This window comes from Ambystoma mexicanum, chromosome 1q, assembly GCF_040938575.1.
Source record: "Ambystoma mexicanum isolate Mex_15411 chromosome 1q, UKY_AmexF1_1, whole genome shotgun sequence".
In the NCBI taxonomy this organism is placed as follows: domain Eukaryota; kingdom Metazoa; phylum Chordata; class Amphibia; order Caudata; family Ambystomatidae; genus Ambystoma; species Ambystoma mexicanum.
In genome coordinates this window covers 721,173,100-721,245,188 of record NC_090922.1, presented here as the reverse complement: position 1 = coordinate 721,245,188, position 72,089 = coordinate 721,173,100, and positions in this window count along the sequence as shown.

Genomic DNA, 72,089 nt, shown 5'->3' with positions numbered 1-72,089 from the left:
AGTCAGGAAATCCTTTCTGCCGCGGGGAAAGTTTGTGAAACTTTCGCAACTTTGGAGTATTGTTCGCTCCTAATCTGACATATAACTCTTTTTTTCTGGCAAACTACTTCTAAGAACATTGGCAAAGACTTAACCATTTACTACCAGAACTGTGCTATTCTATCCAAGACACTGAACCATTGACTTTGGCCCATGCCTATTCAATTGAACTGCCTCTTGTAGTGAACTAAAACTATTTGCCCTGCTCTGAATGTAATTGTGCTGTGATTCTTATAACCTTCGTCTTTCTACCCCCTTTTGAAAGTTACTGAAGTGCCATTTTGCTCCCACTTCAGGGGAGTCTAACTTTTTCAGACACATAATGGTTGTGTGCTATAGTGTATTAAAGTGTGATATTGAGCTGTTTCTTGCTAGTGGAATGTTTTCTAACTGACTGTGTAAATAAATGTATATTATTTTACCAAGAAACCTTGAATAGTGTTTGTTTGAACCACTGTGATTGCAAGTCCTTTGTGTAACCTCTTGTACTGCTCACATCCATCTTGAGATGGTCTGGCTGCTCAGCCACTGCTACCACATACATGTGTAGTACAGGCTTGTACCAAAGGTGAGATTGTGCTTACACATGTAGTCTTAATTGTGTGTAGTATTCCCAAAGTGTACTGCATGTAATTCTGCCTAACAGAGTATGGTCACTGGTGGTAGGGGGGCTCCCTTGTGGTGTGGGCTGCCTGCCGGATATGGTCAAAGGTGTTGGGGGGTCCCTTGTGGTGTGGGCTGCCTGCGGGGTATGGACACGGGTGTTCAGGGGTCCCTTGTGGTGTGAGCTGCCTGTGGGTATGGTCAAGGGTGATGGCGGGTCCCTTGTGGCATGGGCTGCCTGCGGGTATGATCATGGGTGATGGGGTGGTCCCATGTGGTGTAGGCTGCCTGAGTGGTATGGTCACGGGCGTTGGGGGATTCCTTGTGGTGTGGGTAGCCTGCAGGTATGGTCACAGGTGATAGGGGGGGTCCCTTGTTGTGTGGGGTGCCTGCGGGTATGGTCACAGGTGATGGGGGGGTCCCATGTGGTGTGGGCTGCCTGCAGGGTATGGTCACGGGTGATGGGGGTTCCCATGTGGTGTAGGCTGCCTGAGTGGTATGGTCACAGGTGTTGGAGGATTCCTTGTGGAGTGGGTAGCCTGCAGGTATGGCCACAGGTGATAGGGGGAGTCGCTTGTTGTCTGGGGTGCCTGCGGTTATGGTCACAGGTGTTGGGGGATCCCTTGTGGTGTGGGCTGCCTGCGGGTATTTCAGTTTCAATTTTATAAATATACATACAGCAAATTTGATCATAAGGAATATGAATGTATTAAATAGTAAAATCCACGACAACTGAAAGACAACCATGAAAATGAAAGAGAATGCAATGAAAATGAAAATAAAAATTAAATAGAAAAATAAAATAAATGGTATGATTTAAAAAAGATTAAACTCCAAAAAGTGGTCCATATCCAAGGAATGTCGTCCAATAGCAATCAGAAAAAAAGAAAAGCCATTACTCGATGGTGTAAAAAAATGCACAAAAAAAAGCAAATGTCTCAAACTATGTACAGTGTTTGAGGGTCCATGATCCCAAAAAAGATAAATACACCCTAAAAAACCCTAGAAAAAATATGAACTATTTACAAAATGTGGAGCAAAGTCCATTGACTCCAAATCATAAAAAAAAGAAAGCAAACCTACCATTAACATTGATTTACAAAGGCAGCGGGCTAGTCCTACAACTCACCATTTCCACCATTTCCCCCCAGGGTTTCGGCCAGGGCATTATCGAACTCTGCGTCAATATCCCAGAGGCGGGCCAGTGCTCCCTCCTCGAGGGCCCGCAGGGACTCACTTGTGCTCCTCACAAACTCCCTGCCAGTCTCCTCGATGAACTCCACCTGCCTCTCTGCCTGACACAGGGTGTTCTCCGCCCTGGCCATGGTGAGTCATGCCCCCCGTGCACGCTGCCGCTCTGCACCGATCTGCTGGCCCATTAGCTGCAACACTGATTACATCCTTGGGCCAAGGTTCACCTCTCCCGCCTGCCCAATGGCCAATACCTGCCACCCTGATGTTGATGGCCCCGAGTCCTGTCGACTCCAACATCGAGCCTGCTGCTGCCAATAAGACCTGTGCCTGCGCCTCCATGACTGCCTCTGGGATCATGACAACCCCTGGGGCAGTCGTGCACGTGCCCTGCTGCAAGGTGCCTGCACAACCTCCATTGCCACTGTTCCTGTTTCTGGGGTGACCACCTCTGCTGAACCTCCGACTCCCAACTGTGGCAGGGATGTGGTCTCCACCAGACTGGCCGCCGTGGTTGGGACAGGTCCACATGGGGCCCTAGTGGCATCTAGGCTGGAAGACGGCAGGGAACACGACTGGCGCATAGTGGACGGAGAGGAGGAGGGGGTCACAGCAGTGCCCAGCACACGTAGCAAACCCGCGACAATGAGCTGAGCTAGCCAGTTCATGAGGGCCCAGACCTCTTTGTGATGACGTGCAAGCACACGACTGGAAGCCTGCACATCATCACAAAGGGTGCCTATGTTCCTCGCGATACCGGCTAGCATGGGCTCCACCCTGTCATGAATTGCCTTGTCTGCAGGTAGTGGAAGGTCAGTTGACATGGACTCACCCACTACCTGCGGACAGGTCTGGCCTGAGGCATGCCCGCAGGTGCACACTGATGCAGGCGCAGCTTCAGGGACACGATATGGCACAGACCCCTCAGAGGTTGATAGAGAGAATTCTAATCTTATGGCTAATTTCCCTTACCTATTGAGTCCCCCAGCAGCTTTGCAGGATTTGAAGGGTTTGTTTTTTTTCTCCTGCTAAAAGTGAGACTCTTTTTCCCACTCTTAGGCATTTTTTGCTATGTGTGTTCTAGGCTATTTTTGTGTTTAATGTCTATGGGGTTTCTCTCACCTCCATAGGAACCATATTTACTCACATGTGTTACACAGCATCCTCCGTGCATTGACACAGGGGTGTCATAACGACCCCCAAACATAGACTCCAGACCCTGGGACTGACTACTGTCTTCCATGGCATGTAAAAACCCCATTGACTTTACTAGTCAATTTTTGTGAACTAAACCAGTACAACCCATCTTACTATGGAGGTACTGGGAAGGGTTAATAGTTTTTCCCTTATGTTAATTTTCGAGAGGGTACCGTACAGTACCTCTCTCAAAAGTTTCTGGCTGGTGGCAGTGGTTACTACTATAAATATTCGACCGCAAATATTTTCCTATGGGATTTTCCCATTGTTTGAGGCTAACACATTTTCTGACATCCTCTAACATATCACCGGTGTATTTTAATATTAACTTTACTCTGGTAGGTTTTATTTGCCAGAACTTTAATATAACTTAATTCTCAAGTCTTTCTCTAAACTCCTAACCCAGGTCGGGGATCCTTTGTTCGTCCTTTTGGCGGGCTTCTGCCGAGAAGCCCTCCTTTCAGCACCACTGAGTCTGGGGTGGGTCCATTGTGTGGGAGGGGGAGTAGGAACCCTGGACAGGGTTGCCTCAGCAACCCATGTCGCACTCTATCCTGATAGGCTGGAGGGTCTCCCGCCAAGATGACCACTCCACTGTGTGAGTGACAGCTAGGCTGTATGAATGGGGATCTTTTTGCATAACAGCAAAACTAAGAACTAAGAAGCCAAAGAGGAGAGAAGCCAAAGTGTGTTAATGGGGGAAAAGTTTGTAAAATTGACTGAAAGAAAGCAGAGAGTAACCATTTGGATATTACACTGGCTGATATGGGTAAATGCCAACATTTCAAGCCCGTAGCACGGTAGTTGACATTTGATGGTAGATGATGGGAGAAAGGACAGTATTCTTTTTCAGTACGTTATGGAGGTTCAGTGGCAGATACCCTCTTGCGAGGCACTTCTAAGAGAGTTGCAAATGTACTGTATAAAAATTATTGATACCTGCAGGTGGTGGTGATGGGTGGCAATGTGGATGAATCTGGATGCAGATATTGTAGATGACTTTACAGTACTTCCCAGTGGAGGTGCTTTTCATTCACAGGACACTTCTACTCTGAGTGTTTAACAGTTAGTATGGAGTGTTGAACAGAGAGGATAATGTTAGATGCAGAGGTATTGGATGTGATTGGTGGATGTGTGTGTGACTGTTTAACAGTACCCAATAAGGGTGTGCTGGAAAAAGAGTACTAGAAAGGGAAGAACGACTGACCCTGCTTTACTGAGGCATGGCCCTTGCGGAAGTTGTCTTTCTTACTATGCTTGGCATGGAAATGGGACAGCGGATTATCCAATCAGGTGTTGAGGGTGTGCTTAACAGGAAGGGGTGTTAATACTTTTTTTTATAGCTTTATACCATGATGATGGCAGCGACGCAGAGAGTGCGACTGCTCATTGTCGGTGATTCATTTGTGGGTCACCTGCACACATATGCCTGGGGTATCAGCGTTGATGAAAACTTTGGTGTGGAAGGAGTGCACGCTTTGTGGTGCAGTGTTACTCTACAGAGTTTGCAAGCTGTGCTTGCAGAGTGCAGAGATGTGGCCTCTTGGTGTACTGCTGACATTGTTCTGCATTGTGGAGTACTGCCTGTGGCTTTTCGCACTGCTTGGAAGTTTGCTCGGTGAACTGAATTAGGTGCTGAAAACAGTGATGCACCTTTTCCCACTGCAGCAATTATTTTCTCATGCATACCACCAAGAATAGTGTGGAACAATCCTGATGTACTTTCTTCTGAGGTAGAGAAGGAAAGGTGTCTTGTAAACGGCGGCATGTCTGCTTTTCTGTTCGATACAGGGATGTTCTTCTGTGGCCATTAGAACCTTAGTGCTTCTAATATGAGGTTTTTTAGTAGAGCTGTTTTGTTTTGTCCGCCATTGAAAATGCTCTTGTGTTTGTGGATCTAAAAGCTATTTAGGAGAAGCTTGTGTAATGATGTAATAATGTAAGGAGGAGAAGACGAGAACAATACCCAACAAATACAAAAAAAGTTTGTTAAGAAGCACCTTTCACGTTTCACAGCTACCAATAAAGAAGGGATGCTCTAGCCAGCTTGAAATGTCTTCCCAGACCCGCGCACAAAGGACAATATGTCCACAGACACCGCAGCATTGGGAAGTGCGCACGTGCCACATGCAAGTCTTTTGAGGGTGGCTGACATGGAAATGGGACTGTGCAGGCACAGGGATTGGTCAATAAGATTTTCTGGGTGTGGTGTGTAAGGACAGATTGTGCCAGAAGGTGTGTTTCCAAATAGGAGTTCACATGGCTATGGTTATGTGCCATGCAGGAGGCATAGTTTATGGTTTTTGGTCGACTCCTGGACACATTGGGTGAAAGTGTACGCAGAACGCTGTGGAGTGGCTGCACACCTTGGGTTCAATAATGTGGATGCCCACTGCTACAGAGTACATCGTATGCGGTAGCTGCATGTGGCTCATCTTTGTGCCACTTTGGTGATGCTCAATCATCCATACATTATTATTATTCATTGTGGAGGGAACAGTTTAGGATATGTTACCGGCATCTCACTGCAGTTTGCGATGAAGGAGACACTTCAGAAAGTCATGGAAATGTTTCCAAAGTCGAGAGTAATTTGTTCTTGCATTACCCACTGACAGATGTGGCTGCATTCTTCCTCATTTGGGCCACACATGGAGAAAGTGAGGTGCAATGTAAACAAGGCTGTTTGTGCTTTTTTGCGCAACGTTGGCATGTTCTCCTTCCACAATGAAAACATTATGTTTCGTAATACTAACATTTATTGTTCAGATGGGGTCCATCTTACTGATGCTGGTGTAATATCCAAAATGCAGTGCAGCGCTTCTTGCAAGTATAGCACACATTTCCCCAGTAGGTGTTCACCACTACAAACCTTCCGAACACATACAACACAAAAATGCTCTTTTCAAAAGAGCCTTTTTTTTCCATTTCTGGTTGTTTTTGCATTGCTCCTGTTCTTATAACCCACGACACAGAAGGAAAGGAAGGGAAGGGAGGTTAGGGAAAGTGCACCTACCACAGAGATAAGAACGGGGAAGTGGAGACAGGAAGACATTGGGTGGCCCTTACTTAGGTAGGGGGCACTCCTTGTCTTGCTCCTGGACTGAATCCTTGAAAGGACTTTGAAGTTGCTCTCCCCTGCAGAGTAGCGTGTCACAGTACATGCACAATGCAGTCATCTTTGAAAGGTAAGGGTCTGCTGCAGTGCGTATGGCCTGCAAGGCTGGTTTAGGGATCTGCTGCCCAACTGGAGTGTCCCTACTGGTGGCAGGAGCAAATGCAGAGGATGCTATAGAGGAAGTTAACCTACTGCCTTGTTGTAAGGGGATGACCCTCTGAACTTCTGCCTTGTGGTTCCATTTGAGGTGCTGCCACATGGAGGTGGTGCTGTAGCTGTAAAAGACAGGTTTTCTGTGACTGAGTACTGTCTTGCACTCAGTGCATTTCACCTGGTTTGCACGAGATTTGGGCACGTCTCCTACAGTGGTAAATAGTTTTGACACCCACGACTCATACTTGCTGCGGGCACTGTGGAATTCCTCTACTTTATCATCGTTCTCCTCTTGATCTCCATCTACATTACCACACCTTTCCCTTGTGCAGGTCCTTCAGAAGGAGGTGGTGGTGGTGGTGAGGGTAAGGATTTGGGTGCTGCTGAGTTGGACAAGATGGTTGCTATTAGTTACAAAGGTAATATAGCAGAGCAGAATTGCTCACAAAGCAGTTTGAGCACAAAGAAATGTGCACCGCTGCTCTGTTCTGGAAAGCCACACACAGATAGCAGAGAACTTGACCTCTGTGGTGTGGCCTTTTATAGGGTTGCTGTGGAGAACTTGGAACCAGAAAGCAGCCCTAAATCTTTACCAAAAAAAGGTAATTGTACAAGGGCAGAGTGTAGGACCTCTGTAAGGGTGCACTTTTACAGTTACAATGCAAACATTCCAGAAAACAGTACTTTTTCAATGTCCAGGGGGCCGGATCGTGTCTAGCAAATAAGGGCCTATGTGCAGCGTGGGTTCAGTCTCATGGTGATGCTGCAAATGTTTTCTCAGCAAAGGCCCACTTCTAAGGCCCCTGTCTGCTCCCTGTCTGGTTCCGGAACGCTAATTGGGGTCCTCCCTGCACCTTAACCACAATGTTGCTGCAACCTCACTCCTCTAAGATATCCGGACTGCCTTGACTTTGCCACCACCAGATCTATGGGTTAGTTCCCTCCTTATGGACTCACTCCTACTGCCTTTGACTATCACTGTTCTTTCTGCTTGTTACTCCCATGTTGTCATCCTGCTGCGCAGTGCTTCCTAAAACCCTTTGCTAACATTCAGTTCCAAGATTGAAAAAGTCAAATCTTGCTGTTTTTGCTTTGTGCTTAAAAGTCAAATCTTGCTGTTTCTACTTTGTGCTTAAAAGTCAAATCTTGCTGTTTCTGCTTTGTGCTTAAATGTTAAATCTTGCTATCTTTGCTTTGTGCTTAAAAGTCAAATCTTTCTGTTTTTGCTTTATGCTTAAAAGTCAAATCTTGCTGTTTTTGCTTTGTGCTAAAAAGTCAAATCTTGCCACCCATTGTGAAATTCTCTGTATTTTGCTTGTATACTGTTTCTTCTCTGTAACTTGCCAGCCCAGTGACCTCACCACTCTCTTTTTTCCCACACCTATCTGCCTTAGCCCCCCCAGTATCTCCATCCACTCCTCACTTACACCACAATGGTGCTTTCTGTTTCTCCTATTGTTTCCAATTGCTTCTCCATTGACTATCCTTCCCTTCTCACTAAGTCTGGTAGGAAGAAGTTCAAAAAGGATATCTTGGCCTCTAACCCTGGTTTCCCTATTGCCGACACCTATTCCAATGCTTCCGCCAGACAGACCCTTACCGACATCCTCTTTGTCGTTCCTTCACCAGATTTATGGACTCCTCATATGGTCTCTGTGCTCTGCCCTATCTCCTCCTCTCCCATAAATGGTGGCACTCGCTGGGAAGTTCTCATGGATTCCTTCGACTCCTCTAAAGTCATCATTAATGTCTCCCTAAATGGCACTGTCATGGTCCAAGGCCCTCAGGCCAATCTCCTCTTCTTTGATAGGTGCTTCCCTCGCCTCATCAATTTCCTCTCATCTCCTGCTGTCCCCTCCTCTACCCCCTTGGCTACCTTGCCCTCTCTCTCCTCCTCCTCCTCCTCTGCCCCTCCTAGGGCTCTTTCTCCTCCGCAGGGCGTACCTCTGATCTGTACCCCTCCCCAAAGGTCTTTAAGGCTGGCAACCTTCTTCATATTGCCACTCTCATCTCTCGCTCTGCCGACAAACACTCCTCTGACATCTGCCACCTCCTTGAAGAACTAGACCTTGATGTCCTTGGTCTTACTGAGACATGGTTCACTGCCAGCTCTGTCACGAGCTTTGACACTCTCATCCCTGATGGCTACAAGATCCTCTCAGCACCCAGATCCTCTCGGTCCGGTGGGGGGTAGCCCTGAGCTTTCCTGAGTGGATTCCTGCCTCTATCATTCCCACTCAGACCTACTCCTCTTTTGAATGCCTTGTCTGTAGGCTTTCTCTCTAACCTACCCATTCTCTTACTGTGGTTACCATCTACCGGCCTCCTGGTCAAATCACTTCATTTCTTTCTGAGTGGGCAGACCTCTCCTCCTCCCTCCTGGCCTCTACCACTCAACTCCTCCTCCTCAGTGACCTAAATATACATTTAGACTCTCCTTGCTCCTCCTCTGTACTCATCCGTGACCTCTGCGACTCCCTCTCCCTGTCCATCCTACCCTTTGGCCCGACTCACTCTACAGGGCACACACTCGATGTCTTGATCTCCTCTGACCTCCCCCTCTCCATCCCTCTGACCACTCCTCTCTCCTGGAGTGATCACTCCCTCCTCTCATCTCATCTCTCCCTCTCTTCCCCCAAGCCAAGCCTACCCCAACACTGCCACCGGCCTTCTCGGACATCCGGCCCATGAAGCATGTGTCAGTTGAGGCTTTTGCCACCACTTTCTCTCCCCCCCTCCACCTTTGGCTGTCTCACATCCTGACACAGCCCTGTCTCTGCTATACTCTTCAATTTCTGATATGCTTGATGCTCTTGCCCCTGTCATGAGGATCCATTTGAAGTCCAAAGCCAAGTACAATTCCTGGTATGACTCTGACCTAGCTACACTTAAACATAAGTGTAGGGCAGCTGAGAGGAAATGGAGGACTTCCTGTTGATCCTCTGACAAACTGGCCTGTTGCCTGCTACAAAGGCAATACCGACTCTCTGTCCTCACCAAGAAGAGAGTCCACATTCAAGCTTGTGTCTCTGCAGCATCTAACAACTCGGCTGAACTCTTTAAAATCTGCAAGGAGCTGGCCAACCCTGCAGCACTCGCTACCCCTTCTGTCGCCTCCCAGGCTCTTCACAATGCCCTTGCCTCTCACTTCATTTAAAAAACCCAGGACATCCTGTCCACCCTCTCCACCCAAACCCCTCCTCTCCCCTCTCCATCTGTGCTTGCTGACCCTCCTTTAGCCACCCTCCCACCATCCTTCTCATCCTTTCCTCTTTTCACCCCTGATGAGGTTGCCAGACAAGTCCGATCTATGAACGCCTCGTCAAAACAGGTTCATCCCTTTTCCTCTAAAACCATCAAGCACCACATTGACACCCTTGATACGGCCCTTGCTGATTTTTGCAACCACTCTTTTGCCTCGGGATCCTTCCCCTCCCCTCTGAAGCACTCCTTTGTGCCTCCTCTTCTCAAGAAACCCACAGCTGATCGTTCTTGTCCAGCTAACTATCGCCCAATTTCCATTACTCCCTTTCTTGGCAAACTCCTGGAAAAGTTGGCCATCTCTCAGCTTAACCTTCATTCCAATTCTATTGGCTGTCTCCATGACCACCAGTCTGGCTTCAGAGCTGCCAGAAGCATGTAAACTGCTCTCCTGAACATCCGTGAAGATCTGCTCTCCAACCTTGACTCTAACATTCCCTCTGTCCTCATCCTCCTCGATCTTCTGCCTTCAACACGGTCAGCCATACCATCCTGCTCAACCGTCTCTGTGAAAACCTGGGAATCACTGATCAGGCTCTGGCCTGGCTGACATCTTTCCTCTCAGATCAACCCTCCCAGGTCCAATTTAGGTCTTTCCTTCCTTTGATCTATCTTCTTCTCTACCTGTGGTGTGCCCCAGGGGTCTAACCTCTCGCCCTGGCTTTTCAACCAATATCTGGCAACTCTCGCCCACTGCATTGCCACTTTCTGCTCAAATTTCCAGTGTTACGCTGACGACACTCAACTCATTTTCAGGCTGCCCTCTGTCACCTCCTCTCCCTCTCTCATCTCTGATTGCCTAACTGCCATTCATGATTGGTGTTCCGCCAATGATCTTTGTCTGATTGCCAGCAAGATGGAGATCCTCCTCATCGGCATACCTTCACCATCCTTTCCCCTCACTCTCTGGCCAGCCTCCCTTGGCCCTCCACCTACCACCACCTGCGAGGCTAAGAACCGCAGGGTCATCTTTGACTCCACCCTTTCCTTCTCCGCCCACATCTCTGAGGTCTCTAAAAAGTCAAATTTCCGACTGCACCTCCTCAGAGGTACTCTGCCTTTCCTCTCCTTCCCCCAGAAGCTCATTGTATCCCAAGCTCTGGTTCTCTCTAGCTTGGACTATTGTAACAGCCTCTTTCTAAATCTACCTTTCTAAATCTACTCTCCGCCCTCTGCAACTAATACAGAACAGGACTGTGAGACTTGTCCTTGGCCTCAAGCCCTGGGATCGTATCTCTCCAGCTCTGAAATCTCTCCACTGGTTCCCAGTGGATGCAATAATTAAATTGAAAACCCTCTGCATTGTCCACAAGGCTTTCTGGGGCTTGGGTCCAAAATACCTTCAGCTATCCCTCCACAAATACCTCTCCTCCCGAGCTCTTCGCTCCTCTACCTCCAACTCCCTCAGGGTCAGTCGTTTTTCAAAGAAACGAGTTGGGGGTAGACCTCTGTCTTCGGCTGGGGCCTCCCTCTGGAACAGCCTCCCTGCCACTCTAAAACTTGAGGAGAACCATCTCCGGTTCCGGAAGCACCTCAAGACCTTCCTCTTTTCTTCTGCCTTCGCTCCCCCTCTCCTCTGCTGATCTGTTCTCTCTTGGCACTGTGCACCTGGCCACCCTCTGTCCTTCGGGCCCAGGTATCTGCTCACCCTGCCACTCTCCTGCACTGCCTCCGGGCCACCCCTTGCACTGGGGTCTGTATCTGTACCCATACAGCCCCCCCTTTTTCTTCCTGTACTTATCAGACCTACCCTGTCTGCTGCCTTAAACCTGACACTTGCAAATTGCTGGCTACATTACCACTGTTTGTTGCTTTTATTATTTATTTATTGTTATTAACCTGTTTCTCCTCTGCTTCGCACTTTCCACTTCTCCCTCCTTCCATGCACTTTTCCCCTCCCCCTCTCCCATGCACTTGCGCGTTCTCAATGTCACTGGGCCTAGTAAGATCGCTGTTTTGTTCTCCCCTGTTCCCCTCCCTTGCCTTGTCGCGCTCTGAAACACTTGTGTACGAGCGCAATAGAAATAAAATATAAGTCAATCAATCAATCTATTAGGATGGCTGTGTGCACTGAATGTGATTGCTTTTTATTAGGGCAGCTGAACCATGACGTCCCTTTAAGAATGTTTTTTCACTGAATTTGATAGGTTTTTAGTAGCGCAACTTAACCATAACGTCCCTTTAACAACTTTGTTTCACTGAATATATACATGTATATGAACTTAATGCAACAAAACCCCTGACATTCAGCTAAAGCCATCTTATCGGTGTGCCACCTTTTGGACAGCCTATGACAATACTGATGACATCACAGATCACATCACTAATTACATGTTGTATGAGAACACTGATGACATTACAAATCACATCACTGATGCCATCACTGGTGACAAAACGAATTACATTGTATATAACTGATTACATCAATAATGGAATTAAAAATAACATAATTTATTAGCTCATGAAAACTTTGATAACGTTAATAGCAATTTAGGATGTGTACTTGGCCATGACACAGGCTGGGGTCACTGGCCAGCATCAAAGGCCATAGCTAGTGGTTGGTTAGTGTTAAGAAATACCAATGTGCATGGTTAAAAGCCATGTTTAGTAGCCCAACACTGTTCTACAGTGGGCAAAGCTGAAAGGTGTAGTCAGTGGCCATGGCTCAAGGCCATAGCTAGTGCCCATTAATATATTAGATTATACAGTCTGCACAGCCAAAGACCTTGGCCGCTGGCTAGTATTGTGTGAAGACCATGGCTAGTGGCTGGTTAGTGTTTATCATATACATTGGGCACGCGCAAAGTCCATAGCTAGTAGCTGGGTAATGTTTCATAATTCACAGTGGGCACGGCCGAAGTCCATCGCTTATTGCATTTTAATATTTAAAAATATACAGTGATCATGGCCAAAAGATATACAAACTACTAAAGGTCAAAGGCCATTTATATGTCAAAATATATAGTGTGCACAGCCAAAGATTGTGGCCACTGGCCAGTATTGTGCTAAAGTCCATGGCTAGTGCCTGATATGTCTATATAATATACAGTGGACACGGTTGAAAGCTGTATGCACTGGTTAAGGCCAAATCTATGGTTACTAGCCTGTTAGTGTTTTAAAATATTCAGTGGACATGGGTGAAGGTTATGACCACTGTCCATAACTGAAGGCCATGACTAGTACCCATTCATGTGTTAAAATATATCTTGTCATGCACACGGACCATGGCTGAATGCCATGCTTAATACCAGTCACTGTTGCAATGTCATTAGTGATGTCATCAATTATGTGATCTGTGATGTCATGATTGCGTTCATAGGCTGTGCAACAGGTGGCACAAAGTTAAGGTGGCTTTTGCTGAATTTCAGGGTTTTTTTGTGTTAGTTTCTCACCTTAACATCCCTGCAACTAAAGCTTTTTCCCTGAATTTCAAATGTTTTGTTACAAAGTGTTGCTCACCTTAACGTTGCTGCAACTAACAATGCAGTAAATGTATACAAACACTACACTCAACGTATCCTAAAATAAATCTTCACAAGACTACTGCCCATGTACATATGTATTGTTTTTGTAAATTATTTTATTGCCATGGTTACCAAGGATGCATGTGGAGCTTAATGCAGTAACGAATAGGGGAGTTTTACCCGCAGCTTCCACAGGGGATTAGAGCAGCTATAATGAAATACATTGTTATTTTAACATGCACTGCATTTTTATTGTCTATTTTTATTATAACTGATAATTTGGCCCTAAATGGACTGTTTTTGTAGATAAGCAAAAAAGAGGTAGGAACCCGGAAAGGAAAAACACTAGGATTCAAACATAACAAAAGGTATTTATATTTAGTACATTTGTTTGTATTTTTCTTGTCTAAAGAATAGGGTAAAAAAATGGCACTTAAAAATGATCTGAAAAGAGCCTTGCCCGAAGCATCTTGGGTACCACCTTTCATCTCAATGAAGCTGTGACAGGTTTTGCACATCATGATAAAGTTAGAAAGATCAGGTGCACACACGATGGACTGAGGTTGGGTGTTAGTTGTTGGAAAATAGCTAGTAATTGTGTTGGAAATCTTTGCCACAGATTATAAATACTGGTGGGCTGATCTTGCTGAATTTGCTTTGACCTTATGCTTCACATGAGCCTTCCTATATGAATCATCTACTTCATCCCAATGAACGCGGACATGTTGAATTAACATGGATTTTTCCGACAGCTTGTGTGAAGGTCCACTCCGCAAAACCTTCCAAGAAAAATTACACATAACCTCCGCGATCCTTCTTTTTGCTATGTTGGTCCTTTTCGTGGAACTATTGACAACTGTCAGAATTCTTTTTGTGCACATTGCTTCTTCCGTAGTGGTAAAACTGAAGCCACTCACACCACCTCATTATCACTGCTGGTCATACTAATTTTGAACTGCAAGACTGTGGAGGAAAAATAAATACTGTAAAAATACACAACACAAAAAAGACTCTGCCACTTCAGATTAAAAAACATAACACATCACAAGCTAAAATAACTACAAATGTCAAACAATAACACAAAGGACAAATGTATAGGAAGAAGAAAGGTAGAAAATGAATATGTACATCAAGGTACTGCTTTTAAAAGTTCCTGAAGGCATACAAATAAATTCACCCTTCAAGAGATAAAAAGCAGTGACAGAAAACAGGAACAAGATGCTTGGAGAGGGATATAACCACTGTTACGTGATGTAGGAAACACACATATGTTTTCTGTATGCATGGGTATGCCCAAGCACAATGACGTCTTAGCACCTACATTATTTTTTTTTTTAATAACATATTTTATTGGTTTTAAACATACATACAATGCATCTACCTTACCCCCCCCCCCTCCACCCTCCCTTCAACATTCCGGTTGGTACACCCCTTGATTCCAGTCATTGCTTTTCCGCACCATTGTTTCCGAGGCTTGTGTTTCTTTTCATGTCTCGTATGTGGAATGTGTCCATCTTCTTACCCCTCCACTTCACCGGCAATTTCTACCACACACAGTCCTCCCATTTCCCCCAGATCTTGTGCGCCTTTGCCGGGCATCCCCGTGCTGTGTATATTCTATGCTCCTGTGCTGCACAAATGTCCATTTCATTCGACCATTGATTCACGGATGGGCTTTCCGGGGCTCCCCATTTTTGTGCTATATCCCGTTTTATCAAACCCATTGCATTGGAAAGAAAGATACCCTCCCACCTGTTCGAGATGCTCTCGTCTGGGGCCCCCAATATCATTATAGCAGGTTCTGGGGTTATCGTGCGCCCCAGGGCTCTTGTGAGTTGTTGACAGCATTGCTCCCAGAAAGTCTTGATTTCAGAGCATCCCCAGAGAAGGTGGATGAAAGTGCCCTCCTCCCTTCCACATTTCAGGCAGTTGGGGTCCTCTGCTCTTCCCCAGCTAAATAGGGCCCTTCGCGGGTAGTACACCCTATGTAGTATTTTTAGTTGTACCAGTCTGATCCTGGAATTAATTGCTATTTCGCGTGGGTGCATAAGTATTTGGATCCAGTTCTCTGGTTCAATAGGCCCCACGTCACGCTCCCATTTGTTCTTAAGGCTAGTCAGCTCTGGGGTGGCAAAGGCATTAATCGCCTTATACAGGATAGTGGTGACTTTTGCAGGAATGTGTTGTACCAGGAGGTTACGTTCCAGGGGTGTGTAGTCTGCTAGCTCGTCAAGCTCTAGCCTATGTGCACCAATGGCATGTGTTAATTGTAAATAGTGGTAATTTTCTGCTTCTGGCAATCCATATGTTTGCTGCAGGGTTTCGAATGGGAGGATTGAGCCATCCGTAACGATGTCTCCTATTGTGGCTATCCCAGCCTCCACCCACCTGGTCCATGCATTCAGCTTCCTCACCTCCTTCAACCTATGGTTGTGCCAGAGTGGTTGTGCCATGGTAACTTGTTTCCCCCAACCTATGTGGGTATGTGCCTGCCTCCATACCGTCGCGATATGGGTGGACATTGTTTGTGCGGGGGGCCTGGCTAAGGTCTGGTATAGTGTTTCCAGTGGCGGGCTGCCCCGGGTAATGGGTTCCTCCGCTCTAATATGTGGTTGTCCGGGATCTCCGTGGAGGAGGTCGTTGACTACGTTTAGTTGAGAGGCCCAGTAGTAGGATCTTAGATGTGGGAGACCTATACCCCCCTCCCAGACGGATCGTTGTAGTGTGGATAATGCAATTCGGGGCTGCCCGCCCTTCCATATCAGTTTTCCAACCAGGCGCTCTATTTGAGTGAACTCTGAGTTTGGTATGGTCAGTGGGGCGTTCTGTAGCACATAAAGAAAGCGCGGGAGCGCCATCATTTTAAAGAGGGCCGATCTGCCCATGAGCGTAAGAGGGAGGAGCATCCAATGTCTTACGTCCTCTGCGAAACGATCTACTAGTGGGTGCAGGTTGTGGGTCACATATTCCGAGAGGATCCCGGAGATCCATATGCCCAGATAACGGAAGCCCTCCCTTTCTACTCGGTATGGGATGCCTCGGGGAATTGCCATGTCCCCCCCCTCACCGGGAACAGGATCGATTTATCCCAGTTGACCCTTAGTCCACTGAATTCCCCAAAAGTCGTCAACATCTGGGTTATAATTGGGCATGCGTGCTCTGGATCGCTGAGGTAAAGTAGTAGATCGTCAGCGTAAAGGGACACTTTGTCCTCTCTTCCATCCGGCCATCGGAATCCAGACCATGTGGTGACTTGTCTGAGCCATTGGGCCAGTGGTTCGATCGCCAAGGCAAATAGGAGGGGGGAAAGAGGGCAGCCCTGTCGGGTGCCTCTGCCCAATGGGAAGGCTTTCGAGGTCCAGCCATTTACCCTAACCGTCGCCACTGGGGCTTCGTATAGGAGCCGTATCCAACCGAGAAAAGCCTCACCTATATTCATGCGTCTCATCACCGCCCATAAGCTTTCCCACACTACCGAGTCGAACGCCTTCTCAAAATCAATAGCTAGAAGAGCTAGTGGCGCTTCTATGCTCGGGGCTTTTTCCAAGAGTAAATGTAGCCTGCGTAGATTCATTCTAGTGGATCTCTGCGGCATAAAGCCGCATTGATCCGGGTGGACCAATGTGGGTATGGCCTGTTGGAGTCTATTGGCCAGTGCCTTGGCAAGAATCTTCGCCTCACTATTAATAAGCGATATGGGTCGATATGACGTGCATTGGTCAGGGGGTTTACCCTGTTTCGGAATAACCACAATATTTGCTGTTCGTAGGTCCCTCGGGAGGGTGCCCAGGTCTTTGGCTGCTAGGAATAGTTCTCGAAGGGGGGTCGCCATTTTGTTACTGCCTAGTTTTTTCCAGGTCTCGGCCGGAAAGCCGTTAGGACCTGGTGTCTTCCCAGATTGTAACTGGGACATGGCCTCTGCGATCTCTGCTTCGTCCAGTTCTCTGTCTAGATGTGTTTTTTGCTGTTCCGAGAGGTATGGGATTGCGATCTCATCCAGCAGGGACGGATCCATTGGTAATGTCGGGGCAGCGTAAAGTGTGGTATAGAAGTTGGCGAATGCCTCCGCTATTTCTGGGTCTGTTTTGGCAGGGGTGTTGGGGTTCTCCGTTATCTGTCTGACATGCCGGTGCCCTTCCTCACGGCGTTCCAGCCAGGCCAGTAGTTTGCCAGCTTTGTCACCATACTCATAAACTCTGGTCCTGGTCTCCCTGTGCGCCTGTTTCGCATTATCTAACGCTGTGTTATGAAGAGTTGCTCTGGCTTTCATAAGGGAGCGGTGGACCTCGGGGCTGGGACTGGTGACATATCTAGTTTCCCATTCCTTTGCGGCTACCTCCGCCTCCGTGATTTTTTTGTTTTGTTCTTTCCTTTTATTACACGTCCATGCCATTATTTCCCCTCTAAGTACCGCCTTATGGGATTCCCATAGCGTCACCGGGCTTTCTACAGAGCCTGTGTTTATTTCGAAGAATTCGTCGGATTTTTCCGTAATGTGTTTCACGAACTCTGGCAGACCCAGGTAATAACTATTTAACCGCCAGGTCTTGGGGGGCAGGGGTTTATCCACCTGGAGCATTAATTCCAGGGGAGAATGGTCGGAGATACCGCGGGGAAGAAGTTCCGCTGTCTTAACCCTATATGCTTCGGGGGTCGGGAGGAAGAAGTGATCCAACCTGGACAGGGATCCATGAGCCCCTGAGTGGAAGGAGAACCCCTGATCTAAGGGGTGGAGGTCTCTCCATACGTCACTCAGCCCCAGAGCTGTTGCAAAGGTCGCTAATCGGGTGGGTTTATTTGGGTCTCGATTTCGTATATGAGTTCGGTCCCGTGTATTGCACATCACATCATTGAAGTCCCCTCCCAGGATCCATAAGTCTGGCTGTTGTTGTACCATCAGTGCCGTGACATCCCCTAGGAGAGTATCCCCCAGTCCCGGCGGGGAGTATATTGCCAGGATGGCCACCTTCTCCTCCCATAGGGTGCCCTCAACCAGCACAAAACGGCCCCTGGGGTCTAGTTTCACTTCCGACAGTGTAAAGGGGAGCCTCTTGTGTAAAAGAATCAGGACTCCTCGGGAACCCATCGTGTACCCTGCGTGATGCGCCTGGCGATAGTTCGTCCTGCGGAAAAATTGGCAGGTCGTGCCCGCTAGGTGCGTCTCTGTAAGGAGAGCTATGTCAGGAGAACGCCTGTTAAGGAATTGCATTATAAGTCGGCGTTTTATGCTTGAGCCCATGCCATTCACATTCCATGTGAGGAGTTTTAAGGATCTGTGCTGAGTATTAAGTCCCCTTGGGGCATGTGTTTCTTCATCTGAGCCGCCGTTATGTTGTTGTGTGGCCATTCCTGTCTACAGGTCTAGATTGTTGTATCGGATGTGTATGTGATGTATGCGGGTGTAAGTATGCGGTGGGCATGCCCTTCGGGTGCGTGGATGTTGGGCGTGAGGTGCATCTTAGCTTCTCGGTGGGAATTGGTTTGGTGTCGTGTCCCGGATAAATTTTAACATATAACAACTCCCCGTCCCCCCTCCCCATACTTCTCCCCAACATGAAGTATCTGTCGCCCGAACTTTACTGGCGCTAGAAAAACTATGCGGCCAGATTAACTTAAACTTAAACTGTTATTTCTTTCCCTCTGACTTACTACTCCTTACTGATTCAAGTGTCCGGAGCCTTGGGTCGGGGGCGTGGTGGTCGCCGGTGGTCTGTTGTGTTGCTTCTGATTAAGTACGTTGCGTTTGATCCTTCGTGCAGCGGCGGCTATGACCTCACTCTAGTGACTGTTCAAATAAGGAGGATGTCGCCATGGCCCACCTACTGGGCCGTTGGTTGATACGTTCTATCCCGGTTTCCATCTGAACTTTGGTTTTGCGATTGACTCTGTTAACTTCTTTCTGGGTCAGGGATCCCCATTTGGTTCGTCGTGGTTTCCCGGCGCGGGGTGTTGAGCAGGTCCATTCTCCCTTGGTCTTGGTCTCGGTCTTTCCCCCCGGTTTCGCTCAGTCCTGGTCCAGTCTCCCACGATGTGGGTTTCGGCCCATCTCCATGCCTCCTGTGGGTCAGTGAAGTGGATTGTCTTGCCTTCGTGTTGGATTTTCAACTGTGCCGGGAACAACAGTCCGTATTTCACGTTCATCGAGTGCAGCTTCCTTTTCAGATGTTCAAAGGACTGTCTGGCCCTCTGGACTTCGCGGGTGTAATCCGGAAAAAAGGCGATCCTGGAGCCATTATATGTTACTGTCCCTTGTGTCCTGGCCATCTGTAAAATGGCATCTCTATCGCGGTAATTGAGAATTTTTGCAATAACCGTTCTTGGGGGAGCTCCTGGAGTTGGTCGACCGGTGGGTACCCGGTGCGCACGTTCCACCGAGAAGAAATTCGAGAAGGTCTTTGGGGCGAAAAGGTCCGCTAGCCATTGCTCCAAAAAGAGTTCCATACTGGGGCCTTCTGTGCGCTCCGGCAGGCCCAAAATGCGGATGTTATTGCGTCGTGACCTGCCCTCTCCCTCCTCCACTCGGGCTTCTAAGGTTTTCAGGCGGGTTAGTGTTTGCGTGAGTTGTTGGTGCACACCCCCCATGTGGTCCTCCACATTGGATATTCGCTGCTCTGCTTCTCCTGTTCTAGAAGACAATTTTTGGAGGTCTTGGCGAAGAAATGAGACCTCGGTGGAGATAGCGTCCACTTTTTGTTCCACCGAGGAGCGTGAGTTGGCGATTGCCGCCATGACGTCTTTTAGTGAGAGGGTCTCTTCCATCGGGGGGGTGGTGTTTGTTTCAATGTTCTCCGCGGTTTGTGTCGGTTGTGAGTTTGTTGCATACTGATCCATGGTGCTCTGCGTTGCGTTCTTCTTGAATCTTTCCTTCCCCATGATGTGGGAGATCCTCAGGGTTATGGACGTGGGAGTTAAAGCATCTTATCCTCCCACGGCGTCGTCAGGGCCTTCTCGCGCTACCCTGCCGCCCCTGCCTCACACCCGTTGTGTTGTTACTTGGTCGATTGTATCTTCGTCTTCCCCAGGGTCTCAAGAGCTTGTGGATTATGCTCGAAGCCCAACGCGTGGGGAGCACCTACTTGCTGTGGGTCGTCCCTTTTGTTGGCTTGTTAGTAGGGCAAAGGCACCGGGAGATATCACAGGCCAGTATCGGCGTTCGATGGCACGTCGTCGCGGCCTCACAGCCGTTTCAGCATATCAATACGCTCCCACTAGAGTCTCTCGTTGCGGGTCTGCCTGCAGCTGTGGTCCGGTGAGGGCGTCGGCTTACCAGAGAAATACACGGTACCCTCCCGTTATTCTCTCCTTGTCCTCAAGGCTTGCAATTGCACCGGACGCGCCGGACGCAGCCCAGGTTGTCCGCCCGGTTTGTTTGTGTGCGCGGTTGTGTCCGCGGTGACTCAGTTCTAGCCGGTCCGTCGCCCGCTTCTCGGGCCCTTGTCGAGGGAGTGGCGCAGGGTGGGTGGGGGTTATTCTCCCCCCCTCGGGTTCCTTCAGTGGATCGGGCTCGGGGCCTTCGCTGTGTCTCTAGCTACTCTCCGACGCGGCGGCCATCTTGCTTTGCCGGCGGGGTTTCCCTTCGTTTCTTCAATGCAGATATTTCGTTCACCGCGCCTCGTTTTTGGTCTAAACCTTGGTCGTTTGCTGTCGCCAGGTTCCGCTGCACAAAAATGTCTTTATTTCATCTGAACGAGTTCCTGAAGCAAAGGATTTTCCAGGATATTTCGGGCGGCCACGAGAGCGCTCTGGGATCACGTCTCCATTGCGCGCTCGCAGGCCACGCCCCCCTCTAGCACCTACATTATTGACAAATCGCTTAAATCAGGGGTCTCCAACCTTTACATTGGCGTGAGCTACTTTCAGTGGAGGACCAACAGTGGAGAGCTACTTGCGGGCGATCAGGGGTGGGGGATGTTCATAAACATTGGAATTTTTTTTTTGCGGTTCATGTTCTCTTTATAAATGGAGGGAATAACATGTGCCTTCAGGATAATGTTAATAAAGTTCAAGCCCTGGTCATTTCCAAAGTGTTGCAGGCTAAATCAGTGCCCGTGTGCAAGACAGTCACATGGACACCGTTTCAGCTTGACACACTTAGGAAACGAGCAGATAGTCACTTGTTCAGGCTTTGGCACAGCCGCGCTATAGCCAAATATTCCAAGTGCAGTAATTTTCATTTGCAATTGCGCGCCACTTTTTCTTTAGTGCATGTGTCGATTTTGGGCCTGATTCATGGAATATTTGCCCAGTTGAAAGTGAATTTGCACCGCTGCCAAGTGACTTTGCACTGCCAACACAAACCCTGATTCATGGAACTGCAGAGATTGTATTTTTGCAGCGCAAAGTCAGGGCAAGTTATTTTGTACTGCAAAAATGATTATGCGCCGACTTTGCCCGGACTTGCACTGCAAAAATATATTTTGCACGGTGGCAAGAATCATGGTTTGCAGTGCAAAGTCACTTTTCAGCAGTGCAAATTTACATTGAAATTTGTGCCCTGCTGGTGGGAGACTTCAAATGCTGGGAGACTTCAAAGTGCAGCCACCGCTCATGTCAGCGAAGAGACACAGATGAGTGATGAGAAAGGCAGGTAAAATATGCTTTCTGGAATCTTGAAATTAAATAACAGGTCGACAGCGCTGAGTAGCATCAAAGTGGAATTTCATAAATATGTGAATAATGCCATGCTATGCACCTGTTACATAATATTACGCCAGCAGAAACGTGTGAATCTTTGGGATACCAGAAAGTTGATGGAAAACTTTTAGGATGATAGTAAAAACTCTGAAGGGAGCACATGCCTTATTTGCGAGGAATGAGTTTTGAAGAAAATAGTGAAAATAAAAGAAAAAGTAAAAGTAACTTGCTGTAGAATGCGGGCATCGATCCCACTACCTCTTGCATGCTAAGCGAGCACTCTATCATGTGAGCTAATCATCTTCCTGTTCAAACGTCTGTGACAGCTCCAGAGCTAAAGCACAGTAGACACTTGCTTGGCTGTCCAGGCACCCGTAGTGCATAAAGTCGCTTCCCCGTCTGCCGCAGAGGAAATCTAAATCGCACCCTTTTGCCCGAAACAAAATACCCATTACCTTGTTTTCAAAAGCATTGAATGTTGCTTGAGCTGTACCTATCCTCTTTTTAGGGGCTGAGTGGGTGAGGATAATGAAACACCAATTACAAAAAATCCCACTAAACAGCTTCCTTCCCTTGCCGTGCTGAGTGAACCAACTTAGATGTATGTGTACTAAATTTATGCATACTTAAACCTAAACAAAAGAGCACTTCACCTTTTAATTATCGAAAAATACTCATATTTTATTGTTTATCACTCCATATTGACAATTCTAATATACACAATTAAAAATATTCCAAACACATATTCAACAATAAGTCATTGTATGTACATCTTTCTTCATTTACAAATGAAGGCATAGACATATCTGCTTAGAAAAACCTTTTATATGCCTTACTAAGGGTGTGTTCTCTTTTATAGAACGAACCCCATTCTTATTTCTGCCCTTCCTAATTTCTCTGGGCAAAACGGACTGTGCCAACACTTTTATAAAAATGTGTTTCTAGGACCAGCATGGAAATATATCTTTAAGAATAGGCTAGGTCAGTAATCCCTATGGCGAATCCTGCTGGTACTGTCTTCAGGGCACATAGGCTTAGTTCATATAGTGGTTTTCACCCACTTAATGGTTTGTCGTAATTTGCAATCTTTCTAAAAGACAAATAAAACAGTTGCGTTTTAAAATAAGGTTAAAATAAAACATTTTTTATGCAAACAGCGGAATACATCTGTTACGGTTTCAACTCTTTTGGCATTATAGACAGCAGGGATACATAATTGGTTAAGTGGTCTAGATTATTGTCCACTACCACACTTCATCTTATATTCAACATGATCTAATCTCTTCATTTAATGTGTCTGCAAAAGTGCATTTTACCCTTTGAAACTTGATTTCCTTGGGCTGACCGTCTCTTTCCAACACATATTTGTTAAAAGACTTCTTCTAAGCGGTGGGGGAGGGGGGGAAGGGGGAAGAGGGAGAAGGGAGGGGAGAAGGAGAGAAAAGGGGGATATCACATGTCTCTATATGATAATTTATCACCCTATTCTCAGTGTAAGTAAGCTCAACGCTCACCTTTCGCTAGATCTTCAATCTTTTCTCGTGCGGGCTAGTTCCTGTTAGCGCTGTGCGGGCACTATTGCTGCCCAATAGAGTTCTCTTTGTCTAAGGAACGGGGCGTCTCCCTACTAGTATGTGGCTTTGCTCTGTAACAGAAGAAAATAAGCCATTGTTACTTGTCAAGACGATGTCAGTGGTCACCTCCACACCCTCTTTTTTTGGAAATGAGGTTTGTTAGAGTGATAAAATCTACTACCTTCAATTTTCCTTCATGTCTATAGGGGGACTTCATCTCTCATCGCCGTTCATGCGGCCACCCGAGGCATGTTCTAATTAAAACAGAAACATATGGTGAAAAACGGGGGAACGACATTAGATATCTCTGTAATGGATCCCACACTATTCAATGTATATTTTGTCCCTCCGTCTCACCTCATGGGTCTGTGTGCCGACTGATATCCCGTGCACGGTGTGTCTGCAGTCGAGCGTGCCGCTCGCGGTAAAACGTCTGCTGCTCGGTTGTGCTACAAGCCTACTAACGCTCTTGTTTCATTTTAAGCAGATAGTGTGTCACATGATATTTGTGCGTACCTGCGTCTCGTGATGTAACGTGACCCTCAGTCCTTCTCTTAAAGGTATACCTATACTATTTAAGTGTCGCTGCTCTTAACATGACGTGTAAATATACGATTTCCAAGTGTTACACGTTAGGAAATTTAGCGTCTCTAATGCGCTCTGTCATGGTACAATTGGCATATGCCATGCCGTTTTGTGCTATTCCCTTATTCTCTTATAAGATGTTACGTATTTCACAGACAGGGTGCATGTTGTAAAAAAACTTCTAACCCAGATGTCTTGTTCATATTTTGTCATGTATGAAAAGGGACCATTCAATGGAAATATTTAATCCGTTTCTTACAGTGTCTAGGGAATATATCCATTTCTGTTCTGTTTGTCTTAGCTTTAGATCTCTATTACCTCCTCTTGGTTGCGCCGTTATTACTTCTACAATGAACCAATGGATGTCATGTACTCCATGGTGGGCGCTTCTAAAATGAGCCACTAGAGGTTTTTCGGGAACCTGGTTCTTTACACAGGATCTGTGTTCACAGATTCTCTGACGAATGGGTCTCTTGGTTTTGCCAATATATAACAGGCCACATGGGCATCTAATGCCATAAACTACCCACTTGGAGTTACAATTCGTGAAATGTTTCAATACCCATTTTCTCCCTTTGAGGTCTACCTCTTTCATGTTAGATGTTAATTCACACACAGAGCAACCGCCACATCTGAAATGACCTACCACCGGAGGTAAATTCCACAATGTCGATTGATTAGTGGGCTTCTCCTTAGACGATGGTTTATATGTGTGTACAAGTTTGTCTCTCAAGTTGGGCATACGACGAAACGCAAAGCGAGGTTTACTGATTGAGAAATCTTCGGTGTTAATAATGTTCCAGTTCTTCAATATACATCTCCGCAGATCGTTACTTATCGGAGAGAATGTGGAGACACAAGTGATCTTTTCCTCTATGACTCGTGGTTGTGGTGTCAAGCACCTATGTCTTGGAGTATTTTTGGCTCTTCTCATAGATCTCCGTACTATGTGAGAAGGGTAGCCTCTTGCCCTCAGTCTAGTCGTTAAATCTTTGCTGTGGATTTCAAATTCTTCCTTATGGGTACAGTTCCTTCTAACACGTAGGAACTGTCCAAATGGTAAATTTTGTCGCAGAGATTGGGGATGGAAGCTATCAAACAGTAGCAGAGTATTTTTATCTGTAGCCTTCCTGAACAGAGTGGTGCCTAATTTGTTCTCTGCGTCTTTGAAGATCTCTAAATCTAGAAAAGGGATCTTTTCTTGGTTGAAGGTCATGGTGAAGTTAATGCATTCGTCTTGATCATTGACCCAGGTAATGAACGAATTTAGTTCTCTTTCAGTTCCTCCCCACAACATGAACACATCATCAATATAACGCACCCATGTTTTCATGAGGTGCTTAAAAGGATTATGGTCTGCATAGACAGAACGTGTCTCTAAATCATCCATAAAGAGGTTCGCAAGATCTGGTGCGAAACTGGAGCCCATGCTTGTACCATGTTGTTGCAGGTAAAACCTGTCTTCTTCAATGAAAAAATTGTTGGTGAGAGCAAGTCTGATACACTCCTGAATAAATGATGTTGGTACTGTCTTGTCCCTCCTTTTCTCTAGGTATTGACCCATAATTCTGACACACTTCATCTGGGGAATGCTTGTATACAGTGCTTCCACATCCAAGGTAACTAAGATGTCTGTGGGACCCACCGCTATTGTGTCTAGTATTTTGATCATTTGGGTTGTATCTTGGACATATGAGCGCATCATTTTCACAAATGGCCTTAAGAAAAAGTCAGAATATATCGACAAAGGTTCGAGAATAGATCCGATGGCTGCCACAATGGGCCGCCCCGGAGGCACCTCACGATGTTTATGAATTTTTGGTAGACAGTAGAAAGCTGGTGTGATCGGGTGAGCTTGTAGCAAAAAAGCTTTCTCATCGGTGTCGATCCACCCTTCACTTTCTGCATGGTCCATAAGACTAGATATTTCATCTCGAATTCTTGGTGTAGGATCGCATGGTAAGGGTTTGTAGAAGGTGATTCTTTCGAGTTGTTTCTTTACTTCGGCCCGGTATAGCTCTATACCCCATAGGACCACTCCTCCACCCTTATCTGCAGGTTTAATCACAAACAATTCATTTTCAGCTAGATTTTTTAAAGCTGTCCTTTCCACTTTAGACAAATTGTCCCTGTGCTTATTTTTAGTTTGGACAAGATTTTTCATTTTACTTATGATCTTGTTCTCAAAACTGATGATTTCTGGTGAAACCATCGAGGTGAGAGGGGTGAAGGTAGATGGTGGTTTCAAACCCGAAGTGCTTTTGTCTCTGGGTCTTTGATCATCGTGATCTTTAAAGAAATACTTTAATCGAATTATGCGGAAAAAGTTCCGCATTTCTATTTCTGTGGTGAACTGGTCGGCTTTATTCACTGGAACAAAAGACAGCCCTTTACTCAGAACACGAATTTCCGCTTCTGTGAGGATGTGTTGACTTAAATTAAAGATGGGGATCACCAAGTCGGCGGACCCGGTTGCCACTGTCGGGTCCGCATCCCGTGGTTGCCTGGTTGGCGGTTCCTCCCTCGTCTGCCCCGGTTCTGAAAAGGGCCTCTTTGTGGATTGCCTGTGGTGGCCCCCTCAGTGCCTGAACCACCGTCACTGCTGTTGGAAGAATTTGAAAAGGTTACGAACTTTCTAAAGGAGCGTTTCCTATTTCCACCTTGGCTATGGCCTGGGTTCGTGTTCATCTGTGTGAAAAAACCTGGCACCAGGTACGGATAGGTCACCTCTTCCTTATAGTACTGAACATCTTTTTTAAATTTCCACAATTTCTTGTCCATGGTGAGAGTTTTAAACTTCCCCATGTCCTCTTCTATTTTTTCCAATAGAGCTTTGGCATTAGGTATTATTGAATCCTCTTTGATTTTCTTTTCTAATTCCGCTAGATCCAATTTTTGTTTTTTTGCTTCCTCATTTGCCGTCGTTATCACTAGGATGATCCAATCCCGGGAACACTTATTCCCTACGCCACTGAAATTTGCCATGAATTTGGGGTTATCCAGAAATACCCGGGGTATATTTTTAACTTGAAGACCCTCCGGGATGATCCCTGCTTTTAGGTATTCGACCATTAACTGGCCGTGGGATTCAGTACGTATTAGTTTCTTCACTTTCTGAGTAAGTAAATCCAGATCATTGGTGTTAGATGGAGTGGGATTGGCTGTTGCCGGGCTGGACTGTCCCAGAATCGACGGCAGTTCAAAGAACTCTTTGAACTGATCCTCCGAAAAGGAAACTATATTTACATTTTCCATTTTATCAAGCTAATTAGCTCTACCAACCAACGGGTTGTCCTATAGCATTGAATGTTGCTTGAGCTGTACCTATCCTCTTTTTAGGGGCTGAGTGGGTGAGGATAATGAAACACCAATTACAAAAAATCCCACTAAACAGCTTCCTTCCCTTGCCGTGCTGAGTGAACCAACTTAGATGTATGTGTACTAAATTTATGCATACTTAAACCTAAACAAAAGAGCACTTCACCTTTTAATTATCGAAAAATACTCATATTTTATTGTTTATCACACCATATTGACAATTCTAATATACACAATTAAAAATATTCCAAACACATATTCAACAATAAGTCATTGTATGTACATCTTTCTTCATTTACAAATGAAGGCATAGACATATCTGCTTAGAAAAACCTTTTATATGCCTTACTAAGGGTGTGTTCTCTTTTATAGAACGAACCCCATTCTTATTTCTGCCCTTCCTAATTTCTCTGGGCAAAACGGACTGTGCCAACACTTTTATAAAAATGTGTTTCTAGGACCAGCATGGAAATATATCTTTAAGAATAGGCTAGGTCAGTAATCCCTATGGCGAATCCTGCTGGTACTGTCTTCAGGGCACATAGGCTTAGTTCATATAGTGGTTTTCACCCACTTAATGGTTTGTCGTAATTTGCAATCTTTCTAAAAGACAAATAAAACAGTTGCGTTTTAAAATATGGTTAAAATAAAACATTTTTTATGCAAACAGCGGAATACATCTGTTACGGTTTCAACTCTTTTGGCATTATAGACAGCAGGGATACATAATTGGTTAAGTGGTCTAGATTATTGTCCACTACCACACTTCATCTTATATTCAACATGATCTAATCTCTTCATTTAATGTGTCTGCAAAAGTGCATTTTACCCTTTGAAACTTGATTTCCTTGGGCTGACCGTCTCTTTCCAACACATATTTGTTAAAAGCCTCCTCTCTGAACCGCTCGGTTGGACCTGTAACTATGGGCCCCAGGGCATTAGCTAATGCAATATTGCCCACCCGGCTCAGAGCTTATTGTAAAATAATCATTTTCTGCAACACAGATGTGCAATATATGACACACTTAGACTGAAAAGACAGTAATTCCCATACACAAGTGTTCATTAATTTCTTTAAATGTTTTCTTTTTTATTGAAAAGAAATATGCTGAAAAAAATAGTAAAACATATAGATGTTCTTAAATCTGCAATAGAAGTCTGTAAGAAGGTAAACAACATTTTATCATAAAGGAAGCTCTAACTAACACAACAAATGCCCTTTCTTAGTTTCCACTGCAAATAAAGCTGTAAGTATTTACTAACACTTACTATCGCTTATCGAAAAGATCCACAGATGTGTACATCAACAACACAGTAAGCATATGCACAGTGTGACTTCTGCAAACATACCTACATTATTATTAATAAATTCAAAGTGTTTATAACCAGACATATAAATAACAAATATCTAATGCCATAAGTGTGTCAACTACTTACAGATAATCTTTTCGTTTTTTAAAGAAGATGTGAAAAAATTGCCACTTAAAAATAAATATTAACTATAACAGTGAATGTGGTATTCAGGTACACCTATCACAATCCTTAGTTGCAACCCCTCCCGCACAAACCCATTTGTGGCATAGATCACAGATGACCCTCATAATTTAGACAATAGCAGCCGTTAAAAATAAAACATGTGAAGTTGACACAGATGCCAAAGTCTAGGGTCCATTAAGTGTTGGTGGCATCGCAGTGCTGAAATCAGATGCTGGGCGTGGTGCCTTTTTCCATGCATGTAATACATAAGCCCGAAGCATTTTTATTTTGTGGTGCTTGTGCAATTTCCAATATGCATCATCCACATCATTCCAGGGGACTTGCACCAGACGATTTATCATGATTGATGTTCCTAAGCATTCTGACAGAATATTACAAGGGCCACATCTAAGTGTTTTCTTGCACAATTTTAGACATGTTCAAAAGTCCAACTTGTGAGGAAAACATAAAATAACTAAAATAACTCTAAAATGACAATGCCACAAAAAGCTGAAAACTATTCTCTGAACCTCTCTAACATTTCTAATGACCCTTTAAATAGAGTGTTCCAGTGATGCAGGTGTTTGAAGACTCTGGGTCTCATTACAACTCCGGCAGTAGCCGTGCCGGTAAAAACGTCAGGCTGCCGCCGGTGTTGTGTATTTTTTTCAGAAAAAGTTACTCCCATTTCCTATTTGAGTCCCTTGGACTCAATGGGAATGAAGAAGATGGTAGCACTGGTGCTACCATCAAAGTCTATGAGCGGGTGCCTTCCACCCACCTGGTCAGACCTAGTGGGCAGAAAGGCACCCGGCCCGCAAACTTGTACTCTGCTGGTCCAGTAACAACAGTGCTGGTAACCCTACCGGCACTGTTGTTACCAAAACTGCAGAGTAATGAAGCCCTCTGTTCCTAGCAGCTCCTTTAATGGGTGGAGGTTGATTATGCACAACCACTGCTCACAGCTACAGTGAAGATACAAGACCATGCATAAACCAAAAAGGCTGCAGACCAGCATATGCCATACCATCTCATGAACTTTCTGATGCGCATCATCCACATCATCCCAGGAGGCTTGTACCAGATGATTTATCATAATTGATGTTGCCAAGCTTTCTGATGGAACATTAGAAGGGCCACATCTTAGTGTTTTCTTGCACAATGTAGGACCTGTTTAAATGTTCAACTGTTAAGGAAAACATAAAGCATCAAAAATGACAACTCTAAAAAGACAATGACACAAAAAATGCATTTCTAATGACTCTTCAAAAAGGGTGTTCCAGTGCTGCAGGTGTTTGAAGACTCTGGCTGTTGCTGGCAGAACCTTTAATGCATGGAGGTTGATTCTGCACAACCACCGCTCGCAGATACAGTAAAGATATAAGACCACATATAATCCAAAAAATGCTGGCAACCAGTATGGGCCAGACCATCTGAGGCCATTTCCAATATGCATCATCCACATCATCCCAGGGGGCTCGCACCAGATGATTTATCATAATTGATGTTCCTCAGCTTCCTGACAGAATATTAGAAGGGTCACGTGTTTTCGCTCACAAAGTGGTGACAAAAATATAGAATAACTGGAATGACAACTTTAAAAAGACAATGCCACAAAAAATGAAGCTGCCTTTCTGAACCTCTCTAGCATTTCTAATAACTCTTCAAATAAAGTGTTATTGTGCTGCAGGTGTTTGGAGACTCTGGCTGTTGCTAGCAGCACCTTTAATGGATGGAGGCTGAGTTTGCAAATCCACCGCTCACAGCTACAGTGAAGATATAAGACCACATATAAGCCAAAAAATGCTGCAGCCCAGTATGATCCAGAACATTTCATGCAACTTTCAATACTCATCAACCACACCATCCCAGGAAATCTGCATCAAAAGATTTATCATGATTGATGTTCCCAAGCTTTCTGATAGAACATTAGAAGGGCTACATCTTAGAGTTTTCTTGCACAATGTTAAACATATTCAAATGTCCATCTGGTGATGAAAACATACAATAATAGAAATTACAACTCTTAAAAAACAATTCTGCAATAAATGAAGCCTCCTCTCTTAACCTCTCTAACTTTTATAATGACTCTTATAAAAGGGTGTAACAGTGCTGCAGGTGTTTGAAGACTGGGTGTTGCTGGCAGCACCTTTAATTGGTAGATGGTGATTCTGCACAACTACTCACAACTATAGTGAAGATATGAGACCACATATAAGCCAAAAATCGGCAGCAGCCCGAGTACAATCATTATTGAGGTATTATCTTGTCCCAATCCTTACTTACACCACCTCCCACAGCTATCCAGTGGTTGCATAGATCACAGATAACTCTTATAACTTAGACATTGTCAGACAGTAAAACTGGAACATGTGAAGTTGACACTGCTACCAAAGTCAAGGGTTCTTTAACTGTAGGTGGCATCGCACTGGTGGACGTGGTTCAAATTTCCATGCATGTAACACATCAGTCCCAAGAATTTTTATTTTGGGTTGCAGATCAAATTTCTAATACGCATCATCCACATCATCCCATGAGACTCGCACCACGTGATTTATCATGATTCATGTTCCCAATATATGTGACAAAACATTACAAGGGCAATGTCTTACTGTTTTCTTGCACAATGTGCGCTGACCATCCTGTGCCTCCCTTTTAAAGCATGGCCTATAATCTCTGCTGTAAAAAAGCATGACTTATGCTGCTGCTCTCCAACCAAATAAAGACACCTTTACTACTTCAGTATAATGAGCCATAGTCAGAATAGCAATGAACCCAGAGCCAAGGGGGCATTCCTCCGTCAGATAATGCTCCATGGATTTTATTAAAGCCCTCACGTTGGTTAGTCTTGTAAATATGAGCATGCTAAATGTTTACCTTAACTCCATGGAAGAGCCAATATGCCCAGTAAACTGCCATTCACAGCTGCCACTATTTCTGAATTATGTAGCAGTAGAGAAACAATAACAGAACAAAAAATAAGTGTGTTTCCGATTTTAATTTGTTGCAGATGGAAGCTTCCAATAAACCATGCCAAAACACCTGTTCATATCACCCCAAAAAGTACTTAAATACACACCATAAGTGATTATAAAATCATTGTAGATAAAATCACTTTTCTACTGCTCTGTGATTATTCTTTTACTTTGAGCGCAGGGAGTATACTTAATGATTCTATATCATGCACCAACAACTTCCAACAATGATTCCCAACCATTTTCTACATATACAGCAGCACTACTTCATTGTTAACAAATAATGTAAAAAAACACAAAAAACACAGATCCCCATTGTCAACATATTATCAAATAAACGTTCAACAATATAATGATAAACAACTGATTAATGCCAATCATATTTTAACACAAGTAACATGAACTGCACAGTGTGAGTTCTGCAGTGAAAATGAGAAAAGTATACAAAATGGGGCGTTCCATACTTTCCAAGATAAAAACCAGAAAAAGAGGACTATATTCTGAGAACACTAATAAAATGGTCAATACATATTGACTGCAACCTATCACACAGAAGTACACATTTACAACATTAACACCAGCCAATTAGAAACCAAAACACATACAAAACCCTGCCCAGCATCACTCGTAGCTGTTGATATTCAATGTGGATAAAAAGCTTACTTGTAGCTGTGGCGGCATGTACCTATTCTACAAACTAAAAGCCAAACTAAGCCAACCTTCAAAACTTCAAATACAACAAGACAACACCTAAGCACACAAAATAACTAACACAGGTAAAATTCTGTGGTATATCACCCACATAACAATATGATTATTTCACTGAAAATGTATGTTTATATACGTGGCTATAATTATAACCATGCCTATTGACACAACCAATAAAAAGATGAAAAGCGTTGTACCACTTACACACGTGCTATTTATACGCGCGATTGTAGAAAAACCCATACATGAGTGTTTGTTGGTAGCCACGACTATTCACAAAAACGATGATTTTTCTACTCCCCAAACTACAAACATGTGTCCGTAACACACATACCAGCCCTCCCCACTCCCATGGTCCTCATCCACTCCCATGGTCTCTCCCATTCGAATCCCCCAAAACACTCAATGCATCTAGGATGCATCATTTATTTTTAGTCTTATTCTTCCCTTTCTCATGGCTATTTCAGAGGATACGATAGGACCACACGTATCCACGGTTGAAAGAAGTTCTGTGCCCAGGCTATATATTTCTGTGTATGTCAGTGTCTTATTTCTTTTTGAACGTTTTCTGTTTAGGTATAGTGATGTTGGGGGTGAAAAATCACTAGCCGTGGCCAAAGGCCATGGTCAGTGACACAGTACATATTTGAGAGTCTTTTTTATTTTGGCTTTGTGTTTTCAGAGTTTCATACATGTGAGACTTTGGAGAAAAAAAACAGAAGAAATGAGTTTAACAAAATTAATATTAAAAGGACCAATTGTACTCCAGTTTTGGATGCCCATACACTGGGCTTCATTACAAGTTTGGCAGTCCAGACATACTTCACATGAAAAACATGCAGTGTGAAAGTCACACCATGTTAGGCAGAATTATATGCAGTACTCTTTGAGAACACCACACACAATTAAGACTACAAGTGACAGTACAAATTCACCTTTAGTAAAAGCCTGTACTACACAGTAAAGTGGTAGTGATGGCTGAGCAGCCAGACTTATCTCAAGAGCAAGTAGCAGTATCAATAGTTACACAAAGGACAGCAATTACTTTGATTCAAACAAACACTGACTCAAGTTTTCTGAGTAAAAGAAAATACATTTATTTACACATCAGTTGTATAACATCTCACAAAAGTAAAGCAGTTGAAAAATCACACTCTTAATACACCACACCACTCCCAATAGATTCTGGACAAGTTAAACTCAAAATGGAGTATGAGCAAAATGGCACTCCGGTAATTTAAAAAGGGATGGAAAGACAAAGTTAGGTAAAAATTGAGCAGAATCATATCAAAATGGCTTAGGGACAAAGTCAATAGGACAGAAGTCTTAAGCTCAATATCACACAGTTCAGGATAGTTTGTGGTTAAGTCTTTGCCAAGAGTTCTGGACGAAGTTGGTCAGCAGAAAAGTTAGTTTAAAGAGTAGAGAAGGACAAGCCCTCATATTGGCGAAAGGTTTCACACCCCTTCCCCGCGGCTGGACAAAACAAACAACCGGATTTGCACAGTACCTTTAAATGGAGAAGAAGCTGTAGCTGAGGTGGAGGTTCCTGGCAGTTCCTGCAGGCTCACGGTTCCTGAAGCGACTGTCGGACTGACATGAGGTAGGAAGACTGGAGGGTCCTGCACTGCCCAGGGAAGAAACCAGCAGCAGAGCAGAGCAAAGCAACAAATAAAAAGTGCACTCCTTAAAACCCAAGCAGGGTCTGACCTTCCAGGCTATCCGGTTCACTGTAGCTCTGCACAGCAAATTCGACCAGAGGAGGGAGTCCTGGCTTGCAGTTTGGGCAAACTGGTTGGTCCCACCAGCTCAGGGGAAGAAGATTCCTGGTAGATTCGGTTTAGTCATTGTAGGGGTCCTCTTAAGTCAGCTCCTCGTCGGTTCTTTCGTTCCAGTGGCGACTCTGCCTCTATAATCCCAGAGACCTGCCTTTTATGCAGTTTTCCCCCATTCACACAGCCTGGCTGTCAATCACACAGCAGGGTGGCTGTCCTGCCGGGACAGTCACCTAGCCAATCAAACAGAGCGACTTGGGTTACCAAGGAAACCCATGGCAGGGGTCCTAAAATCACTCCCTCACATCCTGCCTACCCAGACTTTCAGGCGCCTAAGGAGGGCTTCTGTGGAGAAGCCCACGAAAATACGGTGAACAAAGGAACCAAATCTGGTTTGGCGCGTGGAGTAAAACATGAGAAAGACATTTTCAAAAAGAAATTGCAAATAAACCCAGCTGGAACCGTATAAAAACCTATATGGTCTAGCAGGTTTAAGTTTGAGGCTACCAAGATAGCCTAAAACAATACCAAGGTTATTTAAGATAACCGCAGTGGGAAAAATACGGTAGTTACAACTGCCACCAGCCAAGTCGTGATGAAAAGGGAGCGAAACAATGCTCCAAGAGAAGCAGACAAAAAGGGATAAGTATTAACCCTTTCCAGCACTCTATGTAAGATAGGGTGTACTGGGTCTGTGGATTTTAAAAAACAAATAAAGTTAATGGCAACTTCACATGTCTGGGAGACAGTAATCAGTCACAGAAAATGGAGTCTGAGTTGGGAAGTCTAAAAGACAACCCTGTGTCACTGCACCAAAGGTGCTGTGTAACACACAATAAAAAGTTGATGCCTATGGAGTAGGTGAGGCTCCACAGTCTATGAACACAAGAAAATGTTAAACACACACAGCAAAACACATGTGGGAGTCGGAAAAAAGGGCTCACACTCTTACCAGGTGAAAAAAATAAATCCTAGAAATCCAACAAAGCTGCCAAGGAACTCAGTATGTAAGGGAAATTAGCCATTCTTGAGAATTCTCCCTAACACACCACAGCCACATCCCTGATTGCCTTCGATGATGACACATGGCAAGTACAGTTGAGCCATTAACAACTACCTTAGAAAGCCAGGCCAGGGTGGGCATGTGGTGTGTGCCTCATACTCAAAGAAAACACACATATCCTCCACCTGCACCCTTCACAGAAAAAACAGAAAACATGGGCAGTGTCACTAGTATTACACATTGCATTCCCAAAGCCACTCACCCAAGCATACACATACATACAACAGGGTCACTTGTCTATACATATCAATTAAGAAAGTAACATGTACATGACTCATCAAACAATGTAAAAAAAGAGCATGGCACACCATCCCATATTGAGCCATTTCCATTACCCGTTGATGAAGCATGAACCCTCAATAAATACATTTTAAATGACCAATTGTCTCCACGATAATAAGCATGTAGCAGTCGAATGCCACAAAAAGCGAACCCCCACCCATGTTTGAGGGGCCACAGGCTTGTATGGGCTGGGAGGTGCCATGGCAGTGGGAGAACTAGCGGCTGCAGGAAGCATCCGCCCTAGACAGGCTCTGAGCAGTATTCATTCTGCTCCAGCACAACAATGCATGTGCAGTGGCTGACTTGATGGGGGTGGGCCAGCTCCCCATCACACTGGGTGTGCTGGTTCCTCATCGGCAGGGTCATGTGAATACAGGTTCCGCCATGGCACCCTCTCAGGATCTGGTCATTGGGTACCCAGGTCCTGGGCCCCCAGTGGGGGTCAATACAGTAGCATGGTAGTGGACAGCGGGTCCATGGAGCATTGCCAGAGTAGGTGTCCAGCATGGCATGGAACAGTGATTTAGCACACAGGGTGCACTTTGCCCTGCACCCATCCATAAAAATACAGCATAACTCATATATCATGACCCTGCAAACATGTGAACCGTCCAATGAATGTTGCTGCATGTCACAGAAAAAATCCCCTGACATGGAAGGTGTGACTCAGGTGTGCAGAATGCACATGCATGATGGGCTGGCTACCAAACAATTAATCATGACAGAACATTGCATACAAGGAACACAGGACATGACACCTAATAAGCCAGCAACACACCAAGATGTCAGTGTATGGCCTAGAACTAGAAACACTTGCACATAAACATCTTTAGTGGACAGACAACGACCAGCATGCACCAGATCCCTAAACAACATCAGCAATCATTGACATTGTATCACTCCCATCTCTGCTGCCTGTGACAATCACCGACATCACACCGCCAGAATGACACATTCATGCACATCCCTACTTGTGCCACAATACATAGGACAACAAACATGCAAACACATGGCATGTACTACCTTAACTCATATCACAGCCATTGTGTTGTGCATCCCCACCAACTCCACCGTACACTGTGCCTCCTCATTTGTGTCAGGAGAGTTTATGTCCAGCAGAGGGAATGGGGAATTGATTAGAAGGAGAGTGTCCTGTTTGCATTCACAGGGTGGGCTTCAGTTGACTGCAAATGCCTGGCATGTACTACCTTACCCCATTACACTACCATTGTGCTGTGCATCCTCACCAACTCCACCGAACACTGTGCCTTCTCATTTGTTTCAGGAGGGTCAGTGTCCAGCAGATAGAATGGGAAATTGGATAGAGGGAGAGTGTCCTGTTTGCATTCACAGGGTGGGCTTCAGCTGACTGTGCAAAGTGACCTTAAATGACAACAGATACATGTCCATCAGAGTGCATGTACCCTGTCATGCATATTCCACATATAATGCTAATCATTACCTGAATGGCTGTTCATATCCCTCAGTAAATCAGCATGTCATTCAACATCACTGAACATGTTATTCTGAACATGCCACCTTCAGTATCACCTGCAAAGTTCCATTAGGAGAAAACCAACTGCACATGATGCAACATGTCAATGTCCGTCAAACAAAGAAAAGGAGTCCACCTTCAAAACAAAAACAAAAAATGTATCACTGTGCACATAGCAGCAGGAGTGATGAGTAAGGGGCTTGGTAAGGTGAGAAGCAACATAAGAATGTAGTGCAGAGAACTCAAAAGATAGCATAACTTGGGTAAATCCCAGCTAAAACCCACCCTGTGGATCATCATGGGAAGGGGTCCCTGGACAAGCAATGCCAATGCCTGGTCCTCTTGTGCAGCTGCCATATAAGCATGCAACAGGTCATCTATTGCAACAAGGCCCTGGTGACTCTCCTTGTGTGTCTCCCTCATGTCTGCCTGCATAGCAGCCTGTGTTGCATCCATCTGTACACTGATAGTTTCCCTCAGGGAGGACATCTCAAGATGGTGATGCTCCCTTGAGGCCTCCCACTGCTCTTGCAGGAGTGCACATAAGTCTTTCTTCTCTTGCCTGCACTGTTCCCTTGCAGCCTTCATCTCCTCATGCAGGAATCCCCTGAAGGCAGAGATCTCCCCATGCAACAGTTGATATTCTGTACACATCGTGGCATTGATGTAATGATATTGTCTGAGAGCGGATGCATGTCCCTGCCAATGCCCTGCATGACCTCACCCTGTTGCATAATTGTGTGGCTCACCTCCTCGTCCCAGTCAAAACGGGAAGCAGGCATACATCCCCCATGCCAGTCAAAACAGGAAGCAGGCATACATCCCCCATGTGTACATGGCTGCTGAAAATGTGATGAGGCAGTGTGTTCCTGTCTGAGTGAATGCACTGGCAGAGGCTGCACGTTCACATGCATCCCACTCCCAGTACGCATCTCTTCTGCCTCCGGATGGGTGTGGGCAATGTTGTGGGCACAGTGCCTTCAGAAGATGCAGAGCTCACCACAGGCAGGGACATGGTCTCCTTTCCCCCTCAGGCTCAGTTTGCTCCAAGAACTTAAGGAGGAACGTGAGGTTGGAACTGCTGAGTGGTGGTTGTCCCAGCGTCTTCCTCAAAATGGCTGCAACATCATCATCATCATCCTCCCCTTGTGACGTCCCGTGCAGGCATGCTGGGGATAGTCTGCAACAGCAGCGGGTTCTCACCACGTACAGCAGCCCGGCCACTGCAGGTGCCTGGTTGTGCAACCCCTGATGCCTCATCTGGCACCTGCTCCCTCTCAGCTGCGGCTTCACCAAAAAATATCAGACAACAAAAGCCAGGATATACACTTATGCCTCAAATGAAATGCATGCTGGACAAACAGCCTACCGACACATGCATCAGACTCCCAACCTCGACCCGTAGTCCTGTTCCAAATCTATGCTAACCCTAGCATGAGTACCATGTCACCCCAGACACCCCAAATAGGACAGACATGATGGCTGTGTAAGACTGATAATTGAGAAAAGAGGTATCATGCAACTTGGACATGCCATGTAAGCCTTAAGGACGTACATGTCGTACACTGACAGTGTCATGCATATTAATTAATGTCACATAATCTGGAGATGGAAGTGCAATGTCCCATACAAGAAAAATCTCATCAGCTTGCCATTAAATGCCTAGCAGTCATGACATTGCCAGCAGGATTGGATGCACATGTCAAAATGTGCATGTATGTGTTGACTTCAGTATTCACACATGTGGTCAGCATCATGTACCTACACTGACAGAGAAGGCAAACAATGGATGTTGCGGCTGCAGAGGCAAAAGGCAGGGCATCATATAGCAGGTATTGAATGTGTTATCACTGCAAAATGCAATAATCAATGGAACATGCAAGTAGGTGAATGATGCAGGTAGGAGCAGGTAATGGGGACACAGGGACATAGTTGCAAATGCAAGGTCGGTGTGCTAATTTGCCAAGAGACCGGCCCTGTTGATTATGAACCCTGCAACCCATCCAATGGAAAGCCAATCCTACATGTGTGGATGTGGCTATGTTCAGTCAGTGCCCTGTGAAATCTCTCGAGCATCCACGTGGGGAGAAGCAATGCCAAGTTGACAGGCATCCTCCCTGCAAGGTTTACAGTCAAGGGTGTATCAAGGGCCAAATACACACATTCATCATAGGAATGTCTGGCCAAGGACCGACACCAATGTCACTGGTGTGCACCTTCATGTTCAATAGAGCACGGGCACTCCTAATGCACCTGCAACTTCAGAAAATGTGACTATGCTGTTTGCTAGCAGCACAAGGGCTGCAGTGGATATCACCCCCCCTACATTTCACTGGCAATACATCCCTTCCTGGGTCACTGTCTGACCCGAGCAGAAAATGAGCAGTAAATGATACACACATGCATGACCCATTGCTAATGGAGGAGCCATGTGAGTGCACCCAACATTGAGAGTACACGCTACACAGGCATGGCTTGGATACTGTGTGTGGTGACATGCAGTAACTGGACACATTGCCATGTAGACAATGCCATTCAAATTCACACCAATAAAATGCACTAAAATTCCCTCTAAGCATCATGCAGCCTCACTGCATGTCATTTGGACAGATCTCACATGCATGTACTGCTCTAACTTTAATCTCCTGATGTGAATCCCACTCGGCAACCCCATTTCGCTCATCCTTTGTCATGCACAGTGGCATCATGATCAGTCACATGTCACTCACCTACTGCATGTCCATGTGTGCAATAGCCTCCGAAGCCAACAACCTGTTCACTCATGATGATTCCAGAGGCTACATATTCAAAAGGAGTGAGATCCTTAATATACAGAGACCCACCACCAGTCGCCTGTTCAGAGAACAGATTTGCACCCAGCTTTTCCTTGGTACGCCTGGTGAGGTTGTCCACCTGCTTATGCACTTCTGGTGCAGTGCGCATCTCCACTCCACAGGCATTCACTAAGTCCATCACCTCCTGCCACTTGGGCTTCTGCTCGACCAGTGTGAGGGTGCTGCCAGCCCATTGGTATGACTGGTTTTCGTCCACATTGCCCCTTCTCGTCGTGGGAGTACCAGTATTACCTTCACTAATTGTGCTGATGCCTGTCTGTGCCAGTGGTGCATCTCCAGCATGTGGTTTTGGCACTGTCTTCCTGGCACATTTTGGTGGTGTTCCCTTCCCTTTCACTGGTCTCCCACCCCTGCCAGTTCCCCTACCATCCATGTTAGGAGTGTTCAATATCGTTCTCAACAAATTTTGCTGTTCTGCACTTGCACAGCGTTAACTGAGCTACGGCCCATCACGTCCATCATGAACGTGTTCCACGTCCATTGCGATTATGCAGGGCAGATGCATCCTGCACATGAGCCCCCATTCGTAGTAAGCTACACATGTGCAGTGTGCTCAGCGCGATGTGCATATCTTACGTGACACGGGCCTTGCTTGATTTGGCAGCTGGTGATGCATGATACCTCTGACAAGCTTCCTGCTACCTGTTCCAGATCCAGCTTCCCTGGGACTCACACTCCTGCTATCCCTCCAATGTGAGATATCAGGGGACAGTTTGCTGACCATTTCTACTGACCCATTGGAACTACATAACTCCATAGCTGCTTGCTGCTCCTCAGTACAGGTGTGTGGGGGAATCGCAAAAGGGCAACAGGTGGCTCCCTTGCTGCATGCAAGAAGGTGGAGAGGGATGGTGGCACTCATGGGGTAGGGGTACTGCTGTGGGGGGAACAGTGCATGGCAGGTGGGGGCTGACCTATGTAATGCTATGTTCATGTAGCATGGTCACTGTCGCTTTGCATAGTAGTTAATTTCAAATTGTACCATCATGCTTATGTAAGCCTCTACTGCATATGTATGAATTGTGTTTGCAAGGTGCTTAGGTTTTATAGGCTGCAGAGCCATGTACAGCAGGTTGTTGTGTGTGCATGTGTGTGTGTCTATCCATGCCTGGGTGTCACTTATGACATTGGCAGTGCCTGATTGTCCTTGTCTAGCTGAATCAATATTGGGTCTAGGATGAAGAGCAACGCCCTGGGAGCATACTTGAGGCTATTGTAATATCTTTGGTGGCAAGGAATCAACAGGCAGTAAACAGGAACAACTCCAGAGCCAAGTATATATAAAAGGAAAGCTTGCTTTATTGTTCCAGTTACAGGGAGGATTTTAAGTAAGGAGAGCAGGTAACAAGCTTCTACTCCCTCTGGCTCCCTTTATCTTTTCCCCCAACTGTCATCACTGGAACCTAGGTCATAACTAGGTTCCAGACCCCTCACCACATTCCAGTCTCCTCTCCACTTACACATACACAGCTAATCCTGCCAGGTGTTAGGCGACAACACATCTCCTTCCTCAAAAGAAGAAAACATAAAGCCTCTCCACATGTATACAGGATTAACAACATAGTGAGGAACTATAACTCCTTTTGTCCTGATCTGCCATCACAGGATCTCAGGGATGCCACCCCTGAGTGCAGACAGCTCCCTGTGAGCAAATTGACTTCACTAACACTTGCAACTACCTATACCGAACCTTGCTCACTCTTCCGTTCAGGCTTGCCACACCCAAACCCTAGACCTACCATGTCTAGGTACAACCTCACCCACAGTACAGAGCACCCCAGCCTCTGCAGTGCAAGCAACCACTCTATCGTCCAAAAATTCACAAACAACTCATCACAAACACCACATTCCAAGCTGCACTCCATTTATACACACACAGAGCTCATCCTGCCAGGTGCTAGGCCACTACAGCTAAGAACTGTGGGCTTGCACCATGGGGATAAAACAGTTTGGTGGTTGCTACACTTCCATCTTTGGTACAGGTGCATTTCAGACCCTGTGCCAGTCCACCAATATCAGCTTCGTCATGTCGGTCAACTCAACCTGCTCCTCTTGGTTTGTGTGGATGAGGGCTGCTAACTTCTAGGGGCAAGAAGTTTCCATCCTTGTCGAACAGGTGCTGCAGCACTATGATGCCCTCTTCCACCTGTAGCAGAAACCTGGGGCTGTTGGTCATAGGTGGATCTGGCAGGATATCGCTGTTTCTATGAATGTTGAGGGGGTGGCCGTACATACCCCGGAAAATGAGGATCCAGAGCCAGAAGAAGGCCAGGGCTGCCATCGAGGCAGGACCCACCGCAGAGGTGCACTCTGGCAGGCACCATCGGATGTTGCCTCTCCATGTTCGCGTAGATGAATAATATGCACATTCCCTCATATAAGGTGACAATATCTCCATACACCAATTAATTCTTGTTCCGACATTCCATATTATAACACATCGGCAAGTTGGGACAGTGCCGTATATCCAGCGCTAGTGTGACAGACACTAAAATCTAGAATGGTATGCATATCATTAACCCAATCAATGTATATATCAGGAATTTTAGCACATATCAGACATATATGCGAAGATGAAATTCTGGATCATCAAATTTAGGTCAATAAGAATTGAAATGAAGTAATTAATGACCACAAAGGATTCCATGGAGATAACATATAGACCAATATTCACACATTGATGAAATACTTCTAAACTGCATGGATTGATATGATAATCTAATGGTGCCAAGGGACGGCATCTATTGGGTCCCCATCTTTTGTCAAATTATTCATTCATGGTGCCTAGAGCATGAATTTCATGTAACATAATAATATTGGTAATGTGTAACTCAATACAAGCTAATAATGTATGTTCCTTAATAGGGTTACCTGTGCCCTGTACATATTGCAAAAAAGAAGGGTCACTTCTGAAAGGGCTCCCCAATAAAAGTGTCTCAATAGTGCTGTGAAAGTGTAGGCCCTGCATTCCTGAGATGCCACTCTCCCATCTCCACCTCCCCATGCAAAACTAAAGGCTACTATGTAGTTCCCCTGAATAAGCAACTCTCAAACAAACTGTATGATAAGATGTCTTGGTTTGCCAAATTTGGATCACTAGCAGGAGCTCAGGTGCACAACATGAATCAACACAATTGATTATGTAGTACCTATCTATGATACACTAACTAAATAGGATGTGCATAACCAACAGACAGTTTTGTATATTTTTACATGGAAATACCTTTAATGTACTTGTTGAGCTTTTTCAAAGCATTTTGCATGTACCATTCTGGTCCCGCGTAAATTATTTGCATAGTTTTTATTCTCACAATAACACAAACACACCTTTGAAATTAAATCTCTTTCAGAGTCTGTTTAACTCTTCCTATGAATGACTTCTCTTTGAGCTTCCACTTCCCCCAAAAAGTCAATCTGCCCCTACTCACACTCTCTTAATATCAATTTGTGCTTATTTCTTACCCTGACAAACTTATCATTACCACTGTAATCTCACTGTTTAACTATGAGAATTCTGCTAGATCTGTGCAATAAGATGTAAACAATCCAGAACCATCATCGCCCTCGTCCTGCTCCTTCTCCCCCTTTCCCGTGTCTCACCTGATGAAGTCACCAGAGTTGTCTGCTCCATGAAGGTCTCTTGCTCATCCAGAACCATCAAGGACAACATTGGCTCTCTTGCCACTGCACTTATTGTTCTCTGTCACCACTTTTTTGCTACCGTTTTTTTCCCCTACTCCCTCAAGTACTCCGTTGGTACTCAAGTACTCCGTTGTGGGCCCCCTCCTTAAAAAAGCAACACCAGCAGTCCCTATCCGTCCAGCCAACTACCACCCTATCTCCATCCCCCCCTTCCTGGGGAAACTGCTGGAGAAGTTGGCCCTGTCCCTACTCAGCTTTCACACTGAACTTGTTGGTGGTCTCCAAGACCATCATTCTGGATGCCGAGCATCCAGCAACACAAACTGCTCTTCTGAACACCTGTGAAGAACTGCTTGTATCCCTGGATTCCAACTCCCCAGATTTCCCCATCCTAATTGATCTCTCCTCTGCATTTGACACCATCAACCACTCCATCCTCATACAAAGGTTCCACGACATCCTTGGTATCTCAGAGCGTGCACTGGACTGGCTGATCTCCTTTCTTACCAACCGCTCCTCTCAAGTCATCATAGACACCTTCTCCTCTCCCACTTCCTTCTCCACGTTTGGTGTCCCCCAGGACACCTCTCACCTTGGCTCTTTAACATCTACCTCACTCAGTTGACACTCCTTATCTCCTCCTTCTCCCCAACGTACAGTGTTAAACTTCCTGCTGACCCTCTTGCAGCTTCCATCATCCCTGACTGCCTTTCTGCCATCCAGACCTGGTGCACTTCTAATGATCTGTGCCTCAATGCAGCAAATCCCATTGGGACCCCTGCCCCCAACTTCTTCCCTTCACTCTGGCCTTCCTCCATGGGCTCTCCCCCGGCTCCCTCTTCTGAAGCCAGAAAACCTGGCTTCAGAAGAGGGAGCCGTGGGAGAGCCCAAGAAATCTTCGACTCCTCTCTCTCCTTCCTCACTCACACTCAGGACATTGCCAAGATGTCCCACTTTCAGCTCTTCCTTCTCAAAGTAATTCTACCGTTTCTCACCTTCGCCAGAAGCTCAATGTTTCCAGAGCCCTGGTTCTCTCTAGGCTTGACTATTGCAATAGCCTCCTTCCAAATCTTCCTTCTTCTACTCTGCGCCCTCTCCAGCTAATCCAGAATAGGGCATCAAGACTTATCCTTGACCTCAAGCCCAGGGACTGCATATTTTCCCCCTCTAGACCTTCTAAATCCATTTGCTCCTCTGGCACCAACTCTTTGTGCGTAAAGTGTTTCGCTAAACAGAGGACCAGAGATCAATCGCTTTCCTCAGCTGGATCCCTTCTTTGGAACAGCTTCACCCACCCTCTTTGTCTTGAGCAGTACTTTCATAAATTCCATAAACCCCTCAAGACATTCCTCTTTAACTCCTCTCCCCACTCTCCTCTGCTAATCTCAAAGTTGATTGTTTGGTGCGCAGGGCCCTTATGCATCCTCTGGGCCCTGACCTCTCACACTGAATTGGCCCCAGCTTCTGTCTATCCTCAGCACTTTCCTCAGCTCTCCCTCGCCCTAGAGAGTCACACTTCCCTTCATTACGCTACATCTGTTGCTCACCCATTATCACCACAGCACCTATCTTCTTCCCTCTCCTTTCTGCACTTGCTCGTTCTGAACACTCACAAGGCATAGTAGGTTTGTCTTCCCCCATCCACTGTATTTAATATTGATGTATGTATTTAATTGTATTAATTGTGTAATTGTTTCCCACCCCCTTGTCCCCTCCGTGTTGCCCTGCGGGTGCTTTGAAACAGTATTTGCTTCCTGTATAAGCGACTAACAAGCAAACAATACATAAATAGATACACAAATAAATGTATAAATATAGACTCAAAACAGTCCCTGAAACCCCTCCCAAATTGCAGATCTCACCATTTGGTCTTCTTTCACTCTCCCCGCCAGTACCATCATGTGGCACCTTCCATTTCCTTCCTGCAAATATCATTTTTGCTAATTTTCTCTTTCGTGGTCCTGAGAGATTATCAAAGACATCTTTCACTATTAACAAAAACATTGTGGCTTTTCTGGAAAAGCTTTAATGCTTCAATGCACTATGGGATACATGTAAACGGTGTTGTGGACTGGGAAACACCACTTTATCTGTCAATCATTTTAAAAATTACTGGATGGATTGACACAAAACAAAAAATAATAAAAAACAAATAGCTGCCAATCTGTGTGCCCAATTTGGGTACAGCGGTTTTGGATGTGTGTGTGTTCAATGAAAAAAAAAGAAATTCTCAAAGAATAAATAAATAGCTTTAAGCGGAAAACAAGAGAGGAAAAATAATCCAATCTGGAGCAGCAGGAAAGGAGAAGGAAAATCCCCCCAGGCGTGATTGGCGGAAACATGAAGTGTTCTATGTTATGTTAATCATGTTTTATACTACAACAGTGACTACACTAGTGATATAAACAGCACTGATGCTTATTAGTAAGTGGTGAGATCTTAATCCACAATTATGTACTTACAGAAGGGTAAAATTAGTTACTCAAAGGTTGAATAAGTGGCATGTGTTGTGTTCCTACATACTAATACAGTATGGAGTCGTACTTGTCTTTCAAGCAAGGCTCTATGGGGATTGTAACCTGACTGTCCCCAAATCAAAAGATGTGCGATATTGTTGGAAAAGGGGCAGCCCCACCCCCCAGGCTCTTTAGAGTGAGGGAGATGCATTTGAAGCTCTGTGATGGGCCATGGGTTTGAAGGGATAGTGAGAGGCATGCCTTCCCGTTTAACAGGACCCCACTTCAGAATAACCACATATAGTCTATCTAAATAGTACAGCATAAAGTGTGTGCATCATTGCTATTTTGCGTAGATATTAGTACCCAGAGGTAGAAGGGAAGGCATGCACGGAAAATGTGGAATTATATTAACTAGGCCCAAATTCACGAGACCACAGAAATCCCTAGCCATGCCTGAGCTCCCATAGAACTTTGTTCGAGAGAAATGTGCCCTACAAGGCCACGATCACAGACCGGCGCCTGGTGTACATGTTATCCCACACTGGCCAAAGCATGACCCAGTCCATATCACTGACTAAAACTTAAGACCTCTTAATTCCATGGCACCAGGTGCCCTTTGACCACCAACCCCAAAGTAACAAGTCCTTAGATGTTCAAAGAGGACGGACAGGGCACATCATTTAAGTGACAATCGTGTGATTTGTATTGTGAGGTGCTGGGAGGGATACATTATAGTTCAAAACAAGGGCAGAGAACTTGGAGACGGATGGTGCAGAGTGAAGTGAGTGAAATATGTTTGTGATGGTTAGATGCCCCAGAACCTCCCTTGTGTCTGTTTTAAGACCTGATAAGTGCACAGTATGAGTGATAAAATGGTTGTATGGTAAGCGTATAACACATTTGTTTTCTGACCTTTGACATGAGAAGGTGAGTCTTGCAGCACCCACGTGATGGAAGAGTAAACTGACTGGTGTCGGGACCAATATACCGGCATCCCTTATGGGTAAAGGTGGAACATGTATAGGGTCCATTCAATCAGCCATGCATGTTTTTACTGTATGTTGTTTCAGCAGTTTTTGCTTGTACCTCTCTTTGGCAGAACGTTCTTAGCTGCATCGACTTGGGCCTTTCTTGCCAAGCGGGTTGTATTATCTCTGATGTGAGCGTTCAGGGACTTACCTTCAATTGCTCAATCAGTTGTCAGAAAAATTACAGAGCCTGAGTGTGCTGTGTGAAAGGTAAAAACAGGGATTAGAGTGTTGACTTTTCCTTAGCGTGCCATGCCTGTATGACCAATAGCCGAGATGCTGGCCTTAGAGGGCATAAAATAGTGAAATGCACAATGAGACAAAAGGAACAAATATAACAGCACCGTTCCCCAAAACCCCTCCATAACCTCCTAAAAGGGCCATAGAGTGAAGGTGTATTTACCTAGAAACAAGCATGATGATGCCTTTGAAGATGGTGCGTGAAATAAGGTATCTTGGCGTCGATGGATCAGAAACAGGAATTCTATTGAGAGAAAGGGATGGGATGATCCAAACAAGAAAGAGACATTAGGCCGGATCCTGAACACCTTATTGGGTGCAAGTCATTTGATGTGCTATCACATCTCATTACTTGCACCAAAAAAGAGGCATAGGCCGATTCTCAAAACTTGAGTGAGTCCCTCTTATATGGGCTCATTCAGATGCCCTTTTCAACCCCTTGCGCATTTGCACATATCAGAGAGTGTTTCAGTGCATTTAAAAGTGCATCGCAACTGAACAAACAATGTGCTTTTAAATGCCAAAAAGTGACAATGATCCCATTGCGACTGTTGGGAACAGGAGCATGGGGTGGCGCTCAACATAACAGGGTCATTTTTCAAATTCACACTGGCATGTCCATCCCCCAAACAAGGATGGATTGGTTTGTTTTCCACGCACTTCCCAGAGATGGGCCTTTTAAGAGCCCAACTCTGAAATGTGCATCCGCAATCACTTAGTTGCTGGAAGCCTGTCTAATGAATACAAGGGGGCAGGACTGAGCTTCTTTACATCACTGGCAAGCCCCTCCTGAAATGCACAGTTCATCTATGAGAATAATGTTACACACATATTTCTGGAAGTAGTGCAAATAAATCTAGCACATTCTCTGTGCTTCTTTATATGCACTACTTTTTGAGAATCTGGAGTTCTTGCAGCAATGGTGAATAAGACGTAGAGCATTGAATAAGATTCCAAAGCAAACTGGATGCAAGTGAAAGCAGAGGACAAGAGGCGACACATGAGAGTTAGTTATAAGCCACATTTTAAATGATTTGCAAATGGTGCAAGTGGCAAGCGAGGATACCATAAAAGCGGGCATTATTATAATTGAGGTGAGATTGCATTTGCAGCAGAGCTGTGACTGCAGCAATGCAAGCAGAAGGAAAGGAAAGTGGAGGATTTGGCAAAGCAAGGGGGTCTGATGGAAACAGGAGGAAGCCACCTTGTTAATTTGAGGAATATGGGAAAGAAAAGTCTCACGTTTGAACAGGGACGTCGTTTCACCAAAATGCCAAGAGTAGCGGAAGTGACATCACACGACCCATGACCCCCTGATGACATCACAGGAAGTGATGGCATTTGACCCCACCCCAAAGTGATATGTGGGAAGCGATGGAACACGGTCTGACAAAACAGGAAGTGGCATCACATAGCATTGTACACTACGAAAAATATGGTTACAATATCACTATAAGGTGATGTACATTTCATACAAGAATGGATCGCCATATGTATCGTTAAGATCAGTGTGTATAGGCCCATATTACCAAATTACTGTGAATGCAAGCAGACGTACATGACCAAATGATGATGTGTTATTATATAGCACTTACGCTTAAGCGCTTTATATAGAAAAAATATACACCCAATATCACCCAACCTGTGTGGTACTCATTTATCGACCTCAGAAGGATTAAATTCTGAGTTGAGGCGTTTAAGAGCAGAATAAATCAGTGACTCACCCCCTGAAGTGTGTCTGAAATAAACCTTTAATGAGTTTAGCAATTATTGTATAGAATTCCAGAAAGACAAATTATTTGGTATTCCTATTTTTTCTTATTTAGGGTCAGTGCTGAAAGTGTTAGACTTGTGGCACTCCTGTTCATATTGTCTTCCTTTTTTATGGGGCCTGAACCAGAAAGCCAGCCACTCCAGAAGTAAAGAGCCACATTGTGCTGGCCACAGCCCAGGAGCTTGCATTATAATTAAAAAAAGGGAGACCATCGAGGTAGCAGTTGCGACTTCTGGCGACCCCTAAACGTCCCTGCATTTGACCAAATCGTTTAAAAACTGGGAACGGAGAAGTAGGTGAAGAACGTGAAGAAATTCACATGCTCGAATTCCGGAGGCTGGCGGGAAAGCTGGCAAACAGAATCGCGTTTTTTAGAGTTGAAACTCACCAAAGTGCTATATCCATCCTGCAGAGTTTCACACACAGTGTGATGAAGACTCAACACAACTGCTATTAAATCGTAGGCTTTCATAATGTACGTTCACATACCCATAGAGCATGCTCTTACTGTAATTATATTTTCATATGGTCTGATGCCTTTTGACACAGTTGAAAGCATCTTAATCTGTGAGATAAGCAGACGCTATTACAAGCATATTAATTGATTGTCTTGCGAATTAAAATGATTTTGTCTCTTCTGTTTTTACCCAAATTAAAAGCTCTCTTGAGTCGTGCAGATACCATCAATTATTTTTCTTGTGACTACAAAGAAAGCTTGGGAACAGATTCACGCAAATTGCATTTTTAATTACACACAGTGTGCAAATAAACGCCACCATTGTATTGCTTGGTGCATATAAATGCTCATTGGTTTTGTTTGTATGATAATGATTAAACACACACTCTGGCTGTGGTCTACGGTCATCATACCTCCACAGAAGGTTTTTGTTGACTTGCTCGCTTCATTGCATGAAATTAATTGCCCATGTGACTCTAATCTTAATATAACTTTAAAAACAATTTTAATATTTTGGAGCACTGCAAGTTTAGATACCTCATTAAAATGATCCGCCCTCAGAAAAGTGTGTAATCAGCTTGGCAGATGCAGTTCTAAAAGCACTAAATGTAGCATTTAATCCAGATTAATGTGTAATGCTGGAAGCCTATATTGCAATTCCCTGTGTCTAAACGGTCCCATGATGTCCAGCGGTACAGGTCTTTTAGAGTTCAAAGTCGTTTGTTGTTGACTTGCAAACTTCAAGCTGCATTATTTGTAATGACGTTTTATTTATACACTTACACAGTGTAGTAGTACAAATTGTACATATGAGTATGATTACAGAGAAAATGCGTCTCTATGAGTGTGTTACTGTTGTGGGTGTACGTTTCTTGAGACATCGCGTCTTCTTGTTTTGCATAATGTTCTGTAGTGGTGTGAAAACGTGATGCAAGTGTACCTATAATCATCAAATAACATGATTCATCCAACCGGCCATCAAAGTACATTTTATCACAAACAATTACTTACATTTCCATAATTCATCTTGTCAAAAGAAAGGGCATTGTAAAGCTGGGGAACAATTTCAAAAGCAGCTAGAGTCCATTGCAGTCAAGACAGAGTTCGGCTCCACTGGCCCAGACCTACAATAGTTCCTGATTTACCTTTTCCCCGAAAGTATAAGGTTTGCACCAGATAGGACATGATTCATCGACAAACTCCCAGGTAGGTCAGCAGTTCCTGGATAAGGATTCGAGCTAATTGCAATCCCACTATCAGCAATCATGCTATGGCTCCCAGATCTTCTAGGGACTTCTATGGCCACTCTCTGGTCCCAAAAGTCCAATTTCACAGAGTTGCAGGGGTTCATACCCTCAGAAGACATTCTTTGACAACCCGCCAATGCTTCCTTGGATACAAAGGCACAGCCCCCAGCAGTACAAAGCCTTTGTAGGCATTTATTCAAAAGGGCTTTCGTTGGTTCTCACTTGAATTTGGGCACCCCATGGAGGAATACTGTATTGCTTCTTGGCCTCCCTTGGTTGTAACACTTAGGGCCGCCCCCCCTCCCCCCAACCATGTCTGCATACTTTTAGTTCTCTGAGGTTTTTTTTTCACACTGGGGCTTTGAGATCCCATTGTACATTGCTCACTGTCCTCCAGCACAGTAGGCTTTATTTAAGGATTGGGTGGCTAACTGGTCATGTTATATTGGGCAGAGTCTGCGTCAGATGAATAATTTGGCATTTACATAGCGCTACGAACCCTCAGGTATCTGAGCGCTGCTTATTATTACCCACAGTGTGTGGTGCTCATTTATCGATCTCGGAAGGATGAAAGGCTGAGTTTGGCCCTGCCGGGATTCGAACCTGCGTTAGCAGGCTCTGCACGGATGCTCGCTGTGCTACTTGACCGGCTTAAACATTAGGCTCATAGAGGGCATTAGCCGGATGGGGTCTCACATGATCACATTTTTTACTATTGTCCCTCTCTTCGAAAGTCTGCAGACCAGCTATATCTGTCTTGATTGGGGCTCCAAGGGTGGATTATGGGACCCCTTGACAACAGGTAAGCCGTTAAGAAACTCCCCCTGAAGGCCCCCCCCTCCTCTCCCACGGGCCTCCATCAGGACTAAGAGTATTTTTTTTTTTTATAACTTCCAGTTCGGAATGCACACTATCACAGTTACTTCCTCAAACAATGTTGTTATCCTTAGTGGATCAACAGTGGATTCAGTGCCTTGATTGGTCGTCTTGGGAGCCCTAGATGGGGTTAGTTGAAGGAAGGAGCTGGATCCTGACTGCAAGGACAGCGTGTTCTCACTCCAAATGCTACTGGTTAAGCTGAGAGAAGCCTTGTCTTTAATTGCCTCAACAATCTTTGTGTTCATTGGATCCAGAGAACGAGATACAACAGAAGGCATGGGAGAACCTGTAGTGGAATCCAATGCTGGAACGGGATCAGGGACCAGACTATGCACAGTATTATCTGTAGTGAAACCCAATACTGTCAGGGGACCCAAAACCCAACAAAAGCTCGAGGGGGAGGGTTTGAGTGACATCCCTGCACCCCCTTGGGTTTGTAAAGTGAGTGGCAGGAAGAAGAAGCAGATGAAACTTCTTTTTTCAAAACTATGGGTAGCTTTCCCAACATAGGAGTTATCAAGTTGAGGGGGCGTTGTACAGCAGGCACAGTAGACGCCAGTGAAGGGTCGCAAAGGACTTTATCTGAGGTGGTTTCAACTAGGGTTTCAGCTGAGCAGCATTCCTCCTCCTCCGAGCATGAAGCAAACAGACCATCCAGGTTGCTAGGACAACTGGGTATCTCCCCTGAGAGGGGTCACTTATTATGGCTGTTGCCCCTCCCGGAGTACCATGTTTAAACCCCAGGAAATTATGGATCTCATTGATCAAGAGTAGGCCTCCCCCATATAGTTGTCCATGCTTCTGGATTTTCCCCATGAACAGAGTCAAGATCGGAGGTGCAAACCACACCATGATGCAATGGGAAGTCCTCCTGTTTCTTCTCACAACTAGTATCCTATGCTTGGACTTGGATCCTGGATCATCCGGCAAAATGGAGTCAGAGACAGGTGGGTTGTAGAAGAGGAGTGTAGGGTGACGGGAAATAGGCAATGACTCTGACGCCTCCATTGAGAATGGACCAGAATACTAGAGGACTAGGGTTCTAGCTGTCCAGAGAAAAAAAAACCTGATCCAACTTTAATATGAACACTCGCTCTCACCTCACTTTTGTCACAGGGTGGATCACAGGCTGAACTTCCAGTCAGGGCCCTACTTGCAATCCTACTTGCAGTCCTGTGTTCCAGTGATTAAGCTGATGACATAATCCTCTGTCACAGACCCTAGTTCCGTGGGCGCCCCATGTGGAAACCGGGAGAATAGGTATCACAGGCTACTGCAGGGGGGCTCAGAGTGCCTAAGAGGGCCTCAAGGACGAGCTGCATGAGGCGGACCTAATGAATCACTGATGGCTGCTGCTTCAGATCTACTGGGAGTTGTTCCAATTTCTGGGATGCCCGCTGCGCTAAACACATGTGTCGCCAAACACCACTTTACTGATTCACTGCTGCGGGGATGGAGCTGCCATAATGTGCTCCAGGGGGCGTGGCCAGAGCAGAATCTGGTGCCAAACAGTCAAGGCGGGTTCCAGAGGGGTGCCAAACACTGTGCCCTTACCCTGCCGCCGTCAAGTGGATTTATGATACAGTAGCATGTGAAATAACATAATTTGTGAAGGGATAGTTTGTGACGAATTGTGCTACTATATGTGAACGTGCTTTTGTTTTGTGAAGTGTGTCGGTAAATTATGGATAGTTTGAATCTGCATTCCTACAAGTGCATACGCCTTTTTTTGATTAATGGGTGTTGTACGTTTATGAATAGAATGCACTGGAGGCCTTTTACCATGCCTATTTTGTGTGTTTGCTTTATTTATAGGGGTTTAGGATGATCTTACTGTATCATATACATGTTTGGATTGATATGTAGGTTCTTGAATAGACACCATCACAGAGACATTTCTCCCCATTCATCTTGCGTTTTCTCTTTATTGATGGGTATTTAGTAGGTTATTTAATCTTATTGTTTTATTATAATTATGCAGGCCTCGTTTACATTTCAGGGAAAACTTTGTTTGATTATTATTATGATCCTCGACTTGTTAAATTTCCTTTATGATAAATGAGTGCCTGTGTTTTATAATGTGTCCCTGGAATGGGAACTAACCCATTTACTGTGATGAAGTTGCCTGCCTAACTCTTTGAACATCCATTGGGCTGTCCAAGAGGATGGGTGACTCCCCAACATTTTAAAGGAAGAATCTGATGATGGAATTGGAAGGATTATAGTGCACCTCAATTAGCCATTTTCTAAGATGGGAGTGACAAATGTGCAGTTTGAGATATCTACCACTTTAAGCGAGACAGCTTGTTGCTCTGTGAAGCAAACAATATATAGAAAAAGTGATACCACACCTTTCCATACTAAAATGGAGCATTTTAAGTCCCTTTAAAAAAATAATTCTGAGAGTATAGGAAATCAGAGGAATTACATTATGTTCGTGTGAACCACAAAAGCCTGCTCCAATTTTGGAAGAACATTGTATTCTTTTAGGGCAGCTGCTTCACAAGTCTATTTCTGAATCAGAGACATGGCAAGATTTTTCTCTGGCATTCAAGCTGAGGGTTTGGTTTAACAGAAGATGCATGCCACGCATTCCCAATGCAATTACACAACTAGCCAACCTCAGACATGAATGCCACATGTGTTTCCCTGCAGCATGACCCTTGAGAGCACAGACAGCAAAATGGTGCCAGATAATAAAAACTGGTCTCATGCTGCTTAATATCTGTTAACATAATGGCTCCATGTCGCTGCCAGAGAAGGGAGACATAGGAGTGCTCTTGACACCCAGGAGAAGCAGCACTGCCACCATTAATGAAAGTCAAGACCAGCCGTGTAAAGGCTTCAGCCCATATTGAAGGTCTAAAGCAAACACAGGTGCTACAATTAAATATATCAGATCACAGACCCGTACTCATTTATATTCACAAGTGCAGAGTTTGGAGGAGCATGGAAAGGAGAGGAGGAGATAGGATATGTGGAGGCGATTGGGATGTAGCAGACAACATGTGCGAATTATATGAGGGACATTGGAATATAGAAGAAGGCAGTTGACTGGAGCCAGCTAAAGGAGTTTGGATCAAAGCAAATGTAAGTTTGTAATTATTATCAGGAGGAGGTTGGGTTAAAGCAGAAGTCGATTTTTTGGAGATATCTAGAGGATTTTGTGATAATATTGAAGGAGCATGGTTGAGTAATCGGGAGGAGGTTGGATCAAACCAGACAGAGGTTGGCTGGGGCCCTTGAGGTTTAGCGAGAAAGAGCAGTTCTGGTTCATCATGCAGATGTTATTTGGAGACATGAAGAGGTTAGAAGGTAATACCACGAAGACATACTTTCATAAATTGCAGTATATAACTAGAATTTGAGCAGCTACAAACTCCAAATCATGCCACATATGACTGTTACCACAAATGAAACATTTCGGTTTGTCTTTGAAAGGGATGCATTTTATTGATGTGCATTCAAATTATTGGCTTTGACAGATATCTCTTTTGACGCACAAGTAAAACATATACAGAGCATTGTTTAACCACCATGATTGCATGAGCGCAGGCATATATAGTCTCAAAGCAAAAGCCACATTAGCCTGAAGCTTTCTTATTAGAATTTAACAGGGTTGCATTTCATAACAGTTCATTCAAAACTATTGACATTTACAACCTTCAGTCACAATTGGAATTATAAGGAACATTGCATAACTTTTCAGACTACATGATAGTTTTAAACTGTTTTAACTGTAACCAGAGAATTATTGATGCATTCAAAAAATGCACGTATTTATTTCTACGAGCAAACACAAGATAATCCATGGCCTAAACAACAAGCCTCTATTTGAATCATGTCCCATTTGCACATTATATCTATATATTGCTGTGATGAACATGTGATCAAAATATCAGTGTTTGTTATTTAAATATAGCAGTATTTGCAAACATTATTTCAAATAAAATAATTGCTATTTATCATACAAAAGATTGTTTTGAAATGAATCAGTTGCACACTGCAAAGCCTGCATAGCAAATGAACTGCATATTAATTGCACACTGCAAAGCGTGCATAGCAAATGCACTGCATATTAATTGCACACTGCAAAGCGTGCATAGCAAATGAACTGCATATTAATTGCACACTGCAAAGCGTGCATAGCAAATGCACTGCATATTAATTGCACACTGCAAAGCGTGCATAGCAAATGAACTGCATATTATCTTTTGGTTTAACCTATCCACATCAATAGATGTTTATGTAAACAAAAAAGACTAATGTTCAAGGTAATATAAAAAAGAAACAAAGTGCAAACGCTTAATTAGGACAACCTGATAGCCAAATACCACAATATGATTTGTTATTAATAAAATCGTCATCTTGCACCAGTTGGAAAAGGCCAATCTTGTTCCAAACGGCCAGAACATATGTAGGCGATGGTTAATGAGAAGACTTAATTAATTCAAAATGAAAATAATTAAGGTAGCCATATATACTGTTTCTGCTGATTACATGAAGTACATAATTATCTGTTAGAATTGGATTGGCTAACAGTCAAACATAGGTGGGATTTAACATTTATAACTTATTGGCAGTCAGTTCCTAACATTTCACCAAAGGGTATGACGCTGTAGATCACGAAGCAGCAGGGATCTTTACCTGCCTATGTAAGGATGCAAACATAGACCAGGGGCCTGATGTACAAAACATTTTTTAACATGGGAAAGTCCCACTGAATATATGCTTGTAATAACCTCAACTGCCTTTTGTTTTACCAATCCATAGCATCACAATAATGAACATGATGTTAGGTTTTACTGAGTCACAATGGAATAGTTAATTGGTTGTTGGTGGTTTTAATATTTTGAAAGTGAGTAGACGAGTAGGATGCTGGGTGTCTACTGAACTACTTCTTTGCTAATATTAGGAACTGTATATTGTTTGACCATTCTATTTTTCATGAATATACAGATATGCTAAACAAGAGAGTGAGTACATGAATAATGTTTTATTACTACACTGTTTCTGTTTATGAGTATACACGACACTATATTCCCAGTGAAAACATTGGTTTGTTTAGTGATAAAAGGAGGATATTGATAGCATCCATTGTTTGTCATACACATTCGGGTAATAATCATTGATTTATATATACACCTAGAAGGTAGACACTCAACAATATTGCTATCCATTAGAAAAGCTTTCAGATGCTCACGCATAGTAGTTTGTCTTGCATTAAAGCACAGAGACCCAACTTTCCCCAGAGTATTACTTTAGGAACAGCACCATTCTCTGCCACACAACTGCCACAGAACCATGATGGTATTTAAACTGCCTTTGGTTTTGATTGAAGGCTCTGGCATGCAACGTATTATGTGAATGATCACAATACCAGACGTGAGCGAGGGCATAGATGGCAAGTTAAGCAAGACATGAGACAGCACACCTCCACCAGAGCAGGTGTAAGGTTTAGACACATCTTTCCCAGAGCATGTGTAAGGGTTGAGAACAGGATCAAAAGGGGTGAAGCCTATGGTGGCAGGAGGAACAAGCTACAGACATTACATCTAAAATGAGAAGGACGACAACAGGAATAGGGAGGTGTTGAAGAGGGAGTGAGCCATGACAAACCGAAACTGACATGCAGAGAGACCTACAGAAGATCAGCACATAATAATGTATGGACCCTGTAATCAACTAACTGTCAACCAGGGTGAATAGCTCCAGAGAGGACCAACGAAGAATGGTGTGGGATTCTCTATAACCAAGAACTGATAATATTGCCAAAGAGAGCCTGAACAATCCAAAAAGAAACAGTGTGAGAACCTCTTGCATATGGACCTGCCTACCAAGAGAACCGACACAGAGCAGCATTGTGAAAGAAAGGGTGCAGGAACCCTGAACATAAATATGATCAATGGTTCTGGAAGCAGCCTTAAAGCAGGTCGATCCAAAAGGAACCAATGCACAAGAAACACGTATTCACGTTCATTTGATTTAGATTTACAGTCTCCATTTATTGTTTAGACAACAAGACTCCGAAATTAAGAGTGGTTTGAACTGAAATCCTCATAACATTTATGCTAATTCTTAGTTAGGTATTAAAACATGCATTTTAACAACACATGCTCTGTATGTTAATAATATGAACATTATATAATACATCTGTAGTTTAACTGTAATATGTTGTTTAACCAGAAGGCCACAGTTAACACAGTGTTCCTATGTTCTTGTGTTTGGTAAGAGTCCTTTACATTGGACCTTTCGAACATCTAGGATATAAAGCCAAATGACATTGTCACTTTCTATGAATAAATGATGTCTGATGAAGGTTCCTGGCTGTTTTGGAGCCATCATTGCGGTGATCCATGTAATGGGGTGGTATACTGCATCCATGGATGCTGGACCCAGTGGAAGTATGTGGAGTTCCCCCTGGTAACTCGACATTGATCCCCATCACATGTCAGGGACAATCGCAGTGCCTCACCACAAGTCGGTCTTGGGGATGTGGATTCTCCTCACCTCCTCAGATCACTAGGGCAGGTGTGCCCTAAAAGCCATGACCCTTTACAAGTCCCTTTTGGAACCTTGCAAGGCACTTTTAAGACTCTCCCTCTTTAACTAAGGGGGCCTAAGGTTTTCTCTGAGCAGACCTAAAGGTCCAATAAGGACATCAATACATTTCCTAAGGGAAATACTATATCATATCTTGAAGAAGGTAGCTGGTAAATCGACTCAATATAGCTTCAACCAGTGCATCAAAGGTCAGTTATAATCTTGGGCCATCCTCATGAGCCCAACACAGTCCCAGTTGCACGCAAGGACAAAAACGAATCTGACCTACCCCCGATTACAAGCCAAAGATGCAGAGCCTCACTAGAAGATCCATCCAGAGTGAGGAGTTAATAAAGAATAAAAGCACCCTTCTGCCGTTGCTTGGGGAACATTGTTGGATGAGGTTGTGGTGAGCGGTAAAAAAAGTGCATGAGTGCATTAGTAGTGATTCAAAGGTGGTGGAAGTGAGATGCGAAAACATATGAGCCTATACTACCAACAGTGGAGAATATAGTTGCGTCAGAGCAGGTATCACCTAAGAGAATAGGAGGTGGTAGTGTTGAAGGAGGAGATGATAGCAGCAGTGGTGGAGCTAATAGAATCGGAGGAGAGAGTGGTTCCAAAAGAGGAAGAGGTTGTAGTGTTGGAGGAGATGTTGTTAGTGATAAAAAAGGGGTAGGGGACAAACTGTGAGGGACACAAGATGATAAGAAAGAAGAGGGCAACACCATTGCCAGAAAGAACAGGAAGGTAAAAGGAATCTGGGTTCTCCGAAGGCAGGCTGGAGAGGGTTAAGAAGGAATAATACAGTGCCAAGGAACGTAGTAATAGCCAGGGTGGTGCTGATTGGCTTCCCAGAAATGTAGGTATAAAACCCCTAGATTTACAGAAAGGTGAATTACCAATACATAGCATTGATGAACCTTTAACAATCCTTCGCTCGCCGACGAGATAACAAGGCTATGCTCACATCTGGTTCAAGAGGCAGTAGAACTGAGTGAGAAAGTGTTCAGACTTGTCGAACAAGGTCAGATAAAATGGGTTAGAAACCCACAACACCACACACATGTGAGAGATTATCCCATCCACTGTGTCAGACTTGGTCTTTGATTTATCATTCATACAATTTTGGCTGACATCAATAACAATAAACATAAGCCTCTTGAGATTATTCTCATGCAGAGGAGCAGTATTCTCTTTCCAAGGTACAATTTAAATGGTGATTTATTTTCGGGAGTTACAGCTATTACAGTAGCTGGGCACCACACATCTATAAGTTGCCATGATTCACTCCCTTTGCTCTCTTTACTACCACTTGGGGGCATGATTTGGGGTTTATTCCCTACTGGAATTTCCTTCCAAACCTTATGCTACAGTGCTTTTATGAATTGGGAGCGCTAAATCATTTTTTCCATGCTACTTCCCTTCCGGATCCATTCCAGGTTTTTGGCAGCTAGCATGCTGCTTTAATCAAAAGAATATGCTTCCCAGAATGCCTGGCCCACTACTTCATCTCCACCCTTGCAGGACAGGGTTTGGTGGAGGATAAGCAGCACCTGTGGCTGGCGGGTGTTGTAAGCAGCACACCTGAGGTGTGTGCTTGTTAAGCAGATTTAAAAGCCTCTGTTTACTTCAGTCCAGTGCTGGTCATTGATGCAGTGTTCCTGTTTGTGACTGGTCCCTTGTTCTTGGTTCTTAGCTTAGTGTCTAGTTCCTAGTTTATATTTTCTTGTTACTTTTCCCTGGTTTTCGAATTGAATGTGCTTATTAGTGATTTCTGCTTCCTGGATTCCCTTTCTGTCTTCCTCCATTTCGCAGGCAACACTTCCCAGTGCTTTCATTTTTCCGTGCAGCCCAGTTTGCCTGTGTTCTATATGTCTTTGACTTTGCCCTATTCGGCTGTGAAACCTTGCTCCTTTAGTCTCTCCGCATTTATAAATTTAGCATTTTGCCTTTTTTCCCTGGATGGGGAGGGGAAGGTTTTGCCTTTGTAATTTTGTTTTCCTTGCTCCTGTTCCTTTACTTTCTCTTGGAATCTATTACAGGTTTTCCCTTGCACCTTTCTATTTGTTTTCTATTGGTTATTAGGTGTGGTGTGTTGTTGTAGCTAGCTCCTGTGTGAATGCCTTTGTTTTCGTCACTATTCTATTATCACTAGTCCTAATTGCCCTGTCATGAGTCTTATGTATTAAACCCCTCCCCCATTCCATGTTAGCCTTTCTGGGTCCCTGTTTGATCAACAGGGTTCATGGGCTTCGCTGACATTTCAGCTGGTATTTCCCATCCTCGTAAGTATTGTCTTTAAGTTACCTTATACAATACCATCAGGGGTGTTAGCTCACAGATCCTGTTGTTGCTTGCCTGTATGTGAACTTAGCGCTGTCAGTACCTGTAACGGTAATTGTAGGTAAGGAGCTTGGCGACTTGCTTTGTAATCATAAGGAGCTTCTAAGTGCTTACCCCGCATCCCTTTTCATATATTAGGATTGTTGTCACACTCTACTTGCACATCCTGGGTTTTAGTGTACATGTGCCTTAGTTCCTGTGTGCATGGTGTTTCACTCAAGGCTATACACAGTGTGATCTTGTGCACATTTCCCTTGCCATGTTCACAGCCTTTGTCCTCTCATGACATAAGGTCACAAAGAGGGTAGAGGCTAGCATCCAGGCTTTGTTAAGATGTTATTACAAGTTTGGCGGTAAGAAAATGCACACACGTCTGAAGGAACTGGGGCTGAAGTGCACTCTTTGACTCTATAGCAGTGAAATTTAGGGATGCACCATTTGCTTTGGCCTGGACGGTATGCAAAATAGTTTTTTTAAGGAAGGCCTTTGGCCTGTCTGCAGTATGCCGAGTGGGGCAATGCGACTTGAATTGAGAGTTTGTAGTATTTCCGTTTTAGCACACTGTTCATTTTTAGATTTCTCATTAAAAGCACAAACTATCAATTTTAAGAACCCTAATATTATAATTATAGTAAGTTCAATATTGTTTTTATTAGCACAGACTAAATTCTCATGGTTTAAGAAAGGTGAAGATTTATTATTCATAGATCTTTTTCCAATGAGGTTTTGCCATTATAAAACACTTCTGTGAATTAGGCCCTTAATGAGGAAATTACACTGGGATTACAAGTAGGGACTTAATGTCACCCACAAAAGGTGGTATTTACAAATAGACGAAAATAGAGGGAACATGTTAGACGTAGAAGAAGAAAATCCCATTATAAGTCTGAGATTCCCCGAGCATAGTAGAATCATTCTTATGACTAGACTGAATATGTTGAAAGGATGAATGTACTGGCATACAGGTACTAAGGCATGTGCCTGCGAGTCAGGATTTGAAGACGATTTACTTCACTTTATGTTGATTTGTAATGCTCTCACTGATCTCAGGAGACACTAGCTTAGGAGACACTTCATCAATTATAATGTTAAGGCGATTAAGAAGGCTGTTCCCCGCCTAATGAATTGTAATAATAATAATGTATATCAGATGAATGTAAAAACAGTTTCCAAAAGCTATGGTAGACAGTTTTAGATTAGTGTGCTGTTTTATTTTTGTGGTTATATAACTGAGGGAGGGTGAGGGTTATTTTTGGATGTTATTATATTGCTTGTTGTTTCATAAATGTTTTCTTGTTTTATATGTTAATGGCTATGGCTGAATAAAAATATAAACTCCAACTTTTTGGCAGCAGTATAGTAGTGAATATAGATAACACAAATTAATGGCAGTGAGAATCAAACAGTATGCATTTCATGGGGTTTACATTGTTTGTGTGTTGAGAAATCTAAATGTTACACGTGTTTTGTCTTGTGTAGCACCTTGCATTGGTAAAATGCAGGCTGCATTTTTATAATGTTAGCTTTGCAAAGCAGTTTACTCCTTAATTATCCATGAATTCAAAAGGACGCTTTTGCAAAACCATACTGATGTCAGGTTTCTTTTTGAGTCGTTTATTTTGTGGAAAAACTCAGTTTTGGAAGCTTAGGTGATGCCACTGATTTTGTTTTGTAGCTTTAGTGGTTGGATGTGGTCTATTAATTTTGAGAGAATTTCAAATAAATGTAGATTTGAAGTATATGCACAGCATAGTCTGTCACATTCTTTAACATATGGTATGTGGGCAATTATTGTTGAGTGGTTACGATAAAGTATGTACACACCTTGGGATGCAATACTCTGGATAGTGCCATACAGTTCATTCAAACAGTAAAAACGGGATAACCGTAACGTTTTGCTTAATTTCAAAAACAGGTATTTCTAAACATAATCCTTGTGATGTATGTATAGTTACTACATAGACAGGTGTGACGTAATCCTGTTTTAGTAGTGGGAAAGATACTGTTTTGATAGGAGGTACATTGTGAATAGTGTTTAATTGAATGTCCCAATGCCTCAGTGTATACATCGAAGCAGTGTGTGTTGGAATCCCATAACATGTTTTGCCAATTATTAATCCACATTCTACATTAACAACTGATTGTTTTTGAAGGATATTTTACAATGTGATGTACATCTGGTTATAGAGTGACTTTGTTGTGTAACCCAGGATTGGTATTTGCATTTGTTATTTCACATTGAATTTATTTTTCATGTTATGAGTCACCTTTATTATACTATCTTCTTCCAATGAGGGGGGCTCCTTTAACCCACAGAAAAATATAGATGCATGGAGCCCCTCTTGTTTCATACCCATTATGCCAAATAAATTGGTACTGTCCTTTAATGGGGTGCATTCAATATTTAAAATGCAATTTAACAATGCTTAAAGATGATGATGGAAATGTGGCAAACAAGTCACTGAGAGTAATACATTGTATGTTTTGTAGTTGTCTTTGGCCATATTGGTGTGTCAGCGAGTTCTTCCCCTGCATGATCTGAAAAACCTAGTGTTACAAACTATGGTGTTGGCTAGGTTGTGTAGCAAGCGTAAGGAAGTAGTCTGTAAACCAATACTCTTAATTTCCATGCATATTTGTCAATATGTTTGTCATGCTTCGTTCTGGGACTTGATCTTTAACGTCTGCATTTTAAGCTAAAGTTGAAGCAGTCATGTTAGATTTCTGTTTACATGTGTTCGATGTTTGTGTTATGCCATAATACAAATGAGCCCACTCACTTTCAAGCAGTAAGTATATTCTTTTGATTTAGCTTGAATTGAAGATCAACAACATAAATGCCACATTCTCTGTATTCTGAGGTACAGATTCGGACTGGTCTGTCCTCTAATATTCCACCACGACGAGTCGGGAAGAATGGAAGAAAGTATGTTTCCTGTAAATTATTTTAACTACATTAAATCCAAAGGCAATCCCTTCGGTGTATCTCATTTAATATAGTTTTTATAACATTCCCCATTACATCAAGAGAGTGAAGGGAATTAATGTTGTATTCCCCATATATATGTTCTGATGTTTGGAAACGTTTTTTTTTTTTTTAAATTGTGTATCTCTCTGTCTCAGGGTGTCTTCATATGCACATGTTATTTTATATGTATGTCAGCATGGATGTCGCTATGGTGTATTAAGTATATAAATGCCTAGGGGGGGTTTATGTAAGTCTTAGCTATGTGTGTTTGTTTTTCTACTTGTGTTGGGACTCTGTTTATTATGACAGTGATAATGTCTTTGTAATGCCATGCCATTGGGTACTTTGGTGTTGTCATGCTTCTTTTATGGTACACAGAGCCTGCCTTTTAAGGCCTTGACTAACTCATGGTGCAAAATTGGTTGTAAATTTGGAATGGGCAAACTAATGGGATCATGATTATGTCATATATATTTAGGTTTGAGAACTGTTATGAAATGGGGTCTGCTTTAATTTGTTTTGCTATTAAGCATTGCAGTATTTCATTTGTGTCTATTTGTTTACAACAGTACAGCAGGTTTGTTAATTGATCCCTAGTGGAATAATACATGACTAACATAAGCTACATTATGTTTTTGGGGTCACTCGTTTTTAATCTTTGCCATTTTGGTTTCTGACACCACAAATGGAAGATCCTCTCTCACAGAGCAGCAGGTAAATCCAAACTTTTAAGCCTGTACCACTGCCAAAAGCTCTCGTCCCCGTAACATAATTTATCCAAACCCCTGCCCATAATGTTAATTCATTATCCTGACCCCAACCCTTAATCTTAACTAATTTATCCCATCCCCCTGCCTTTAATGTATCCAGACTCCCAGCCATTCATTTCGATTAGTTTACCCCTACCACTACCCTTAATTCTAATAGATGTATCCCAACTCCCTGCCCTTATTTTTAATTAGTTTATCCCGACCCCACTGCCCTACATTTTGATGAATTTACCCTGATCCCTGCCCTTAATTATAATTAACCTACCGACCCCCCTTCCCTTGATATTAATTATTCTAACCATTATCTCTTAACTATATGTAATTTAACTTTTAACGAAAAAAGATAGCAATCGCAAACCGAGGCCCTCCGCCAAACCTTCCCCCAGCCCCTTATTGGTGCTTTTGGGGATCATGGAATCCAAATAGTAACACCAAGGAAAGAAAACTCCAAAACAAGCCAGTAGACCCTCGCCCTCTAAGTAGTCGGTAAGTCCAGGCCTTTAGTCCTGTACAACTGCCCCTTCCACTTAACTTCATTTATCCTGAACCTCCTGGCCTTAATTTTAATTAATTTACCCTGAACCCTTTGCCCTTAATTTTCATTAATTTACCCCAAACCCCTGCCATTAATTTTTAATTATTCTTATCCTTATCATCTAAAACCAAAAGAGAAAAAAGAAAAAAATACACCAATCTCGCCTCCCCCTTCCCAAGCCACGACCTTCCCTCAAACCACCCAACCTCAGATTTGGCTGTTGGGGGTCACATGACCAAACCAGCAACACCAGGGAAATGAACACCAAAACAATGCAAGGAAACACATTTGGGTTTCTGATGTCACATCTGAAAGACCCTTGCCCACCAAGCAGCAGGTATGTCCAGCCCTTTACCACAACCTAAAAGCCCACCCCCCTTAAATAAATGTATCCCAGCCACCTTCCACTAATTTTAATGAATTTACCCCACCTCTGCCATTCATTTTAATTACCTTATCCAAAACACCTTGCCCTTAATTTATATTAATTTATCCTGCCCCACCTGCCCATAACTTTAATTCATTTACCCTGACCTCTTCCCTTAATTTAATTACATTTTCCCCAAACCCTTAAATTTCTTTAATATACCTTCTAAAAAAGGGAGAAAACAATAAAACAAATATCTCAATCTGACATTCTCCTTCCAAACCTGAGACCCTCACCCAACACTGCAACCCCTGATTGGAGCTGTTGTGGGTCACCTGACCTAACCAGCACTCTTACTGGAGCCTTCAAGGGCAGTTTTGGGCAGCAGATAAGGGTGATTAGTGTTAGCCTGTTAATCTGGCACCCCACCCTGCAGCCGCACATATCGGGAGGACTACAGAAAAGATAGTAAGGGACACTGCAATATAATTTCCCTTCATCGCCACCTTCATAAATGCCTCATTTAAAACTGTCATTGTCCCGAATAACCTCAAGGAAGTTTGGGTTATCCCACTAATCAAAAAACCCACGCTTGACCCGAGCAACCCTTCCAATTACAGGCCTTTCACTACGGTACCCTTCCTTCTAAAAATCCTGGACAGGCGGCCTACCTACAAATCCAGAACTATCTTGATTCAAACAAATTACTAGGCCTAATACAATCAGGATTCTGACCCAGACACGGGACAGAGACAGCCCTGATAGATCTAAAAACACAAATTTAGGACCTGAAAGATAAGGGTAACATGGCTCTCCTACTTCTTCTCGATCTTTCAGCTGCTTTTGATTTGGTTGATCACCCCATTCTCTGTCGCTACCTTAAAACAGCTGCCCACTTTTCTGACTTTGCTACATCATGGATCAGTTCCTTCCTAGCCAACAGAACCATGAGATTGTTTTCCCGGTCGGCATCTGCTGATCCTGCCCCAGTCCTGTGCGGTGTCCCAGAAGGCTATTGTGTATCCCCAACACTATACAACGTGTTTACTAAACCACTCTTTGATATACTTGGCTATCTGGGTGTCTCGTACACCAACTATGCCGATGACACCCAGATATTCATCCCCATTTCCGGTGACTATGCAACTGACTCTAAAGCCATTAACGTAGTCTACTCAACCATCCAGGCATGGATTGCTCATCATGGGCTTTGCCTCAATGATGAAAAAACTGAGCTTCTCATCCTTGGATCCCTTTTTAAACTAAGTAATCTTGACCCAGCCTACAAAGCATTCACGATTGATGGGAACATTATCAAAGTTTCCAAAGATACAAAAACTCTTGGCATCTACCTAGATTCCTCTCTCTCCATGACCAGAGAAATGAATGTTGTAGTCTCCGCCTCAGCATACCTGCAAACTTGTCACAGCCTGCAGACCCTTCCTCAAAACTGACAATTGCATTATCCTTGCCAGAACCATCATCATGTCCGAAATTGACTATTGTAACACCCTTTACTTAGGGACTTGCCAAAGAAACATTGACAAGCTACAGGTCACTCAAAATAATGCCATCAGGGTGGCACTTAACCTCCCAAGGAGTTCCCACATCTCTGACACAAGACGTAATCTACACTGGCTCCCTGTAGCCCACCACATCTCCCTCAAAACTCTCGCCTTAACACACAAGGCCCAGTACAACCATGCTCCTGCTTACTTGACCAACGGTTTCAAGCGTCACACTGCTAACAGGCCTCTACGGTCTGCACATATACAGACTCTCACCATACCCAGCTATAAGTTGCAGACAGCTGGTGGATCTAGCTTCCCTGTTCTAGCTGCTAAACTATGGCATACCCTACCCACCACATTCAGAACCAAAGCGTCCTTCTACTCATTTAAAAAAACACCAAAGTATGGTTACATGAACTAGATACGACAGCCACTTCCACTTAACCACTGTGTCCTTTCAGTAGCCCTCTGATGTGTTGCTCCATATCTATGGTGCTAACTTTGCTACTTTCTATAGCACTATTGTTACTCAACCACACTATTTTGTGCACTTGTAAACTCAATCTTTCTAACTACAATCTGACTGCACCTACTGTAATGATGTTGTCTCCGCTTATCTGCTTTGTTCACCTTAAATGTACCTATGTAACTGCAATCACATGTATGTAACCATGTTCTTACTATGCGCCCAGAAGCCCCAGGGCAAGGTGCACAACATAAATAAATAAAATACAAAATACAATACACAATGTGAAGCAATTAGGTTCATGCTGTCCATGACCATACCAAAATGACACTGATTCAAACCCTTTTCCTTTGCATTTGGTCACACTAGAGCCGTGCTGTAGCACCCATGCTGCTTTTAAGGTTCTGTGACATAAATTCTATGGCACACTAAAACTGTACCAACTTGGTTTCCACTGCTTTTGAATGTAGCCGCATTAGAATTTTACAGATGCAGTTAGCGCTGCTTTTGAAATTCTGCACACTTAATTGGAATTAACTTGGTCCTGCTTCTTTTGAATTGAGCCACACTAGAATTATTCTGATTATGTTAATGCTGATTGTGAATTAGGCCACATTAGAACTCTACTCATTTAGTTAACACTGCTTTGGAATTTATCCACAGTAATAGAATTATACTGATCTCGTTAATGTTGTCTTTTAATTTAGCCACACTAGAACTGTACCAATTTGGTTAATTCTGTCTTGAATTCAGCCACACTAAAACTGTAACAATTTGGTTCTCATAGGCTTTGAATGTTATCCATACCAAACTCTGCACTGGTTCAATCTCAGCTGCTTTTGAAATTGGCTACACCAAAATGGTGTTGGATTAATATCTGCGCTTTGATGTAGCCAGATTGAAGCTTTGCTGTAGAACCTGTGCTGCTTTTGGTGTTTGGCCACATTAATTCCGTGGTGAGTAGATGTTTGGTGCTCTAGAATTTAGCCACACTAATGGCGCTAACCTGGTTCCCGCTGCTTTTGAATTGATCTGCAGTACAATTGTACTGATTCAGTTAACCCTGCCTTTAAATTTATCAACCCTAGAACTGTGCTAACTTGTTTCCAGCTGTTTTTTAATTTAGCCACACTAGAATTGCACTTATTTAGTTAACAGTGCTTTTGAACTTAGCCGCTCTAGAACTGTACTGATTTGCTTCACACTGTTTTCGAATACAGGTACACCAGAGTTATACTCACTTAGTTAATGCTGCTTTGAATTTAGCCACACTAGAACCGTACTGATTTGGCACACATTGCTTTTGAATTTAGAGACACTAGGATTGTACTGATTTAATTAATGCTGATTTTGAATTTTAACTACACTAGAAGGGTACTGATTTGCATGACACACCTTTTGAATTTAGCCACACTAGAACCGTATTGATTTGGTTTCCACTGCTTTTGAAGTTGGCCACAGTAGTACTATACTGATTTAGTTAACGCTGCTTTTCAATTTAGCCACACTAGAAATGGTCTTATTTAGTTAATTCTACTTTTGAATTCAGCCACAATAGAATTGTAATGATTTAATTAATGCTAAACTGGACTGATAGGCTTTACACTGTTTTTGAATTCAGCCACTCTAGAACTGTTCTGATTTGACGTCCGTTGCTTTTGAATTCAGCCACACTAGAATTATACTGATTTGGCATCTGCTGCTTTAAATGTAGCCGCACTAAAAGTTTACTGATTTTAAATGTACTGCTTTTGAATTCAGCCACACTAGAATTGCACTAATTTAGTTAATGCTGATTTTGAATGTAGCCACACTACAACTATACTGATTTGACATATGATGCTTTTGCATTACGCCACAGAAGTATGTTACTGATTTGGTTAACGCTGCTTTCGAGTTTAGCCACACTAGAATGGTACTTATTTGGCATCCGCTGCTTTCAAATGTATCTGAACTAATATTTAGACACACTAGAAATGTACTGATTTGTTGTCTGCAGTTTTTTATTTTTTATTTAGCCACATTAGAATTGTACTTATTTCGTTAACAGTGCTTTTGAACTTAGCCACACTAGAGCTATACTGATTTGCTTCACACTGTTTTGGAATGTAGATACACTAGATATCTATACTCACTTAGTTAATGCTGCTTTGAATTTAGCCACACTAGAACTCTTCTGATTTAGCTCTCAGTGTCTTGAATTTAGCCACACTAGTATTGTACCTATGTGTTTCTTGTTGACTTTGAAATTTAGCCACACCAAAAACTGCACTGGGTCAATCTCTTCCGCTTTTGAATTTTACCACACTACAACTATGCTGGAGCGCCTGTCAAGCTTTTGAATTTTTGCAACATTAATTCTATACTGGTTTTGTCTGCTGACTGATCCACTTAAGAACAACATTGATTTAGCCCTGTTGCCCACCTTTTTTGCACACTCTAAAACTGCACGCACTTGCTTACTTCTGTGTTGAACTCAGTCACTTTAAAACTGTATTGTTTTAACGTTTCTGATTCTGAATGTGACCATTTAAGTTGTACTGCTGTCTGATGTTTGCTATTGTGAGTCTAGCCTATATCTGGGGCCCTTCTAACTGGATCTCAGTCGACTATGAATGTTGGCCACTTTGGATCAGTACTGGATTACTTTTGACTGCCTTTGAAACCTTGCCTCTTTGAACTATGCTGCTTTGATTGCTGCTGATTGTAACCGAAGCAACATGGAATTGCACCAGTTTAAATTTCTGCCGCTCTGATTTTTGGCACCTGATGTCTTCACCTTTGGAACTTAACCAATTTAAACATTCTGGCTTCTACCCTGCTGCATATGAATTTTGGTAAACCTGAACCCTGACTTCTGTCTTTTTTCTGCTTTGAACCTTAACACACTGTAATTCCGACACATTGAACTTTCAACCCAAAGATCTTGCTGACTAGTACTGTGCCCTTGTGAACCTTAACTGCAAATCACTCCTAGTCAACCTCAAGCTCAACGAGCAATTCAATTTACTCTTCCTTCTGATCTACTGACTACCCATCTATAACCCTAATATTGCTGCAAAGTTCACTGCTGTTATAGCTAACCTTTCTACAAATCATGATATTATAATTGTTCTGGGAGATTTCAACATCTGGTTTGAAAGAGACAATGAAATCACAACAAAATTACTCAGTGTCCTTTTGGAAACTCGTCATCTCAAACAAATAGTGAACAGACCCCCTAACAGAGCTGAACACATAATAGACAACATTTATTTTCTGCAGGGATAGAATATTGCCCCCCACCATCACTGGTTCCAATCAGATGGAGCTACCATCATTTTATCCCGTTCACCATCAACATGGCGAGCTGCATGATGACCACAACAAACACAACTGCAAGTAAAAAACAAAAGAAACTGGAAAAGACTTGACGTTGACACCTTAACACAAATATTAGAAACTACCAAACCAAACATCTCCCACCTAAATGAAATGATGCCAGGCAAGGTTGAAGAGAATACACAAAATGCAAATCACTCTCATCCTGCTTCAACAATATGGATGAACACAATGTCAAATCTATCTGTGTGTATTATGATTTATTTTGCAGTGTCAGTCTACATGTGTGGGGTCTACCTCAGGGCTGTTGCATGTTTAAAAATTGTGTTAAGTAATGAAAGGTACAAACAGATACATGCATGGAAAAAATATACATTCAAGTACTGGATGAATTAATTCATATCACAATAAAAGTGCAATATACAATTGCCACCCAACAAAATAAAACAAAATAAAAAACAAAAACAAGATTCCGAATCACTATTGGAGGGCAAAGCATACAATATTTTAAAACATACCATTTGTAAAAATTACACACGTGGTGTACCCAAAGAATGGGAGGATGACAGGAATGAAAATAAAGGGAGTGAGGGAAGGGAACCAAAACATAGTAAGCAAAACTGTCCAATAATTAGTGTGAATCGATCTAGATTACTAATATTTACATTGTGACTCGTGATTATTGATAAAATCACCAGTTGGGCCACTGCTCTACCCAAGTTGCTAGACTTGTGACTGGTCGTGTGCTACATTACAAACGCACACTGGATATTTCGCAATTGTTTAAGGTGCGCATATCAAAGTGCCAATTCAGTTATCTGTGTATATGACCTAACTGGATAGTGATTCCTATGCTAAATAGAATTGGTTCACCTGTCAATGAACGCAGGTCAGGGATCACAACCACAATGGGTATTCCATATTTGTTTGAGATGCCCTTATGTTGTGCCAATTCAGTTATCTGTGTATCTTTCCTAGCTAGTAAGAGATTTGCATGCTAAATAGACCTGGTTCACCTGTCAGTGAACCGCAGTCAGAGATAATTTACTTTTGTTAAGAAGTTACCCATTCCAGTTACAGGTGCAATTATATTTGTTCATTGAATGAACTTCAAACTATGACTGAAGTGGGAATTGCTGTGCAAAGCACAGGTATACCTGCTAGTATGATATATTGTCTTTGGTTTGTTTGGGAATTTGCCTAATTTAGTAGGTGGTGGTCTTGTAGATTCTGTGTGTCTGTCTGTGTACTTTTGTGTTACATGTTAATTATAATATTTTTCTTTTGTTTTTGTGTATTTTTATTTTACACATACTATTTAGATTACTTGGTAGTGTGGATACTCTTTGTCTTTTGCTATTCATATTTTCTTTTGCTGGGGCTTTGTCTCATTTAGTATGGTTGTTCTATCAGTGTTGGTTGGTGATCATTGTCTTTATTTTTTCTAATAGACTTGTACTATGAGCCTCATTATGAGTCCGACTGTAACCCTGCCGGTGCTAACGCAGGGTTGCTACCAGACTCGTAAAATGTTATTGGCGCCTTACTTCCCGGTGCCATCGGGATATTACAACTCTGGCAGCCTGTGAAGTCAGGCGCCAGTAAAATGTAAGTCCCCATTCCCATAGAGTTCAGTAGAACCAAACTTGTCAATGATCTGGCATTAATGAGTGCTTGATTAATAGTTGTGTTAGGGTTGTTAGGTATATTCCATTGAGTTAAACTGTTAGAACAGGTGTTAGGGAGAAGTCTCAATAATGTGCACATTTTTCT